At 49.0% G+C, this 55950-nt stretch overlaps 1 protein-coding gene across 5 annotated transcripts; it reads left to right on the plus strand.

Annotated features, from left to right (window-relative positions):
- The first annotated feature begins 4784 nt into the window (after positions 1-4784).
- On the plus strand, positions 4785-50615 carry Ten-m (teneurin transmembrane protein Ten-m). 5 transcript variants are annotated; one of them, XM_075688729.1, is made up of 26 exons: positions 4785-4897; positions 16139-16315; positions 20295-20385; positions 21470-21687; positions 22227-23321; positions 25458-25738; positions 26661-26775; positions 27330-27434; positions 28225-28419; positions 28932-29141; positions 29704-29889; positions 31658-31804; positions 32414-32621; positions 33001-33027; positions 33680-33799; positions 34130-34406; positions 35211-35478; positions 35965-36105; positions 36200-36449; positions 36595-36830; positions 36935-37092; positions 37511-38552; positions 40806-41071; positions 41669-41977; positions 44331-45933; positions 47207-50615. In XM_075688729.1, the coding sequence occupies exons 2-26, from the start codon at positions 16171-16173 to the stop codon at positions 48106-48108; spliced, it is 8595 nt and encodes a 2864-aa protein (XP_075544844.1). In that variant the 5' UTR covers positions 4785-4897; positions 16139-16170; the 3' UTR covers positions 48109-50615. The 5 variants fall into 5 exon arrangements, with proteins under 5 accessions (XP_075544844.1, XP_075544845.1, XP_075544848.1 ...); XM_075688730.1 differs by having other exon boundaries at positions 26664-26775; XM_075688733.1 differs by having other exon boundaries at positions 22227-22319.
- The last annotated feature ends 5335 nt before the right edge of the window (positions 50616-55950 follow it).

The raw sequence follows: 55950 nt of genomic DNA on the forward strand, positions 1-55950 counted from the left end.
GCCATACACTTGGCGCCCGCGATTCGCCGGTGATTGCTCGAGTTTCCACAGCTCGCCCGCACTGCAACAAAAGAACCGGTCGATTGATTCGTTTTGCCGAGCGTTTGGAAATTGTATTTCCTCGCACTTGCTTCCGTTCCGTGTTTCTTTTTTTTTTTTCATCTTTTAGCAAAGAAAGAAAAGCATCGATCTTTCTTTTTTCTTATTGCTTCGCTCATTCTCTAAGTCTACGTGGTCTAAAACGACTTGATTTTGCCGCTCGCGGAGGCCTGCAGGAAGGCGCGTCATTATTTCATTGCAGGTTTTCGCGAAGCTGGCGGCGGCAAACCATGAGAGAAAGTGACTACGAGATCCAAAGAGCACGATGAAAAGAAAAGAAAGAAGCCAAAAAAGAAACAAAACACATGAAAGGCAAGGACAGAGGAGAAAGCAGAAGCGACGAGAGAGTAGCGCCGTGTGTGGCCTTTGTTCCGCGGATTTAGCGAAAGGCCATTTGGATAACGAAGGAAGCGAGAGGGTGGCGGAGGTCTCCGCTGTGTAAGCGCGAAGCCTGCCGCGCTGCACAAATGAAAAGAGGCTGGCCGCGAGCAGAGGCGGAATTTGGAACAAAGAAATCAACTTTCCAATTGCGAGATGAATAAACTCCCACGCATGTAATTTGATTGAACCCTCGGAACGCCCAGCGGCCGCTGTGACTTTGCTTCTTTCTTCTTCCTCGCTTTCGCCATTGTTGTCGCGTTCACTATGAGCGGCGGAATGAGAGAGAGGGAGAAATAACCGTACATAATCGCGAGGACCGGTTCGATTGCGAGCGTTTGGCGCGACCGCTGGCGCACGCGTGCCTCACGCCTGTTCGGGGTGCGAAAATACTTTCCTTCTTTCTTTCTTTAATTGAAGGAAGGGAAGTAGAAGAGGCGCGGAGTAGCTTATATGGAGCGAAATCGGGAAGAAAGGTGGCGCCAGGCGGCGACGGGAGCCAGCAGCAAACGTTCAACGCAAATTGTGATTGTTTCCCTGCCGCCTCGGCAAGGCCGCCAGCTTTATTTGAAAGCGCATTCGTCATGCGGCACTTCCTTCTTCTACTTCATTTTTTTATTTTTTTTTTGGGGGGGGGGGGTTGCTACTTCCTCTTCTTCCTCTGCGGGAGTTGAGACGAGGATTATGCGGACCGCCTGAAAAGTGCGTCTCGTGGCCCCAGAAGTGGGAGACGAGCCATTTTTCGCCGCCTCTAATGAGACCCCGAGAGAGTGTCCCTAATTGCGCTCCCGTTGTTCGGTGACGACGGCAACGGCCTGTGGAAGCTATGTACTTCGATGAGCAATATATATATACGTATCCTTTTTTCTCGGGGCAGAGGTCGATAAGTTAACCAAGTACGAAACCAGGAATTCGCGTTCTAGCAACGAGTTCCTATTAGTCATGCGTTGCAGTTAGTTATAGTTTGCGGAATATTTTGATAAACTTGGGATGCTTGTTCCTTCCTTACGTGGAACAAAGCTGATATGCGCAAAACCAGCCCCAGCGGCTATAGCATTGTGCTACCGATCACGAGGTCGTGGTTTCGATACCCAGTCGCAGCAATCGCACTACGATGGGGGCCGAAAAGCAAACACGCCTGTGTACCGTGCCTTGGGCGGAAGCCCACTTGGTCGAAATTTAATCCCGAGCCGCGACTGAAAGCACTGCTTGCCGCAGAAAGGAGTCGAACCCACAACTGCAGCGTTACGCACCACCTGGCGCTTTACGAATTAAGCTATAGCTTAATTCGCGGCTGCCATGCTGCCGTCCACTTTCTTGCGCATTTGCGTATTTGTATCGAATTAGCCGCGTGAATGTCAACCAGAATTCCTCACGACCATAGCGTTGGGTTCTTTCTTGGTTCTTTAATTTTTTTTTTCAACCGCGGGCATCATGTAGCACGAGAGCTTGATAGCTCGTCATCTAAGGCAGCATGCAAGGCCTGCGGCCATGCAAACATCTGCAGCATTCATTAAAAAATTGACATTCACTAAGTATCCTTGAGTGATTTGGGTGAGAAAACATTAGGACTTATCACCTGAAATTAAATCTCCACCTTAATCCACTTTATTCCACCTTGCACTAATTTGTACCCACCTTATTCGACCTTGCTCTAATTAGTACCAATCTTAATCCACTGTGATCTACTTTAATCCACTTTAATACACTTTAATCCAACTTAATATAATTTTGGGAGTGGGCCATGGCGTCCGCCGTGGCTGTTCACCGTGGGATTTCGCAGTGCGAGCCGCATAGGTGCAGGCAACGTTGGGTCCAGGGGCGGGAATATGACGTCATCACTTGGTCACGAGGGTTTTCTTGCCATTCGATGTTAACGCCGGAAGCTCGCCGGATTTTGCGCTTCATGGGGCGCAGTACAATGCTTTCGCCTTAAAATCTATCTTTTCTCCTTCGTATTCTTGCCGTTGCGGTCACTGCAATGTTGGAGTGAGCGATTTAGAGTTCGGCGTTAGAGACGGCACGGCGCGAGCTACCGCTTAATCTGCCCCCGTCTTCTGTCTTTCCCACGCAGCAGCGCCAGCGACAACCCAGACGAGAGCAGCATCGCTCGCCCCAGAGTCGGGGCCGTGCGGCGCCACCATCGACTCCCCGCCGGACCCGCCGCGGGGCTTCCGGCCCTGGATCTTGGCGCCCCCGGCTCTGAGACAGCAGTACTCGTCGCTGCCGCCGCCACCGCCCTCTGCCGGCGGACACCAGGCTAGGCAGCAGCAGCGCCCCCACGCCGCGCGCCAGGTAACGCCGGTCTTCGCCCTGAGAACGTCTCCGGGCCTTTGCCCGCTCATCTACATCCGTACTCCGCCACGAACCTTTTTTAATTATTCACTTAGCTGCTCGCGTACTTCCCCGAGGTGATGGCGACATGTGTTACCGAAACTCTCCCGCCGTTACGAATGGATTAACGCGTGCGCTACCGTCGTGCCATAGACTCCCTCAACCTGTTTGTAGCATAGGGCTCATTCTGTCGCTAATGTCGGAAAGAGAGAGAATAAACTTTATTCAGGAACCCCAGAAATACGCTGACGACCGTAGCGTGTGTCCTCTTTGCGCTTGAAGTGGTCTGCTCGAAACTGCAACGAACCGCTCCCGGAGACAGCGACGGGTCTTCTCGAGTCGTCAATTATGCTTGCAAAGAAGTCGATGATCGCAGCTTCAATATCGTTTGAAGAAGTACGACCTTTAAAGCACACTCGCACTGCGAGCTTGAGTCGTCAACTTACTGCTCGACGGTGTGCGCAGCTCCTCCTCTTTCGCCCACGTCATCTGGATCAGAATGACAGGCGGGCTGTGATATACGATAAGGTTGCTTTCTCTCTTAGAAATAATTTACTCTCTGGCTGAAAGAGGGAGATATACCAAGTGTTTATTTTTATGCGGAACAGTTTAAGAACTGCTATTTCCTGGCCCCTGCCGTATATGTTATTGTTTCTTTTTTTTATTCAGAAGTGCCTTAGAGGCTCCGAAAGACATTGCGTAAGGGGGAATGCACAGTCAGATAGATATACAGAAACAAAAATACTAACATCAATAATACAATCAATATCAGCCAAAAAAGGAAAATAAACGCAAATCGTGGGCTAGTGACAAGTACGCGCAACGAATTATGGTACGTAACTTTGTGAAGTTTTCAAAAAGAAGTAACCAGGGCGTACAAGTGCCATGAAATAGAACAATAACTTGGAAATATAGTGCAACCGATTTCAATATGATCACAGTGACAAGGCAGCAAGGGCACATGGTAGTACAACATCACCAATGTAAATATGAAATAAAAATAAACGTTATATAGTCTCAAATAAAATTCTTCCCCAAAATATGCTAAGAAAAATGGCTAGGCGTTCCAGTTAAGACGGTCCCGAACTGTTAGAGACGCTTTTGGGACGCTGCTAAAATAGAGCGCCAATGTATTTCGTTGCTCATTTTGAGGTCGCATATTGCGAAAGTGACGCTAGTCTTAAGGTTTCTGCTAAGCAGACAGGACTTCATTACTCATCATTAGATAAGTTATCATTGAAACATTTCTTGGTGCTAATGTCCTCCTTGTGATGTAGCCAATCTTCGAAAACGGCAGAGGTCTAGTTATGATGCAGCTTCGTTTAAAAGAAAGTGTTGCGCATAAAAGGAAACACGCGCTATAAGTGACACGAGACAGCAGAGCCACTGAACCGGAAGAGAGCGCCCGGCTCGCTACCCGACACTGAGGGGTAAGGGCGAACAGAAAGATGCAAAGAAGAGCAGAGAAAGCTCACTCACACAGGACGGCTAGCTTAGTGCCAGCGTATACTTCGCCCGAAATCGGTCGTTGAGTTCGTGTAAACCTTAGCGTGTCAGGCCAGTATAGTGTTGGGTCGGGTTTGAGCCGGTTCGACTACGGTGGAGTGGACTCACCCACTCGTGTCGGTCTGGGTCGGTCCGACCTCTGAGTCAGCCTCACCGCGGGTTGAAATCAAAAACAAATCTTCGGTTGCAAGTCGGCATTTGTGGCTGTGCCCCGTTATTCGGCCTTCGTCGGTCTCTGCGCAGTAGTCGCTTCAATATGAGCTCATGCAAACGAGGCTTGTTGCATGGATGAAATGGGTTTACTTTCTCCTCTCGCGACCGAGCGTATTCTCTCTTTGAGCCTCACCCTTATTGCGCGTATCTCTTGGACCACAGTGTACGACGGAGCGTAGGGCAGCCGGGCGGCCGGTTGCACCGCCGCCGGCTGCTGGCCTGTCCTCGTCCGGATCCGAGTCCCCGGACGAAGAGGAAGAGGTCGACGACGACGAAGAAGACGAAGAGGAGAACCGCTCCGACGCCACATTCACTGGATCCGAGCTCGCGCTCGCACGAGACACCACGCTGGTGCTCCAAAGCAGACGTGCGTATATATATACAAGTTGTCTGTCTGTCTTCAGTTAAGGCGCTTGGACTAGTTGGTTAGGTTCCATACTGAAAACAGCGCAAAAACAAAAACAAAAAACGGATGAGTGAGCGGTGCTTTCGTCGTCTGCTCACTGGTCCATCCATGTATTTTGTACTGTTTTCAACGTGGCGCTATCTCTCTGTGGGCCGATGACTGTTTGGTTCATTTACGGAGAGATACGGCAGAATTCAAGACTGAGTGTATTCGCGAGAACCCACGCCGGTCTATGCGGCGGCACCATCGTGAGAGCGTCTTGTATTAGCGTATGTTCGTGTGTGCAGAGATTTCTTTAGGCTTTCACAAATCTTATCAAAGGATGTTAATCAGCAATTAGTACAATGTTTACGAGACGAAGAAGCCATTGTTAGAATAAAAGAAGAAGAAAACCTAACGCGCTCCAGTATATCTCAAAATTTGCTTTACATTTGACCGTCACGAAATTGCATAACGCAGTGACACACGATGTCTCAAGCTCCCTTTCATATTCTCTTTGGCATCGTAAACACAGCAACCACGAGTTTACGTCCTACTTGAAGAAGTTCTTATTACTGCGCTTCCTCCAAACTCAGATAGCTTTCATTCTTATTGCGATAGAAATTAAATGGACACTCCAAGCGCATTTCTGCCGTCGGCGTCGGCGTGAGCGAGAGAGGTAGCAAAGAGAGGAAAGGCAGGGAGGTCAACCAGACGGCGTGACGTTCCCTATAAAGTCCAATGGCGAAAAAATCGTCGCCGCGCGCCGTTTGTTGCATGTGCAAGCCCAATCTCGCAAGACTCCAGTCAGTGTGTGTGTGTGTGTGTGTGGAGGGGGTGGGGCTGTATCTTGAACGCCATCTGCCACAGGGACAAGGTCCGCCGTGGGTAGGGATGGGAGGAGGGGGGGTTGTTTTACTCTGTGCGATGCGGTCGGCCGCGACGTTCTCTATGTCTGAAAGGCGTTGTGTCTTCAGAGGCATCTGCGACTTGTACAAAGTCCGCCGCGCACGGTGTTTCCCCTTGAGTCGCGTTGATGCGAGCGGCAGCACGAAGGTCAGTTCACTCACTGCTGCTGCCGCGCTTACTCCAGCGTTTTGACAGCGAGTTTCCGCGGTGATCGAGTGAGATGTGTTGATGTTTGCTTGTGCGCGCATGGCACCACGCTTGTTAATTTAATTAGTATGCCTATGTTTCCAACCTTATACGGCCGATAAATCTACTATCATTACTTGGTATAGCTGTCCATTATTTTACTATCGTAATCGACGCTTCGCCTTTCGGGCGAAATTGGGACTGTTTTTAATCGCTCTCACTTTTTTTTTTCTGTTCCTATTGCAAACACATGATCTTCAGGGAGCCATTATTTCTACTTTATATTGGGCTGCCTTTCGGAAACCGCCACCCGGTCTCTCCCTCTAAAACTGAGCCTCCTTTAGTAAGGAAAATAAGAACTTGAATTTATGACATCCAGAAAGCTGGGAGCAAAGACTTCTCAAGCTTGTCTTTCTCGCAGTAGCGCGGCTTTTTGCACCCCTTTTATTCTATTTCACTTCTGTGTTTCGTATTCTGCTTATTTGCCCGTGACGTTGGCCCCGTGTACGACGCCGGGCTCATCTCCGTAATCAGAGTTTTCCACCGGAAACGACAGCGTGTCCCCGTCCTCTCAGCGTTGAAACGTAAGGACTTGCAACATGAGAAGTGCGCCGCAGACTTTTACGCTTTTCAAGCGAACGGCGCGTCCCCGAGAAAACGGAAGCAAATATATACGCTCTGCTTGCAGCAGTAACGTCGTTCTCTCTGGAGAGGACACTTTCCTCTTCAAGGGGCTCGCGTCGGAAGTTTTCTCCTTCGTGCCGCGAGCGTACAGTGTTGCGTTTCGTAACGAGACCTCAACGCGCCCCAGCGGGCCTTGGCTTATTATACTTGCCGACGGCCAGGAGCAGTCTTATCACTGAGAGGGAGAGAGGAAAAGCGAGCGCACGACAGGCCAGCGGGTGCGCGATAGTTCAGCAAAGTAAGTAAATAGAACGAGCACGATGAGGTCGGCGGCTGGGGTCGCTCGAGTTGTCGGCGCTCGGGTCGCATAAGAGACTTGCGGGACGGACAATTACGACGTCTTCGTACTATCGCATAACCGGCGCCGAGCTGTAGCCCTCCGGAGGGCTGCGGTATACGCGACCCCTTAGGCCCGTAATCCACCTAATTGCGCACCGTATGCTTGGCGAGAACATGGGGAAGAAGGTGAGAGGGGGAGGGGGCAGGCACCCATGCCATCATTAGCCTCCGGTGCCGGGGGTGTAATTATCCGAACACACCCACATGCAAAGAGCACGGCGGGTGTGGCGTCAGCTTTCGCTCGAGTAGGGTTAAGAAGCAACACGCATATAAACCCGCCCCACCATCTCTCTCGGAGCGCCGGCATTCTCCGGTGGTGGTCGCGATCGGTATACGGTTAGTGCGGTGACTTCCTCCTCTACGTTTTCTTTTTTTTCTTTCTTTGCGGTTGTCAAGATGCAGCTGCGTGTAAGCGACCATAATGTGGCAGGTGGCTTCGAGTTTCTTGGTTTCCTCTTTCTTCGCGGTTCGAGAATAGTGAAATCCGATCTCGCGTCTCCCCGTAATGCTTCACTGCCACGAGTTTCCGGTCGCTTATGAAATAATATATATTCGAGTAAGGGTCTTTCCGAGCGCTGTATCCTTTGTTCAAGAACTGCCGTGGTCGCTGTTACGAAACACCTGAGCGCCGCACCTCCTGAAAAGTGTCGTCCACATCGTAACCTTCTCGCTTTTCTTTTTGTAGATTTTAGATGTGTTTAAGCTGACGATGATGACCATAAAGACGGCACGGGCCACTCAGATTCTCTGGCATCGTAATTATGCATAATAGAGCGCTTGAAAAGCTTAAAACAATAAGTAAGAGAGAAGGAAGCACCGAAATTTTGTAGCCCGATAACTTCTGGTGCGTGTTGCAAAAATTGAACATACGCAGACAAATTATAGCAGAAATCGCTGGGGAGCTCAGGCATGCCTTCGTCGCTGTTGTGGCTAGTGTCGTCGAACGTTATTAATATAATCGAAATAAAATCCTGATTCTCTGGTTAAAGAGACACTACAGAACGTTCGCTTAGTGACTGTGGAATTGACTGATATTTCACATTACTGAAGTAAAAACAGACCGCGCAATAGTGTACACTGTTCGTTGCGCTTTGCTGCGCCTGAGAGAGATTGACCAATAGGAGCTCGGCTTTGAACCACGGTTAACTCCGCTAATAATTAATCGCTTTCGCCGAACATACGCTTCATGGCACTCATAGAGATAATCTGCCGGTTTAGCAGAATAGCGCTTAAACGCAGATCGTTAGTTACGTTGAAAAACGAAAGGGAAAAAAATCGGAGAAGCACTCGGTGCGCTAATTTGCACCGGTCGTGCTGTTATCGCTTTAGTTATCTTACTATAGATAAAGTGATTTGAAACATTGGCAGTGACGAACAAATAACACTATAACTTCGTTTGTTTGTTTGTTTGTTTGTTTGTTTGTTTGTTTGTTTGTTTGTTTGTTTGTTTGTTTGTTTGTTTGTTGAAGGATGGACCTACAGCAGGGTGAAAGGAAATACACACATAGCAACAAAGCGTAAAGCGACTTCATCGCCACACGTATTATCAGGAAAAGGAACTTGTACGAAAAAAAAGAATTTTTTTTTTAATTAGCAGTCGTTTCTCAGTACTGCCTAACGGTAGTGAAATGAGTTCCCGTGAGTGGTCGCTTATGGCAATGAATGCATTACCTGAAAATATATTTAAGCTCACGATAACGACTCATCATTGAAAATCTGTCAACGTGTAACAGCAGAAACAGCAGAACTAACAGCAGAAAATAACATACTAGCAGAGTTTAGGTCGGTATAAAAAAAAAATCGTTGTGAGTTACGGAAATTTGAATGATTTGGGGGGGGGGGGGGTATAGCAGCGTAAGTTAAACGAAGTGATGTTTTTAAGTTACGGAAAGCTGAAAAGGGCGAAAATTCGTAGGCCCGAAGCGTTGCACCAGGCTAATATGGCCCGTCAAGAAGGCGAAGCACTGCTGCAAACAAGAGATAGGAGTAGAGAAGAGCAGAATACAGAGGCGACACAGTGCTTAATTTACTCCTCAGCGTTGCTCTCTCTTTCTGCAGTGTTATTTCGTTTCCATCCGATCGTATTCTCGTCGGCAACAAACAATGGGGCTATTTTAAATGCTTTGAGTATGAGAAATTTGGCTAATGAAGAGATTGCGATCGCGAAATCCTAGCTAAACACACGAAGGAACACCAGACGGGAGAACAAAATGAACAGTAAAAATAGAAATAACCAAAAGTTTTTACTATCGCTTCAAGTGAAAGAACCATCACATACACTTTACAAACGTATAAATAACTTAATTGACCTGAAGTTGCGAATTTCTGCAAGTCATGCGTATATAATGCAGAGTCGGCGCATGACTTGTGACAAGCATGATGGGGTAATCTCTGTTCATGCTGAAATAGTTCAGTTGAAAGTAAACCGCCTAAAAGGTTACTAACGCGGAAAGGTTACGATAATAAATTGAAATGAACAAACCAAAGCGCAAAAAAATGTCAGTAACACGACAATGTCGTCAGTGACTTGGTCACTATTGACGAGGAGCGCATGAGGTTACTGTCCACAGGAAAATCACGCTAGGCTTTCACAGCTTCCATTTGTGCACCGGGACAGTACCAGCATCCGAGCAAATTCTTCAGACAAGGGACGCCCATCTAAGACATATTGAAGTGTCCCCGGGTGCTGATCAAATTGGGGACATTCGCCGAGGACGTGTTCCACAGAAGCGTCCAGGGTGCCACAATGTACGCAGTCCGAAGAGAGTCGTTATCGCTTAGGATATGGCTATTTGGGGGTCGCGGATTACCGTTCTACAGCGAAGATGCTTCGCTATTTTCGCAATTTCACTGTTACGAAGAGGGACTACGAAGGTGTAGGCGCCGACGCCACCTTCCCAGGAGGCACAAGCGAGAGAGGTCGCGACCTCCTCGCGACGGCGGCGGCGGCTACACATGGCGGCAACCAACTCGCCGGGCGAACCTGGACGTGACACATGGCCCGGACACTCATCCCGAAACCGAGAGAGCAGGCCGCCTGCAACGCCGCTCTCGAGCTGCAGCGGCTGTCCTCGCTCGCGTGCCGAGCCGAGCAAGAAAAAAAAAAAAGCAGTTCTCCCGCGGCGATGGCGCGCAGGCAGCAGTGCACCAAAGCCGCAGCTGCCACTTTCGTTCGCGGAGCGCCCTCACGCACCGGGCCCTCGTTTTCTGCTCGCGTCTTTTGTTTCTTGCCCGTCAAGCGCAAGTACGCGCGCACGGCCGCTCCTGATGGAAAAGCGTGCTGGTCGTCGTCGGAAGGGTGTGCGGGCGGGCAGGCAGCTGCCGCGCCGACGGCGCTGTTGCCAGGGCCGGTCGGTCTATCCCTGTTTTGGACGTGGCGTGCCGTGAAGCTCGCGGGCCGGGCGTCTTTTCTTAATTACGCTGTTAGGTAAATGCGCCGTGGAGATTACGGGCTTGTCCGGCTCAGCCGGTGCGCGCGCGCGTGCGGAGAGCGGCGTGTCAGCGCCACGCTGCCTCGTTCGCGTAGTGGTGACGAAACTGCTCGGCGGGCTGCCTGCCCACCGGCTCGACCGTCGCCACTCTAGGAATGGGGGCCGCGCGGTGGGTCGGAGGCGCGTGTCTGAGCCGATTACAACGACGTCTGTCGGTGCTCCAGCACGGCAAAGCGAAGCCGTGCCAGCAGGTGCCGGCTGGCTACCGCGCGGCAAGTGCTGTGAGACGTCGCTGACGCGGTGCCTCGGCAGCAGGTGGCTAAGGAACACCGGAAAGCTTCTGAGGGCACAGTGTTGCGTACATGTGTGAAGCAATACGGCGCTCGCGAAGGCTCGAAGTGGCGAGAACGGCAATGCTGAACAAGGCGAGCGTCAGTGCTCCCAAGGAAAACTTCGTTAGGAATAGTGGGAAAACGTACTTCACCAGGGACGGGGGAGAGGATGAAGGAGAGGGGGAACGGGCACAGTGTAACCTTCCCCCCCCTCCCCCTCCCCCTCAAAAAAAGACCCCCTAACTACGCTCCTGCCTGGAGGACCATGAAGAGAGTGTGACGGCAAACATTCAAGCCGTTATAATAATTCTTAACAAGTTGTCAAGAGTATCGCGTAATAGTTCCGGTGCCACAAAGCAGTAAGAATATTTTTTTAGAAAGATACTATTTATGCATAACAGGGGTGTTTGAAGTGGCAGCTGTCATCTGGCTTGCCCAGTGGTCACGTTTGCGAAACTACTGCGTTCTTTGGTGTGTTGGTGTAGTGTTACTTCTTTTATCTCCTTCTCTTTCTCTTGCGTGGGCTCTTATTCTTCTTTGTTTCAGTCTCCCCTTATATACACCTTCCCCAGTGAAAGATATCAACCTGGATATTTATCTTCCGGTTAATATCCCCCCGCCTTTCGCATCTCATTTATATGTCTGTCTTTTAGACTTCGTGGGGGCTCAAATGCCACCCACAACTGAAGTCAATTCAGCTAGGTCGACGTGATCGCGACAAGGTATAGATAGATGCGTGTGGTACATATTGTAGCATGGAATGTGGTCGCTACTTCTTCCGCGCCAGAGGGATGGTGGGAGCACACAGGATATCCGTAGGCATCTTCCTGATTCTGTTTATTTCACGTTCAATTAGACGAATTATACATTTAATTGCTTGCACATTACTGAATTAACTATTTAAGAGCCGCACTCGCGGTGACGTGGTTTCTCGGTGCCTCCGGCGCGAACTCTCCCAGGCGCCTCGAGAAGCGTCCCAACACCCCGCCAGAAATCAGTGAGACCAATCACAACTCCTGGTCGACCAGAACCAATCAGACCACATAGATTTAAAGACGCACACCCAATCGCGTGCAGGCATCGACGAGCTTGAACTCGACGACAGCCGTCTACTCAATGAGTCACGGCTGAAAACAAAGTAGAAACATACAGAAGACTACCGGGACAGCCGTTGAGCCTTTGTAGAACTGCTACACAACACAGGCGGCGCAGAAGCGTAAAGACGGACGGCTAAGCGACAAATTTTTCGCTGTTTCAATAATTTCATTCGACAGTCGCACTGCCGCAATAAGCCAATTCGTCCTGGCCGTCGCGGCGCGCTTTATCGCAAGGTGCCCGTCGCAAGTTGTATTTTCACAAACTGCATGCACTGAAAAGAAAACAACATCGTAAGTGTAAATGACAGGCGAGAATTTCCGGTTACCGTCCTGCGCATTGCATAGAGCCTTTGGACATGCCTCTTTCGTCACTCGAAGAGAGTAACGATCGAGCAAGCCTATATCTGAAGACGTCCGAGCTCTGAACCGTCCGTGTTCACGTTGTAATTTCCGCCGCCCGTACGCTTTCTTGCACTCGGCGCGGAAACACGCACCCTTCGTTCTTTTCCGTGCGGCTTACGCCGTCGCCTCCCCCGCCGCCGCCACGCCTCAGTTTGTTCTCAGCCACGATTTTCCATTTGTTCTCCAGAGGCCGCAAGTACCGAACAGGAGGCAGAGAACTAAGCAAAACGAATAAACAAGAAGACGTTTAGACGGATTGCTCTTCCCGAAAGTAGTAAATCATTGCGTACAACAGCGCTGCAGCCTCGCCCGCCGATTTTCCCTAAAACTCCCGAGGCTCTTCTTCGTCGTGGTTGTCCCTCCTTCTCTGCTCTTTGTGATTTCGACGGCAGCAATGCTGTTCCTTTTTTTCCTCGCAGTACATTGGCACAGCGCTACGCGAAGCCGAGGGAGAGTGCAGCCAGCTCTAAGGCGTGCTCCATAGAGCAAAGTTCGAGAACCGGAATTTCGCGCAGCGTGTGAGCCTCGCTACGTACTGTGCACACGATGAAGTGCCCGGAAGGCCCGGCCGCGGCGGCAGGCTCACGGAAGAAAGCCTCCGCGCCGGCCGGTGTGGAAGAAGGAGAGAAAAGAGTCCGCAGCGCGCGCTGTCGCAGAAAATCTCTTTCGAGAGCTCGCGATGAGGGCCGGGCGAAATTAATCGAGAAGACGAAGCGCAGCGATGATAGAAACTTCGGCCCCAGCTCTGAGGGATCTGGCGAGAGAGAGAGAGAGAGGGGGGGGGGGGGTCAGGAGTGGATCTCACGCGGAGCGGAGAGGCTCTGGATCGCTCGGAAAGCCCAAAGATGAAGAAGCAACGGCTTTTGCGCGGAAAAAATGAAAGAAAACCGTAAAGAAAGAAACGCAGTGAAGCAGAGGTCCTCCGCTGTCGGAGCTGCGGCGTCGGAGTACGAACGGCGTTTTTTTGGGCGCTCGATTCGCGCTCTTGGAACGCGGGCGCGCGACCCCTCGAAGTGCTGGGCTGTTTTAAGCTTGATTGCTGCTGCTTCTGCTGCCGCTGCCGCTGCTGCCGCCGCCTCCTTCCTGCGAATGTAAGAGTGCTGGTGTGGCGGCACGCGGAGATGGTAATCCGGCGTTGTTCGCGATTGAGTTGGGGGGCTTTCGGAGGCTGCGCTCAAAGATTAAATGAGAAAAGTGTTTGCGTGTGTGTGTGTGTATGTTTGAAAGAGAGAGACAGAGGGAGCCAGAAAGCGATTTGCCGAGAGAACGACCATCGCCCGCTTAGTGCGTTACTTTTTTTCGTATTTTTATTATCAGTTGTCGCTTCCATCTATTTGACCAGGCTCTAGCTGTCGATCTCATGGTAGAAAAAGAAACGAACGACGACTTCAGTGAGCGATTAAAGGTTTCCTTTTGCCTTCACCTGTCTGACAAATGATGTGTGTCACGCTCCTTGTCATTTGGCAGCAGTGTGCTTTGCGTGCTACTAAAGCCCTTACGCGCCACACCTGTGCACGCAACCCTGTTACAATCGGCCCACACTCCTGATGGAAGGCTCCTGATGGTCAAGCCGTTTTAGGAGTCATTACGGAGCTTTAGCTCGTCCGTAAACGTATTGCTCTTTACGGAATAAGGGGTTGCTGCAGACGTAAACGCGAGCGGCCGGGTTCGTGGCGCCACCTGGCGACGGCGAGTTTAGCTATAGAAAACACTGAGCTATTACTCGTAATGAGGTATTCTACTCATGTGCCGGTGTAAAGTGTTGGCGGCGACGTAAGGGTTAACAATGTACGTTCTTTAATATTTTACTCGGACGAGACCAAGTTAATTGATGAATGTTGCTAGTGTGGGTCAGCGGAAATAAATAATATATATATATTCCAATAGGTCTTATTCAGGCCTAATTTTGACTTCTGTAACATATAGCCTTAAGTTACAAATTGTACATGAATGATATACAACCTGACACACGACTGTCGTGTCGCCATATGTCGTTTCCATCCTTGACGCATGTTTTTGTTTTAATTTGCGCTGTACGCCACAGTAATCGTGAATTAAGACGAAACCGTTGTTCAGCTGCATTTCCGGCCCCTGAGCGTGAACTATTCCTGCTCACCTTCTTTAGAATATTCGTACATTTTGGAATCTAGGTGAAGCGGTTAATGAAATGCTATGGAACTGTTGACCTTCTGCGACGGCGTTTTGCAGCATAGTGATTGGGGTCCCGTACTGGAAATCAACAAGGTGCGAGAATCCCCACCTGATGTGATCCACGCGACCGCGGATGACGCTGTCTCTGGTATCGACCCACTTTTCCTCCTTGTCATCGCGCCATCCCTAGGATCAGCCCAATATATATATATATATATATATATATATATATATATATATATATATATATATATATATATATATATATATATATATATATCGGTTTCCGTTGTAGCAATTGCTATGATTGGGTGGATGTCTCATTTTCCCTTTATTAATTAAGTCTCTCCACGTTACGGGTTTCTGCAGAACTATTACGTCAAACTATTGCCTTTGCTTCGAGTTGTTGATGAGTTCGACTTCGCCCTGCCATCTGCTAGCCGCCTCGTTAGCTCAGGTGGTAGAGCGGCTGCCCCGGAAAGGCGGTGGTTCCGGGTTCGAGTGCCGGACCAGGATAAATTTTTCTTCAACTGCGAGGCTTGCCTTTTGAGGAACCCGTATGGGTTTTCTTTATAGCAGTTGCTACGATTGGGTCGATGTCTCGGTTTCTCTTTAATAATATATGTACCGGTTGTCCTAGCTATCATGCCCCAAGATATGTGTGTGTGTGTGTGTGTGTGTGTGTGTGTGTGTGTGTGTGTGTGTGTGTGTGTGTGTTTGTGTGTGTTTGTGTGTGTGTGTTTGTGTGTGTGTGTGTGTGTGTGTGTGTTAAACGAATTGAAACAAAAGGTATTTTTCGCGCTGGACCCAAAAGCACTGATCCAAAAAAAGAAAGCGACAAACGCTATGAAGTGCTTTACTGACGTTTCAGCGCCGAGGCACCGGCCTTCGGAGTACACAAGGCCGGTACCAATGCGAGGAAGGGCTGTCCCTCGGGTGAAACGTCAGTAAAGCACTTCATAGCGTTCTTAGCTTCCCTTTTTGAGCGTACAGACAGACAGACAGATAGATAGAGAGATAGATATTGGCTTTAATAAAGTAATTATGCGCTTTGAGGCGTATAAAATTCATTCCACTGAGGATATTTAGGTACCGCTTGTATTTCACTGCATGATTGCGTTGAGAACAGAGCCGGCAACCAGCACATCTGTAGGGCTGGGACAGATAAGCCATTCATTGTAGAACTGTCCCGTGTATGATAAGCTATAAGGCAAGGCAGCAGCGGCCATGGTCAGCAAAGTCGGGGAGGAGGAGGAGGAGGAGGAGGAGGAGAAACGTTTATTTTAAAAAAAGGACAAGCAGGTGTCTTTCTGCTTGTGCAGGAGGCGCCCTTAGTCCAGGGTTCCTGCGGCTCTTGCTGTCTGCCGGGCCCGCCGCACCAGTTGCTGCTGGTTACGAGGGTCCTAACTAGTCAGCACGGCCTCCCGCTGCTCGGGTGTGGAGTTGGGTAGTTGCGGGGCCACCTTCACGTTGAGGCACGCCCATGTGGTGTGATATAGGGAGGCGTAATCATTACAAAAACCGGTTAGCCTAGAAAGCTTCGTTTTAAAGAACCGTCGTGTGTTGTGTTGCGTCCTTCACGTCTTATTCGTAAATGTATGCCGTACGCTGCAGTCGAAACCGTTGTCGGCTAATCTATAGACTATTGTGACCGTTACGATGATGGTGATCGTGATGTCGATGGCGATGCAGGCATTCCGGCCATCCCGCCCCGCAACCTGTCCATGGGCCGGACAGGCGGCGGTGGCGGCCGGCCCCCCGCGGCTACTGCGCCGCAGTCCATGCTCGCACAGGACCAGGACCCTGCAGAGTACGAGCCCACCTCCTGCCTGGCGCGGACACCGTCGGGATCGCTCTTCATTCCGAGCGGTTAGTTAATCTCTCTCTCCCTCCCTTCCCATCCAGTGGCGGACGGCGCGAAGAGAAAAGAAAAAGGAGACACTGTGTCCACCCTTTGAATGAAGAAGGTGCTACGCTTTTCAACAACCGACGCGGACTGTCAATGAAGGGCAGTGACCCCTTCTGTCGAGGGGCGGCGCTGCCGTCAACTTTCTTGAGTCGAGGTGGGGCGTTGAGTGGAGGAGAATACGCGGGTTAGTGACATCACAAAGGTGACTGCTATTCCTCTTCACACAGCGATAAAGATAACTAAATGTTCTTGATTTGGCGTGAAGTTCCGACTGAAAGGATTCGTGACAGCAAGCTCGGGTCTTATTTGCAGATGCGCTTCTGATGTACAGTCTCTGTCTAAAGTATTCGGGCTACGTTGTCTGCGACCTCCAAGCTGACTATACAGTTACCTTAAGGGTGTTCATCTCGTATGGCAAACGTTCCGACGCCCTGTGGAGTAAAAATAACCCCCTTTGGTCGTCATCCAGAGGTCTGGGGTGTCAGAAGTGCCACGAAAACCGCGCCACACTGTCGAACAACATTTATGGCGTAGGCGTGGAGTTACCTGTGTACTTTTTATAAATGCTTTACGCGCCCTTTATTTATACACCGCTTTAGGCGCACGTTGACGAACTTCCGCAAGCAAGACGGAAGCAAGGCGGACGCGCCTTGGTGAAGACTCTGTGTTTGCTGAGGTGTGTCATTGTAGCGCCATCTAGCGTGCACGCGTCTAATGACGGCTGTGGCCTCAAAGATTTTGGTGCACACCTTTGCGTCTTTTTCCACTTAATTTTTGGGATGATTAGACGTATGACACACAAGAGTGCGAACAAAGTTGCATAAACCAGTGAAAAAGAAACTTTCTGTCTGAAATGAGAGTTTGTTTGAGAGCACATCTCGGACGCACATATGACATGCAGGAGGCTTCAGACAAGAAGCTTTATGAATTAGTGTTCACATTAAGTATAATTCGATATAGAAAATGGAAGAAATAATATCGGAAGAGAGGTGACAAGTTCAAAAAATCATACATGAAGAGAGCTAAGAAGAGCATACATACACGAATATGCTGTTGTTGCAAGGAACGCCGTGATACTTGTGTTCCGGCACGACAGACCGCAAGCGTCTTACCGAGACCGTAAGCGTCATACCGAGGCCATACATCTAACGTAATGAATGCAGCTTATAAAACAAATTGGCTTTTTCTTGCATACGGTGCGAACAATGGCGTACAACGCACGCGTTTGATTTATTTCTTTTTTTTTTTCGGTCGGGGCTTTTCATTGTACGTACACGGGTGGAGGCTGTAATACATCCAATGGCTCCACTCATCCGATCCTCGAGCGTCCAAAACGCTAGCACTAAACAATGGCGGCAGCCGCTGCCCCGGCGGGCCATTCTACAGTGGCATGCACATTCGCCCACAGTCGCTTCGCTTCCGGGCGACCCCGAAGGAATACGAACACCGTTAAAGGAAAATTTAAAAAAGCTCTCGCATGCGAAGGGGTAGGGACGGAGCAAATTTACAGCGGTCGTGCTGCTGCTGCTGCTGCCCGGGACGCACGCACAGTTTAGCTCCGCGGGGCTGAAAACCCGCCGAGCAGACAGCATCAACCACGCGGATAATGGCTCCGCGCCTCGACTTTTGCTCCGGACCTGCTGAACTCGAGAGTGAGTGAGTGGGCGAGCGAGAGAGCGTTCGCTGAACACGCGCCGTTATGCGAGGAGCAGCAGCAGGGTGCCCACGACGAGAGAAGACAAAAGGCGAGAGAACAAGAAGGCCACAGGCTCGCCCGGCGGAATAACGCAGGCCCGCGCACTAATGGTGTCCCCACGCTGTCCTTCAACGTTGTTTTAAACGTTTTGTATGCCGCTTCCGTGTGTGCCTCTCTCTCTCTCTCTCTCTCTCTCTCTCTCTCTCTCTCTCTCTCTCTCTCTCTCTCGTTCCGTCCCGTTGTTTAGCTCTGTAGGCGTGGAGTACTATACAGTTCTTTTTGTGCTCCTCGTCCCCCTTCGACATTTCTTCCTTTCTTGCTTGTAGTGACCATGACGGTGTTGTTTTTGAGAGCGCAATTTTTCAGCATAGGCTTCTTCGCTCTCTATTACGGCTTCTCTTCCGTAGCTCACCGACGTGTAGCCACTTTCGGAATGCGATCATGAACCTGACGACAGCGAGATGGCTTCCAGATAAAGTACGGGTTTTAAAAAGTAAAGGGGAAGTGCGGAGAGAGCAAGAAAAGAAGTAATCAGAAAAAAAAAAAGCGGTGCCCGGTACGGTGTCTCTCATTGTCTGCGGCCAGCCCGCAAAGTGTCATTTAACATCCGAGCTCTCCTCCGAACAGCCGCCTAACGCTGAAGCAGCGATCCTCCCTATTGCACCGTATAGGCTTACCTTTTTTCGTCCGGACGTACTTTACACTCCCACCGTCGCTGCTGCTGCTGTCGCATAACGCTCCCTCTCTCCCCCTCTCACCTCCCCCCCCCCCTCCACGACCACCATTTTTTTTTTTTCGGCTTTGTCAGTCGTTGCTCAGTTTGGTATCCGCAGCGTTGGGTTTACGCCGTCCTCTCTCGGTCCCGTCCCGCCGAGGCGTACGCTGTGTCCCCAACATTAAACATTCAAAACTACCGTAAGGACCAACGACAACACGTTTAAGGGAGACGTTCTGAAATACGTGCCTTGGCGGTGACGCTCCCCCGCACATATAAGCTGCCTCTCTTTCTTTTCTGTCCCTCAGCTTTAGCGTGACGCCATCTCCTCCGCATTGATTTTCTTTTATCATTTTCGTTTACTTCGCGTCGAAAGGAGGGTTTATGTAAAGAATCCTGGGCGGAAGATGCGCTCTCCCCAGCTGGCAGGGCTTCTACCCGTCAAAATTTCCAGCGCGGATAAGGGTCGAATGGAACGGTTAAAAGACGAAACGAAAGAGAGCAAAAAAAAAAAAAAAGGGAGCGAGACGCGCGTGGTACGGTGCCACGCTTCTGAATTTGGATAAGGCAGCACCGCCGGGCTCTCCATGAATCTTTGAAGAGGAGCCGCCCAAGCCTTTCGCTTCCCTTTCTGTTGGTTGGCGACGACGTCGGCTGTCTTAGCTGCACAACGGCCGAGCTTAGCAGAGAAGAGCCCCAGGTCGCTCCAGTGTCATTGCACCGTTGCGCATTTCCCTTCTCTCCTACTCGCTCCCCTCCCCTTTCCGGAAAACGCACATACGCAGCAGACACGCATGCGCGAGAAGGCAGCGGCGCGCAAATACAGCCGTCCGTAGAATAAACCGTATTCAGCTGTAGGCTTAATTCACTGCGCAGTCGTGTAGCCATGGTAAATTGAACAATGACGTCTTCAGACATGTCGTACAACAATTTAGAGCGTTTAAACTGCAACCCTGATTGAACAGGCGTACCATGTGCAACTGTCCTAACGAACTACGACTCGCGGGTCCCTGTTGTATAGAGAGAGAGAGACAGGCAGGGAAAGAGAGAGAGAAAATGATGCATAGAAAGGCAGGGAGGTTAACGAGAGGTAGTTCCGGTTGGCTACCCTGCACGGGGGGAAGGGTTAAGGGGGATAAAAAGATGACGTCAATGGTGAACAAGTTAGTGTTTTTACAGTTGCCCCAAGGAGATACATATTGTTACGTGTAGAATTGGGATATTGGGATAGAAAAGCTGGGAGGCCTGCCTGAATGAAAGTTCTGACCTGCTACTCAGCATTGGAGAAGGAAGACGGAAGTAAAAAGAGAGCGAGAGCCCTGCAAGTCTATATATGTGGGAATGAGGGTAGTAAAATTCCCTACTATCATTGCTGTCATGACGATGATTCCGGTATGCGTGTTCTCGTAACTGGTTCAGGCGCAGCATCACACCCTTGAATGCGAAAGTTGTTGCGGTTAGGAGTGTTTTTTTTTTTTTGCGAGTTAGCCTTAGCCGTGTCTTACTCTCGTTGCCTTCATTCTTGCAGACTTGACCAAGGGCCCCGGCTCCCCGCAAGGCAAGACAGACTTTCGGACGTCAAACATCATCCAAGACGAGACAAAGACGAATCCGGACAGGTGCGTTTACGAGCATTCTCTTGGTTGCCTGCCTTTTTTTTTTCTTTTATCCGTTTAATATCTCTGGTTATCTGCATCCCAAGTACTATCTGTAAATCAATACGTCAATACACGCTCTGCTAGTTTGATAAAGAACAAAGAAATCTCAGAAAGTTGAGCGAGCGCTTGGGCCTCCCTACGCAAATAAATCCCTTTTCCGCGTGCCTTTGAATTCAATATGCGGCACGGGCGGCCGAGCTCCGAAGTAAAAACAACTGTTTTTTTCCCCCTCAATGCATACTTCTTGTTTTTCAAGAAGTGTGGGTTGTTTGTTCAAGAAGTTCAGTGCTGCAGCGTAAACAAGACGTTTAGCTATGCTTGCCGATAGTCCAGCTGCGCCTGGCAGCGTCGGTGCAAGAATTTTGAGCGCACATAAAGCTGACTGACATTCCCATGAATATAATCATAAGCATAACGTCCGCTGGACCTTTAAACTATCACTCTTCTTATATACGCATTACGTTAGCTAGACATGTGCGTGCTCACAGACGCGATTTAACTGTTTTTTCATCGGCGAGCATTGGTTCGTACTTTAAAATACCCGTTGGGCGCGGGCCTTTCGTATTGGAGTAAATATTTGCTTGATTTCTGATTAAACTTGCAGAATCAACCATGACTGACTTTCCGCTCGGAAGGAAAATTGCTTTACTCTGGTTAAAAACTTCATGTAGATTTCGAAATGCTTTGCGTCATCGCATCGCTGTGCTAGGGTGAAACGTTACGAGGGCTTTAATAGAATCAAAAGCATGAAATCTGGCGCACCGAGAAAGTACCAACCTCGTTCTGATTGTAGCCGAAATCGCTTCAGAAGATGGCGTTTACGTTTTTTTTCCCATAGAAACGCAACTTTTGACGGAAATGAACACCGTCGGCATCATTTTTGGTGAATCAAGCTCTGTCTGTTTCGTTGTTTCGTTTAATTAGTTATATCGAGACTTAACCGTACCAGAAACTTAAAGCACGCGTGACTAGACTTGTGCATGTCGATTGCAGTTGGCGGTGTCTGTTGCCGCCTGCGAATGTGGTGTGTGTCGCCACTACGCAGGCTAGGCTACGGTGGCGCGGCTACCGGAGGTGCGGCAGTGGGTGGCGGCATACCGCTCCGCAACCACGTGCGCCACCCGCTGGGCCCGGGTCACCACTTCCCGCATTCTCGGATGCACCTGCGCAAGACGCTCTCGTCGCGATGTTCCTGGAAGTGTGCCGCCATCACGGCATTCGTCCTCTCTCTGGCTCTGGTCATCGCTCTCGTCTACTTCATAGGTAGGTCGATAGATAGATAGATAGATAGATAGATAGATAGATAGATAGATAGATAGATAGATAGATAGATAGATAGATAGATAGATAGATAGATATAGATAGATATAGATAGATAGATAGATAGATAGATATAGATAGATATAGACAGATAGATAGATAGATATAGATAGATATAGATAGATAGATATAGATAGATAGATATAGATAGATAGATATAGATAGATAGATATAGATAGATAGATAGATAGATAGATAGATAGATAGATAGATAGATAGATAGATAGATAGATAGATAGATAGCGTTATGCTTGAATGTGTCTATGATGGCAAGTTGTTTTTTCATCCACTTTATTTCCATTAATTTATTGTTTCTTTATTTCATTTACTAAGCACAAGTAATTACCCCTATGTTGTCCTTGGTGTCAGTGTTTGTTGGCTTCTTATGATATGATAACGTTACACTCTCAAGCGCTCAGTGCTGCAGCTTACATTTCCCTGTCGTCGCTTAAGAACACATTCCTCTGTCCTCTATTTTCCAGCAGTCCCTTTTCTCAGCTGGCAGGACGGTCAGCACCGGTGCCCCGTCGTCATCGACGACGCGGAAGCGTCCGCTGGCGGAGAAAGCTACAAAAGTACGTACCACCGCGGTCCGAACGCCGACTTCAATCCCAACAGGGCCAGACAGCGCCGCCGAAGGGCGGCTTTAGAGCATCCTGCCTCCCCTCCTCCTGCGCCGACTGACATGCCCACTAACATTGTCGAAGGAAGCGGCGAAGAGCCGCAGCATTTTTGGTCCCCTCACGAATCCGAGTCTAGCGCGCAGCAGCGAAACCGTGGCAGTCGCAGTCCCGCGTCCGAGTTCCACGCCGACACGGTGATCGTGATCCCCGACGATCCTCCGGAAACTCGCGTGAGCCGAATGCACTGCGTCTGTAAGCGCTCGTTCGGCGAGCGCTCGGAGCCGCCTCATTCCACCCCGCTTTCGTGGCAGGACAATTCGCAGGCGTCCAGATCTCCCCCGGTCAAGCGGTCGGGGGCCGTAGAGGCTAGCACTGAGCTTCCGCCTCCTCTGCCGCGACCCATGGCCTTGTTTGGGTCTCCCGATCACAACGCGACCAGCAATGAGATCCCCATGTCGTTGCCCGATAACGATGTGGACGACGGTGGTCCCGAACCCGACGTCTCTAGCATGGACGAACTCACGGGTCTCGAAAAGAACGTGGTCGAACACGAGCGCGACGGGTTTCAGGCGCCTGAGCAGGACGCGGACAGCGGTGGCCGCGACGGTGTCTCTCTGCCTCCTCTTCCTCCTCCCCCACCTCCTCCCCCTCCTTTGTCGGTATCGTCGGAGAGTGGCGAAGAGGCTTCGAACGAACAGGGACTCTCTGGTGCGGACGCTTCCGAGTTTTTCACCGTTGGTAAAAGTGGACCGGACGGCTCACCTCCGATGCCGTTGGCTCGCACTGACGGTTACGTGGACACTACTACTAACCTGAACTCGATTGAGCATGATGCCAGCACCGAGACGGACGTAGACCCTCGGCTCTTTGCCGACAAGGAAGCCGGAGGCTCCGGGCATTCGAAAGCTGTCCCTACCTCTGCCGCCTGGTCCACCGAGTGGCCTCCCGATCTGGGTAAGTGGAGGCTTTCGCATGCCGGAGCGAGCGAGTGCCCACAGCAGGGCTTCTTCGGCTGCTCGGGCCTATGCATTCTGTGAAAGGGCGAACACGTTCTGCGGTCGGACGACGCCCAATGTTTGGAGTCATGGCCGAACGCGAGCGAATCGGAGAGAACAAGAAACGCTTCGCCTTTTCTGCCTGGCTCTGCTCAACGAGTTCTTCGCGATTTCCGCTTCCGTCACTGTCGGCATCCTGCGCCTCTGCCGCCTCCAGCAGCAATGGTCTAACCCCGTCGTGCTTCTTGTCTGCTTCTCGGGTATGCGTTTGTCTCGCCGTCTTGTCTTCGTCCGCTTTCCCGGAGCAGCGCTTGCTTTTGTACAGCGCTTGCGCGTCGTTATGGTGTGTACCGTACGTACTAACCGCTTCTCCTTCTCTCACAACTGTATTCTGGTAGCTTTCGCTTCGATAAGCTAGCGTGCAATGTGCTTTTACTTATACGTCTTGCTTACACGCAGCGTTTGTTTCCTGCGATCTGTTTTTATTCCTGTTTCTTGTGATTTTGCTTCTTGCAGTCGGCTTTCTCATTATTGCTACTATATATTTAACACTTACGCCTCAATCATTCAACCAAAGTCAGCGTGCTGTAATATGTAAGAGCCTTAACTTCACCGACGTCTCCAATGTTGTGATCAGTATATAGCCTGCACTATTCGCAAATGTCTTTCGGTAAATTATTTCTGTGCTATCTGTGAAAGCTTTAGAAAGTAATTTCAAACGATTTACTAAAACTTACAAGCAGTAGCACGAGCTGCCATTGGTCATGTCAGAGTTGGGAGTGTAAGCGGAAATTTCACTGAGAGAACGAAAAATGTAGGTTAACTTGAGACGTATCGCAAACACGAGTTCCAAGTCTCTGGCATCCCATCCGTCGTTACAGTGACTGTAGGAAGCGAAATCTTTCACGAGACACGGAAACGCTAGAAATTGGGATGAATCTTCTAAACGAAACACAAATAATTGTTCGATCTTTTTTGGTGGTGGAACACCATGAGCAGTACAGAAATGTCTATTTCACGACCGACTCATTGACATTTTAGCAAGCAGCACTTGCAAACAAAACACTACAGTTCCTAAGCAAAAGCAGCAGCTCCGCGTTGTTCAGAATCTCTCTAGCAACAACATGAGCATTTAAATGCTTTACTGAATGAGCCTTATGTCTTATTTGAGTTGTGTGAAACATTGAGAGATATGAAGATTCATGGCATTTTAATCAATTGCGTTATGGTTTTTGCTTCCAAGGTGACAGCGTGTTTCTTGCTGTTAATATTATAATAGCCGCCTATATCGACACCGAATTTGGATTCCGTGATCACTCCCGTGGTTTACTGACGATGATAATGAGAACAGGACGTAATGCGTTAGTGTTGGACGTGACGATATCTGAACTTGTGGGCAAATGAACTATCGCGTTGCATTGTTAAGCTATGTGTCACTTACCACAATACGTATAAGCCCGTTCGCCGGTAACCATAAGCGGTATAACTAAGCATGCTCGTTCTGCGCGCTCAATTGATAAAGCTTTATTTCTTCCGTTAGCCACATTAGTATCAACTTGTCTTGGTGCAACAAAACTTTTGCTACAAGGTGCGGCAGCAACCAACAAGAGCTGGCATTTGGCTCATGAGATGCAGCGCGCTATGACCAGCGATATGAAATGGTAGGAATAGAAAAAAAAAATAGAAGGGACGGACTGTGGACGTAGCCTAAGCAGGTATAAGCATACGTACTACACCACGAATAGTTGCAGTCTTTGTCAAAAGTTTCGAAACGACAAGGTATGTCACCGGACACGATAGCAGGGCTCCTGTATGTAACCCACCTTGTGCTTGGAAGCTCAAAAGAGTGAGAATCAATTGTTCTCTGGCTCGCCAAGTGTCGCGCTGCGGAATTCGGGACCCCCGTGCGCGCTCGTACAAATCGGCCCGGACACGTGTACGGTGGCTTCGAAGCTTTTGACAAAGAATGCACGTACGGCGTGCAGGAAAAGCGAACGATGGTTATATCGTGCCCCGAGAAGGAAAAGGTGCACGAATGTGTGTTTGAAGCGACGCATACGGCGCCTGCTGACTTTCTTTCGCGCTCGCCCGACAGGCCCGTCTGTCCTGCCTCCCAAGACGTTGCCGCCGAGCAGCGGCGAGTCGTTCGCCGACATGTCCGTGGGCAGACGCCACAGCAAAGTGGTCGCCTCGTACGGCCACTGGAACGTGCAGTTCCATCAACAGGAACCGGGACTAGTCAAGTTCAATTACACGCTGCCCACGGGTGCCAGCGTGGGCATCTACGGCCGCCGCAACAGCGTGCCCACGCACACCCGCTACGACTTCGCGGAGATACTCTCGGCGCGGGACAGGCGACACCGCAAGGCGGCCAAGGTGCGTACCCTTCCAACCTGGACGTCTGCATTGAGATCGGAATTTATTCGAAGCGGCATCAATGCCAGCAGCGCTGCGGATGACCAGGGAAAATGTTGTCAAGGACAGATATGACGGAACCTAGCTGCTATAACCTAATGTAACTTAACCTAACGGGTCTGTCTCATAGCGAACCTTGTCACGAAACTCGCCATGTTGACCGAATGCAGGCCGTGTGGCGGGTTTGTGGGAGGTGTGACTAGAGTAGTACTGTTTTGGCGCACCAATAAATGCCACGGGACACGAAAAAATGTTGACACACACTAACCGTTCGGTGTCCTCTCTGTGTCTCGATGTATCTACCAGTGCGCCGAAAGCAAGAATAAATTTCGAGCTAGCCCGATCCTGTATGTTGTTCAATGTGGTTCAATTTCTTGTACGTGGTACGGGTGTAACCAGATGGGCCATTTTCGACCATGTGCCATTTTAAATTGATCTTTTCTCCTGAAAAGTGGTCTTGTTCCCCATGGTATGGCTCACGGAATGACATAGGCGCAGCATATTCTGAAAATGGCTTCAGATATTCGGTATGATTGAAGGATCGCTTACGCTTTATTTCTTGTTTGCAGGCAACTTTCCAAAACACGCGTGTCAGATGCACTCCAGCAGTTTTTGAATTATCTTGTGGCAAAGAGAACTCTAATGGCGTTATACTGCCAAGTTAACAAAGAGATAATTATATATTTAAATGACGACTCTAGGGCAAGAGGAAGTAAAGAAACGTGCACATTTATGCTCAATAGTGTGCGAGGAATCGGTCATGTAACCGCGAAAAGTGTGCTCCTACTCAACTAATATCTGCTGCCGTGGTTTGTACGAACGCTCCATATCCACTAGTTTTGACGCATTCTTTCTATTTTGTTTCCTTCCCCCGTCTCAACAGCAGGAGAGCTTCAGCATGGAATTCATACACTTCCTGGATCATGGTCGCTGGTACATTTCGGTATACAATGATGGAGACCAGCAGCAAGAAATTTCTTTCGTCAGCGTGTCCACTGGTAAGACGCCCGCGAGCTTCGGGCTATATAACCTTGCTACGGATTCGCTCATGCACTTTACCGTTTTGCTGTTTCAATGGTCCCAACAGTAAATCATGGGTAAATCATGTGTAACGAAAAGTGGCGGATCGAATGATCTTATTCGAAGAAACGAGAGAAGACGTTACCTGTCAAAGTATATTTTAATAAATGATCGTTCAAACTGTCTCATTTCTTCCGTTTAATAGGAGTCATCATTAAGCCTTTTAAAAAGCGGGTACCACGGCCGGTACACCTGAGGTTATCGGCCCGCTTGCTTTTTACTGTTAAGCATTGAAACGTGAAACCTGAAGTGCCTTGTTCTATGCTAATTTACCTGAAAGGATCATGTGAAATCAGAAACCGATGTTATAAAACAGGAGGCCGTTACAAAAGGTCGGAACTGAGGAACTGTCACTTCTGAAGCTTCGTGGGAAGTACTAATCAGCAAATTCGTCCCCGCTTTATAGTCTGCCTCAGCGCGCATCTATGGCTGAAGTCTACATCGACTGTCGTTTGTTTGCCCTGACTTTCAGATGTATCGAGCCTTCCTTGCCCTTACGACTGTCATGGACACGGAACCTGCAACATGGGGAAATGCGACTGCGACCAGGACTATGCAGGCGAATCCTGCGCCTACCGTAAGTGCTTGCTGTTTGGAAGCGCGTCTTTTGAGCAACACATGTACAACATTGCCGACCCTGCATGTAGACCAACACGTTCTTTGGTAGGGGCTTATCTAGAATTTCGATTTGGGTGAAAGCTTTGCAAAAGACGGAAAACTGAATTTTAAGTTTCTCTTTCTTATTCATAAAGTGTATTCTAGCAGTATTTGCTGTTATTCACCAGCTGTTATAGGTGAAACATGCGTATATCGTAAAGTTCAATAGCAAAGAATGTGATTAGATGAAAGTGGTGAGGTTAGAAAACTTGCAGACGTGGGTTGGGCTGCGTTGGCGGAGGAGATGGGCAATTGAAAGTACATGTTAAATAAGTGGCGCCTTTATCTAGCAGTGAACTTAAAGTACCATCTTAACGAAAAAGTGCGCGACAAAGACTTGGACGAAAAAGAGAAACGACAAACAGAGGTGGAACCACACCAACTCGCCCAGCTCTCAGTTTTGATGAACTTAAAGTACACTGACAATGACCGTGACGATGCCGTTATGTTGAGTATGATAGGAGCGAAGTGTCTCTAGAAATTCTTTGGCCTTGTAAAGAGAGCGTTATAATGCCAAAAAATCTTCCGGCCGGCACATAAAATCAGTTTCCGTTTGCCAAGAACCATTAGACGCTGGAAGAATGGTCGATTTCATGAGTCGTCCATCAAAGCGATATCAAACTTTAGATTTCCTAATATCGTTTGCTACGCGTAATGAAGACCTGCGCTATCCACCACGTTTTAAGCGAAACGTTTATTGTCTCCTGCAGGCGTGTGTCCGGTGCTCTGCAGCGGGAGAGGTCAATACACAAACGGCGAATGTGTCTGCCAGCCGGGATGGAAAGGCCGGGAGTGCCAGCTGCGCGAAGACGAGTGTGAGGTGGCCGACTGCTCGGGTCACGGGGACTGCCTGGACGGCGTGTGTCGATGCTTTCCCGGCTACAAGGGCGCCCACTGCGAGGAAGGTAGGTGCACTTGTTTTTTTACTGCTTTTCCCGCCAGCCCCCGCATGCGCGATGCAACAGGAGTATCCAGCATAACAGTCAGGTGACGACAAACGACTGGAGCGCGTACTAAACCTGTTTCCTAGACTAGCGGTTCTCACACGGTAGTTCGCGAACACTCAATGGTCCTCCCCGAGAAACACCTGGAGGTGTCCGCGGGCAGCACTTCGGAGACGCGTCGTCGACAAACTTCGTCTGTCAATACAACGAAGCAGTCTGTAGAAGCGCTTGTGGCGAGTTTGTCTGCGTTTAACAGTGTTATCCACTTCGGCAGAGCTCAAACTTCGGACCTTTAGTGCGCTCAACAGAAGTTGTTGCGTGCGTCAGCAGCTCCTTTGTCATATATCGTAACTTTGGAAGGCTGAAGTGTACAACCCTTCAATGGCCCCCTGCCGTGGCGTAGCCAGAAAATTTGCCTCTTTGTCTCTTGCGAGGCGATGCACGTCGCTTAGCATGCCATGTGGCCCTCGCAGTGGACTGCCTGGACCCCGAGTGCTCTGGCCACGGCGTATGCGTGAGTGGCATGTGCCTGTGCCGCAAGGGCTGGAAGAGCAATGACTGCAGCGAGCCAGACAGCGACGCCCTGCGCTGCTTGCCCGACTGCTCAGGGCACGGCCAGTTCGACTTGGACCTTCAGCGTTGCGCCTGCGACGACCAATGGACTGGGCCAGATTGCTCCCAAGGTCAGTTGAATGTCGTTTTCAGAGTCCTGCCGTTGCCTTGGGGTATCTGCGACGGCGGGGTAGAGCTAGAGGCTGCGTCCTGAAGCCGTAACGAAGCCGTAAGGTCAAGGTCGCGATAGTCCACGGTGTGCACAGGAAGGAAGAAAAGAGAAAAGCAGAAGGCAGGGAGATTAACCAGAATAACGTCCGATTGGCTACCCTACACCGGGGGAATGGGAAGGGGAAAGCAAAGATGACAGGGACAGAGAGGAGGGAAGGGAAGGAAAAGAAAGGAAATTAGCGGTGAGTCCGCTGACGTGTGTGGTCTAACGTATGCACAGGATTCAAAACTAGCTTCCGGGGAATCGAATCGCGAGAGGCGGCTTGTATTACAGTGTGGACCGTACCTCTAAGTCGCTCAGTCATCGTAGACAAGGGGCGGCAATGTGACACGGCATGTATTCAGAGTTGGTTTAAAGGAATGTGCCGGGAAAGTGTGTGCGTGGCGTGGGGCGTCACCTCGTGACACCGGGTGCGCCAGCTAAAGACCTCTAATGGGAGCTGGCTATGCGCCATCTTTCAGAGAAATGTGACCTCGACTGCGGCCCCCATGGGAGATGCCAGGGGGGCGAGTGCATCTGCATCGACGGCTGGACCGGACTGAAGTGCAACGAGAAGCTCTGCGACATCCGCTGCGTGGAGCACGGCCAGTGCAAGAACGGCACCTGCCTCTGCATACAAGGCTGGAACGGTCGGCACTGCACGCTCGGTGAGCGCACTATTTTCTTCGTTATTGAATTCTTCGTTATTCAGTTACCTGAGGGAGCCGACGACGTGCGAACCGCGAACAGCTCCAGAAGTATAACTACCACAAGGCTGGAACGTGAGAATCTGTGGGCAATTAATGCCTTCATACAAGTTATTTGAACAGCCAATAGACCGGCTATAGACATCTAAACTTTTTCACCTCGTTAGAGGCGTGTCCTTTTGACACAATGAGTTTGGTAGACTGTCCAGAAACAAAAATTGTTAGCAGGCCTGATTCTTTTGGTTCATAGGTGCTTCATCGTCGTCCAGTAGGGCTTCTACAAAACATCTGTACGTGTTAGTAGATAAAAAGTGCAAGTCCAAAAGTTCATAAGCTTCTGAAAACGACTTATAGCTCTGAAAAAAAAGTAAGAAAGAGTGTATAGATTTGCTTGAAACTGCATAATCTGTTTTGATAATATCAGGTGAAATTAACTGGCAGTTCTTGTTGCCATTCGGGTAGTTCGGTATAACGCATCACGGTATTGCATAAACGCCCTACTCTGTTCTGTTTCATCAGTTGCTCTCTCTCTCTCTGAACATCGGACATTAGGCGCTGCATTTTTGGCTCAGCTGAAACTGCCTTCTCGGCCATCCTTTAGACACTATAAGCTCGGCTTATCTAGTATCAAACCGTAGCAAACGACTAAGTGCTTTAACACAGGCTTCGCTCTTTCGTTTATATCCCAGCGTGTATACGTGTCCATAGTGGCAACGCAAGGGCTGTATAAAGCTAATCTCTAAACGCCGAGTTCAACTTCCGGCCACGGCTACCACGTTCCGATGTGGGTCAAACACAAGAACGTTCATGTGGACAATTTTAAGCGCACGGTACAAAAAACTCCAGATATTCGAATTCAGTCTGGGTACCTCATTATGACGTCCCTCATAACCCAGATGTCACTTCTTTTGAAGCTCCGTTTTAAAAGTGAATGCGAGCCTCGCCGGGTTTCGTGACCGTGGGAGCTGCGGACTGGCTGTTCATTTGCCGAATAGGCCAACCAATTACAGTGGAGCATGCGCGCTGCGCGCCGCTGGGTTGCTTGCACCACCACCAGATGGCGCTTGCCTCCGGGCATCCGCGTCAGCGGTGGCGCCGGCCGTGCTGGGGAATGCAAAAAAGAACCAGAACGCTAGCTTTCGCGTATCCGTGGTTCGACGGTAATTAAGAAGTAAACTCTCTCTTGTAGATAGAACGAATTCGAATTGCGCTATGTACTTATGTGCATGCGGCCTCTAAAACCATGATACGTTCAAGGCGTTCGTCGTACTCGCTTGTAGTCAGTAACTCCGTTTAATTAACAGAAGGCTCGGTATAATTTGTGCGTGTGTGTGTATATATGTGTGCGTGTGTATGTGTATGTTAGTGCGTGCGTGTGTGTATCCGTGTTTCGACTCTTTATGCACTCACACAAAGCTTCGCTGTAGATTCCAACTCGTTGGATCTGCTGCACTCTTTTTATTCTTGCAATCTGAAATGCTACAATGTTCTTTATCGATGCGTCTGTTCCCTAGCCTTCATGCCTGTGGTTCATGTTCTGTTTGTATTTTTTACGTGTAAAAATGTAAATATACGGAAATGTAAAATGTAATGGCATTTGTTGTGAACGTGTCTGTCACTACAGACTGTTTCGGTTAATATTTGTTCTGACGATATTTTACGCTCAATTCAGTGACGCTCGCCTATTGCTCGTTTTTTCTTTAATTTATTATTATTCTGCTGCTTACAGAGGGCTGTCCTCATAGCTGCAACAGTCATGGAGACTGCATCATGTCTGACGGAGACTGGCGATGCAAGTGCCACAGTGGTTGGGATGGTCCCGACTGCAATGTTCCCATGGAGAAAACATGTGACGACCGCATTGACAATGACAATGGTCAGTAGTTCTGTCCTATTTGCCTTACCTATAGCGGAACATCGTAGACGCGGCTTGTTTAACTTATTTATCTTTATTTATTTATGTTGTTATTAATTTTCTGCGTTTATTTCCTCGGCAATTATGTTCGTCAAGGTGCCGTCCTCACAGAAAACCAGAATGAGTGATGGATAGTAGTAGTAGTAGGAGGAGGAGGAGGAGGAGGAGGAAAAAATTTTATTCTTGTCCTGTACAAGGTGTTGCCACCTGCCTGGCTAGTCCCATGTTGGGACCGAAAGGTCAAGCCTCCTAGCCCTATCACGGGCGTACCGGACAGCCAGGACTTGAGGGATATGATCTGGAGATCTGATCATTCCAATCAGACGGACGGACAAATCTGGCACGCTACCTGTGTGGGGTGACACGCCCTCGCGTGTTTCCTTTCATGTTTCTGATATTTTGCAAGTAGAAACTAATTGAGTTATTGACACGTTCTTACGACCGTGATTAAGGTGCCAGTGTAAAGTTCACGATTAGTTTCAAGGAGTAACTTTCTTTTTCTTTCCTTATTTCGTGTCAAGCTGCCGAACAAACCGCCTGCAAGCTGTTCCGATTCTGCTTTGTCCACAGACGGGCTCACCGACTGCGCCGACAGCGAGTGCTGCTCCCACAAGGCGTGCACGAAGAACCCCCTTTGCTTTGCGTCGTCCGACCCGCTGGATATATTACTGCGGAAACAGCCGCCGGCAGTGACGGCTTCTTTCTTTCAAAGGATGCAGTTCCTCATTGAAGAAGACTCGGTGCAGAGTTACGCCAAGAAGGACGCTTTCAATGACAGGTATACTAACCACGTTCGCCTCAACGCGCCGGCCTCGTGTTCCATGTTTTCACAATGATAGTCTTTTGTAAGCAAGATTTGTGCGTGTGCGTCTCCAGCTCGCATGCTTTCGTTTAGCTGTAACAGCCTTACCCAGCTAACAGCTCGCTGCCAGCTTTTTGTAAGAACTGTGAGGAAATGCTATCTATAACCTGCGCGATGTTGCCACGCTTCAGTGCTGTGCAAATGCAATGCCTATGTGCCGTTGGTTTCATTTCAGGCGCAGTGCATGCAAACATTCGCAAGCTTGCTCTCGCTAATTCGTGCGCCAGCGTGCATGTTTGCCTTTTTCCTCTGCATCAATTAACCAAAGACTTCCTTTCTTTACCTGCTGCTTCAGTCTGATACGGAATCATTTCAATGCAAGGTAGGTTCGTGTTCTCACTCTTTCGCTCTATGCATGCTAGATGTGCCTTTGTGACTAATCGTTGTCAGTCGTGTCCACTTTAACACAAACTTTAATAGATAATTTTTGTGTGCTATTTATGAACGCAACATGTTTGCCTGTTTATCTATTTGCAAAGTCACGTCTTCAAATTGCTTTTGTTGCACGTGTACTACCAGCCAGAAAAGTATTTACACGAGTACTGCGGGGGGAAATGCGCTCCTATTCTCGAGTAATGCACTCAAATTGAAGTGCAGTTTAGATAGTATTACAGCTGTTCCGATGTACAAGTTAATTTTCAACTGAACCAAAAAGCCTCCAGAGAAGATTAAACTTTTTGAAGGCACCTCTGGTGTCTGAGCTTTCACGGCCGATAGTACATCATTTATAAATATGCATGAGTGCTTATGTGTCCAATTTCTTGCATGCACGTGCTGTTATCGTTCTGTCGTAAACCTACCTTGCAAGTCTGTTCTGTAAATATTAATTTCTGAATTTGTGTGCTTGTTGCTTCATGCCAGTATACATTTTGTGTCGTATTGCATTCGGGGACACTGTAATACTCGCAATAATTTATTATAGTGCTTTGAGTTGTTAGTGTTTGTCATTATATTGGTTGCATTTTTAATTTCAGCCGGGCCTCAGTTGTCAGAGGTCAAGTTGTGAGTTCCTCAGGAAGTCCACTAAAAGGAATCAGAGTTGGGACTGCTGGAGACGGCTTAATTGGCTTCACTGTTACAAGAGACTCCGGGTGGTATGTGTTTCTTTGCTGCAATTTGGCATTCGCCGGTGTTATCAAGAACGCGTGGCATTTTTGTCTGCAGGGCAGTACAGTGCCTTAGACTAATCATCTGCCTGTTTTATTTGAATTCCTCGTAAATAGCGGTATTTATTGCGTACTCCTGCACACTGATGTCTATAATAACTTGAATAACTCTAGACGTGACGTGGTACAGACCTTTAAGTTATGATCAGTCTACCTGCGCTCTTTACCAGTGACGCAACCACGAGATTTCATTCCTTCCAGAATAAGGCCTCTGCCGACTGCTCGTGCTTAATGGTATTGCTTCTTTCCTCATTTCAGGTTTGATTTGATGGTCAATGGTGGTGGAGCAGTGACGTTGCAGTTTCGACGGGACCCGTTCGATCTTCACGAGCGGACTGTAATGGTGCCTTGGAATGAAATCGTTGTCATGAACAAGGTGATCATGAGCCTCAGCCAGAACAAGGCGCTGGAGAACAGAGGCCTCGCCTGTACCGACCATGACTACGACACCATGAGGCCCGTCGTACTTGCCACCTGGAAGCATGGTTTCCAGGGTGGATGTCCGGAGAGAAGCGCCGTCCTAGCCGAATCGCAGGTACGCTCTAAATTCTCCCTTGGCGCAAGAATTCGTACCCGTTCATTGGGCAGCCGCCTAACGAAACTGGTGGGTTGTTGCTGTGACGTAATGTATGCTCCGTTCCATACATAGTAGTCAACGCTGTGGAAGCTACGCAAGAAGTTCGGGCAGGAAAAGTTATCACTCCGCGCGTTCCGTCTGTGCTTTCTGGACGTTCCGTTCATGCTTCGTTGCACGCCAACAGCGTTCGCTCGCGCGAGCACGCACGTGAGCCTCCTCATGACGGGTTGCAAATAAAAAAAAAACTCAAAAGAACAATAAAAATGATCTAAAACAACGCATTATATAGCAGCCGTATACTATAGCGTGTCTGTTTCTAAAGGTTAAAACTTGTTCCATTCAATATGCTGATCCTATATAAAAAACAGTTGCGCGCACAATTGTGGTCGAAAAACATCGAACTAAATCCAAGTGCGAACGAAGCCACTGCAAAAAGGCTTTCTAGCCTCCACGGCGTTGACTGCTATGTATGGAGCGGAGCATAGACAATGAGATCGTTGAGGTACACAGGCACGAATACTGGAGGGGCAGCAGGGCACATTCCCTATTATGTCATTTCGTAACGTACCAGTTAGACCTCAGCTCTTCGTAGAAAAAAAAAAGCCATTCGCATTTCTTTTTTTTTTTTTGTGAGGATGGGAAGTATGTACGAATTGCCGATATAATTTGATTCACCATTTTTCTGTAGCATCTTTCTCAAAGTGGTTGATCGCCCTGTGACAATATGTCGTTGCGCGTTTTTTCCCACTCTGCTTCTCCCAGGTTGTGCAAGAAAGCATTGCCATACCTGGGACTGCCCTGCACCTCGTCTACCACAGCAGCAGGGCTGGAGGCTATCTGTCCACCATACAACTCCAGCTGACTCCCGAAACCATTCCGCTGACTCTGAGGCTGATCCACCTCAAGATATCGATAGAGGGCATCCTTTTTGAGAAGAAGTTTGAAGCTGACCCAGGAATCAAATTTACTTACGCCTGGAACCGCAGGAACGTCTATAGGCAGAAAGTTTACGGAGTTGCTGTCGCAACAGGTAAGCATGCACGTGTTTGCTCTCATGTACAGTGCAAATACTGTAGATAACTAAGTACTGCATTCACGTCGCGTTTGTGAGGCTTTTTTTCTTCGACAAGGTATCTTAACTCATGTGAGCGTTACCAGACAGTAGGTCAATATCATTTTTGCTGAGCTAAGACATGCAGTGCTGCACCTACATGAGCACTTGCTTCTGCACCAAGTCAAAATTCCTGACTTTTTTGTTTTCAGGGGTTCTATATCCCTGTTCCCATGTCCTCTCTTGTAAATGTTTCGAGCGCAAGCAAAAAAAAAGGAAAGAAATAACTTGAAGTTATTTCCTGTCTTAAGATCTCAATCTCAGCGTGCTGTCAACACTATTTCGATTTTAGCATTTGCGTAGAAAGTAGAAAGTTAGAATGGGGCTAACCACTTCCTTAGTTCATACCCTATGCGATTTTTTAAATTAATGATTAATTCATTGTCTGTTCCCTGTATATTTCAGTATACGTCGGTTATGAATACAGCAACTGTCCCTCGGTAATATGGGAAGTGCAAGCCACACAAGTGAGTGGACATGACATGAGCATATCGGAGATAGGAGGGTGGAATCTGGACATACATCATAGATACAATTTTCACGAAGGTGAGTCAGTTGCAGAGAGGAACGGCACTAAGTATACTTTGATGTTTTCGCTTTCCCGTAACACTTTGGCGCTATTCTTGTTCGTTCTTATTAGGCATTCTTCAGAAAGGAGATGGAACAAACATTTACTTAAAGAACAAACCCAAAGTGATGCTTACTGCAGTGGGCGATGGCCAGCAAAGGCCGCTTCACTGCCAGCAGTGCAGCGGGATTGCCAAAGAACAAAGATTGCTAGCACCTGTTGCGTTGGCTTCTTCGCCAGACGGCTCCATTTACGTTGGGGACTTCAACCTCATTCGACAAATTACCACTGATGGCAAAATTCGCACCATTGTAGAGCTCAGGTGAGAAGTGGTTCATATTGAAATAGCTGCTAAAGTGCTTGCTACTTGACAAAAGATGAATACTCGCGGGTGTTTCATTGAGGTCACGCGTTCAAGGAAATCTTATGTTAATTTTGAGTCTACCCCTATTCTGTTGTCTTTTTAGTGCCGCGCAAGTAGCCTACAGATATCACCTGGCTGTCGGCCCGGCTGATGGCAGGTTGTACCTCTCGGACCCCGAGCGGTACCAGATTCTCCAAATTGTCAGCTACAAGGACATTCCGGATGTCAAAAACAACGTGATGGTTGTTGTTGGAAACGGTGCAAAGTGCTTGCCCGGGGACAAGATGCTGTGCGGCGATGGTAGACCAGCGAGGGATGCAAAGCTCGCTTATCCAAAAGGTTAAAATCCATCGCTGTCCTCTTTTTTTATTGAAGTGCTTACTTCTCACGCTGTTTTGATGATAGCCAACATTATTTTCTCACGATTATTGCTTATCTTACAGGCATTGCCATCTCAATGCACAATGAAATTTTCATCGCCGATGGCACGAACATTCGCATGGTGGATAAGAATGGAATTATTCATACCCTCATCGGAGACCACTATCACAAGAACCATTGGAAACCAATCCCATGCACAGGAACATTCTCCCTCACACAAGTAAGTTTTGGACGTGCCGGGCAAGGGATATCCTAATTGATCACATGGTCTAAAGAAGGCGCTTATTGCCGAGAGTCATCTTTATGCATTGCCCGATGGGCTCCACTTACATAGAGCCAACCATTGTGTTTTTATTTCATCTCTGCATATTGTTGGAAAGGGAAAGTTTATCTGTGTCTAATAAGTGTTCTGCCTTATCCATGTGGCATAAAAATTTTTTAAATAGCATCGCCGTTACGTTCCAAAGGCTATAAGTATTTTCTGTACGAAGAACTTTTTCGTCTGATAGGTTTGCATATACTATGTGTAACTTCCGACTCTTTTATCTTTTCATTGCCGTAGTCTTCTAAGCTCCTTTTTTTTTATTTTCATCCACCTGCTCTTGGGTAGGACTTAGTCCTTTTCCTACTCTTCGCAGGTCAACCTTCGCTGGCCGACTGAGCTCAGCATCAACCCACTTGACAACTCCCTTCACATTCTTGACGACCACATGGTCTTGAGAGTTACGCCGGACAAGCGGATCAAAATCGTCGCCGGTCGGCCACTGCACTGTCCATCGACAGCAGGGCGAGAAAGGAGCGACTTCGCGACGGACGTGTTCCTCGAGGCCCCTCAAAGCCTCGCCTTTGGACCCAACGGGGACCTCTACATCGCCGAGTCCGACTCGCAGCTCGTCAATCGTGTGCGCGTGCTCGGAAGCGATGGCCGCATCAGCCGCTTCGCTGGCGCCGAACTCAAGTGCTCGTGCCTCGAGCTCAACTGCAAGTGCTTCGACGAAGACCACTTCCTTGCATCCACGTCCAAGCTGAGCACTATTTCGTCGATAACCGTGACCCCGGACGGAATCCTTCACATATGCGACCAGGGCAACCTCCGCGTGCGGTCGGTCACCGCGTCGCTGCCCAAGCCGAACGACCAGCACCTCTACGAAATCTACTCACCGGAGACCCAGCAGGTGTACACGTTCAACCGGCACGGCCAGCACACCTCGACGCGCAACATCCTCACGGGCAAGGTCATCTACACGTTCACGTACAACGTGAACACCTCCTTCGGAAAGCTGAACACCGTGACGGACGCCGAAGGGAACAAGATCTACATCCTTCGCGACTACAGCAACCACGTGAAGACCATCGAGAACACGCAGGGGGCCAAATGCCAGGTGGAGATGTCGCGCATGAAGTTGCTCCAGAGCTTCGTGACGCCGGACAACTTCAAGACCGTGTTCGACTACCACGGAAGCACGGGCCTGGTTCGCAGCAAAATCGACAGCTCGGGACGCTCCGTGGTGTACGCCTACGACGAGTACGGCCGTCTCACGGAGGCCATCACACCCAGCGGCCAGACCATCCGGCTGTCGTACAACCTTAGCACCAAGGGCGCCTCGGTCACCGTCACACGCGACAGCAAGGACCCGGTGTCGCTGCTTATCAAGGGCTCTGACGTCACCACTCGCATTGGTAAGGCCGCAAATCTATTCATCGCCGGGTGACTTAAAGTGACACTGAATAAACATGTGGATTGAAGCCAGATGATTCGTATAGTTATAGAATTAGGAGAAAGGTAACATTTACCGAGATCGGAGCTCCGTGTGCCATAAAAGTGCGTAAAGGAGAAAGACCTATTGGTGACGCGCACTTCTCTGCAAACGCGCAAAATTCGGAAGCACTTCTCTGTAATGTCCGTCTGTAGCAACAAGTTGCCAATCGGAATCAGTTGTTCATGGAAAAAGACAATTATGCTTAAGAGTACACGACAATCGCACAATGAAAGGCAAGGTTGACACCGTCCACATTCATACAAAAAACATGATGATGGTTTCAGGTTCGGCAGGTGTATACGGTCTCTTCCATAGAACAATTCATTTTAGCAACCTTTCTAGGCTCTTCTTTCTGATACAATACCTTGATCCAAGTAAATAACCCAAAATCTCAGACGGCAGGCAAATTCGCAGCTGCAATTTGGCCTAGTTCAGTTTTGAGTTGTGATCTCGTCAGTAAGTCACCTTTTTGATATAGAAACACTCAGGTATTTCAAATAGGCTAATCTACCACCTTAATATTACATATTGTTAACTTGTCTAATTTCTTACTGTGGTATTTCATGAGTTAAAGTAGGATTTTGTCGATTATTTGTTTGATTAGCATTAGTTTACCCCTTGCAAGTAACGGGAATTCGCGCTGTCAAGCCAGGAGCTTCTGAACGCGTTGAACGGTAGAGGATATTCATGTGAACGCTCATCACTGTTATGCGAAGTCAAAATGTATTTCACGGTGTGTGCCTTTGCAAATTTCTACAACAGGTCGCAGCTTCGCCCGAAACGCGAAGCATTGATAGCGATGTAAATGTATCAGGAGACTACGTGAAGTAAGGTTCGTACCGTTATCCCCGGTGTAAATTACAGAAAACATTTGCTCCCTAATTAACAAGTACGGCGTCACGTGAGACAGGCAAACAAGAGCTCCGGTCTCGAGGTGCGAACGCTTCGTGCTGACTCTCGCTTCACCTCGTCTCAGAAACTTGCGATTACTGGACGTCCAACACTAGGTGCACGCGTACAATGTCGCCAACCGTATCGCCTCGGCCTGAACTTTTGAACCCGCAACAGATTGCCTTCGAGATGTGCGGGTGGATCGCGTATGCGCTGAGCCGCGATGCGCAGCCACGGCTGGGCTGGATGAGGCGGCGTGCGCTCACCTGCCCACACTAACGCGCACTTGATCACGTTACCGCGCGTTGACCTCCCCCACACCTTTAGCGCGCACGCTTGGTCACGTGGCCTCAAACATTAGCCGCGCGGGAAGATAAGGCGCGTCAAGCCACCATCCTTCTCGGCTCACCCTCGGACGCTTTCCCTCGCGCCCAAAACATATGGCACGCAGGGTGCGATAAGATGTTATCGCACTTGGTTTTTGTATGAAACATCGCAGTGACGGTGACGACAAGTGCTGAAGGCGCTTTTCGCCTGGAGTACGTATATGATTGCTACCGCAATCATAAATATTTCTAAACAAAAAGTTATTCTAATCTGATAATTGTTACTAAATGAGTAATAACAACACTCCTTTATTTTTCTATGTTGCTTCACCACGTGAGGTGTTTATTTGCGATAAATATATATTTACAGGAGAAAACGCGCGTTTTTGTTGCCGTAACGTTACTTACGTTCCTAAATGTTCATCGAATGGTGAAAGGAGTTAAGTTACCGCACATAAACGTGCTCAATCACACCAGAGTATTTCTTATTCATGCCATTCTTTCTGTCATGTTCTTTGACCAAGTATCTAACCTGGCCGACGAGATTAAATAAAACATTTACAGTGTACACGTATACATATAGAAAGACGCGTACAAATTGACACAAGATAAATTCGTTAGCGGTGTTCAGCGCAAAGCACAATACGAAGAAAACTGGGATCGTAGAGTGGAAGAGATAGGAAAAGCCCCTGCATTATATCTATCTTGTCGGCCCTTTCTTAAAATGCTGATCATCCCGGCCACGGCGGGCGGCTGCATTTCGATGGGGGCGAAATGCGAAAACACCTGTGTACTTAGATTTAGGTGCACGTTAAAGAACCCCAGGTGGTCCAAATTTCCGGAGCCCCCCCCCCACCACCCCCCCCACTACCGCGCACCTCATATTAAGAAAGTGGTGCTGACACGTAAAACCCCATAATTAACTTTTTTTTTTAATGCTGATCTAATCTTTCCAGGCCTGTCAGAAGAACGGATAACTCAGACCTCGGATGGCAGCCTCCTGCTGTTATCCGAGGACGCCAGCTCACGGGACATCGAAACTGTTGCCAACCCCGTCATCACCGACCTGAGCCCTGTGTTGGGAGAGACGTTCCCGGTTCCAGCCAAGCTGCGCATCAGTCTGAGCGACGATGTGATCCAACGCTTCGAGTGGCGCTACTACCTGCGCCGCGAGGGCAAGGCGCGTCAGAAGCAGATCATGCAAGTCGGCCGCAAGTTGAAGGTTCGTGTTCGCTCAGTTGCTTCTGGGCCGGCTCTCCATTCGCGTCGTTCACCCGCTATGCCGATGCTTTTGGAAGGCACCAAAATTCATGCTACGAATGATAAAAACTCATTAGTTTTGCTACTAAACTGGTCGTCTTTACTGCCACGGACTCCGCAATTAAGAAAGCTTGCTTACTAACCAAACGCGACTACACTTCCTGACTTTAGGCTATGACTATGAGCGAGGCTCGACTTTCACCACACCAGCGCCATTTCCGTGAAAGTGCAGCCTATTTTCGCAGTAACTGCTAAGAATATCTAGTATTGTTCTCTTTTCACTCTTCTTAACTGAGGGCTTCTCAGAGCTATTTAAAATCAATAAATTTGTCTTTTTGTCACGGCGTCACGCGCTAAATTCAAGACTTTCTTTCCTTAAAGTGTTAAGCAGGAGGGTGGGTGGTATTGTAGAAAGATGAGGAATACCTAAATCCTCGTTAATACCGTGCGCTCTGCGAGTAGCGACAATTTCCACACCCGGCTGTCGAAATTTTCTCACGGCACGCGCGAGAGGTCCGAGTTTGTGACTCAGAGCCCGGTGGCTTCTTTTCCTGCGCAGGTGAACGGCGACAACTTGTTGGCGATCGAGTTCGACAGGCACCAGTACAGCGAGACGCTGTACGACCGCAATCAGCTGGCTCTGCTCACGGTTCGCTACGACTCCCTGGGACACCCGCTGAGCTGGCAGCCGACGCAGAACGTGACCTCGGTGACCCTGGAGTACGACCGATTCGGCCGCTTGATCCGCTGGGAGCGCGGGCAGCTCAGCGAGAAGTACTCGTTCGACATTCGCGGTCGCCTGGCCGACGTCCGATACGCGGACGGAAGCGGCATCATGTACAAGTACGACGATGGACCCATCAGCGTGGTGAGTGGCGCCGCCTGATTGCCAGCCGAAACGCTTTGCACAGACATATCAGTATACACCAGCAGCAAGCGTCTTCAAAGCGTTGACGCAATCGCCTAAACACCGAAGCCGCTGTCGCAGTGTTGGCTAGCTACCAAGAATCGCACAGTCAGAAACAGAAAGAGCGCACTATTGCAAACAGCGCGAGAACGGGACCAATATTAAAGGGCCCCTGAAACGGTTCGGACAAATTTTGTAGACGCGTAGGGTACAGCTTAAGTAGAACATTCGCACCACAATTTAAGTGAAGCGTTACGTATTAATGGAGCTACAAGCGATTAGAAGCTGCCCTCCTCCCTAGCCATGCTTTTCCTCCTCAACTCGTTCGCCGAGCGAGTGGGGCTAAGCTCCGCCTTCACTGGTTCAGCGTAACGATGCGACGTCACATTGTCCACTTCCGGTTGTTTTGGAGCCCGCCCCCGCCCGCGCGAGACCGCTCCGCTAGCCGCTTGGCCGTCGACCCCAAGCGAGAGCTATCGAAGCAGCGTGCGTTGGGAGCATTCTGTCGTAGCGCCGAACGTGTCTTGTATTCCGGTAACCACAGGAAAGCTGGTCATTTCGGCAAATGACTGTAGGCATAAACTCAAGCTGATGAAGGAACTTTAGCGTAGACGTACGTGAGCGGCCTGATCGGTCTGCACGGTCCATACACTTGTTGGTGCAGCGCTTAACCAGCCAAACAAAGCGCTAATATTGCTCTAACCAAGTGTAAAACATTTTAAACATTTATAAAAACAACGTGTTCATGATTACACTCCTGCGAAAAATACACACCAGCAGCAAAGAAGAATACACTTCGTTGCTGCTACTGTGTATGGTTGAGCTCTGTACCACCAGGTGGCTGCACCGTGCAGACCATTCGCATTTGCCCTTCTGCTCATCTCATGGCTCATACCGTTACGGCAAAGTCAAGCGGCCAGACTCTGTCCCCTTGCGCTTGCGTTTTCCCTAATACCGGACTCGGAAAACGCTATTGCGTTAGTAATCTTCCGGTGTAAAGTGACGGCCACAAACGCGCAAATCCTGGCGCCGATCGGATAGCGGCAGTCCGATGCGCAGCAGCCAGTTCGCTCGTACGCTGCCTTGCAGAGGGACACGATGTCGCAGCTTGACATATTGCCAGTCGCTACGTTTGCAGTCCACAAGGCAACAAAATCGAATCATAGTGCTCGCGAAAAGACTGAGACCGACTCTGACCGCGGAGCTCTCTTCAAAATGGAGTACATTGCAACACAAGCAGACGACACATGCTGTGTGCCGGAAGTGCTTAAGTGTACTGAAAAAGTATTCTTGTGTATTCTCTTTATGTTACTTTTTCATAAAAACAAATTAACTAACATTCCAACTATTACGAAGATTATTTGTTTAGCATAAAGTTGGAAAAAATATCGATCACGCGCCCTTGGCAGCCAATCGGATAGCTCGCCCCACTGACGTCGTATGGGCGATTTCGGTCATATGGGTAGGGGCGGCTTAAAATTCCGCCGAGCAGTGCGCTGCGATCGGCAGCGATGTGCATATTTAAAACCTTATAATAAATTACACGCTTTACGCGGAGCACTTAGATGTGTCAATTAATGATCAGAAGGACCTACTCTAACGACTCAATACGTTTGTAGAAAATCGTCAAAAGCGTTTCAGGGTCCCTTTAAGTAACACACACAACACGGGCGCTGTTTCGTGTATTTCTTCAATCTTAGTCCTGTTCTCGCGCGGTTTGCAGTAGTAGTATGTCTTCATAGCAACAAGCCAGGCTAACCACCCTATTGAATAAAGGGTCGGCGACCGTGGGTGTTACTGTCCATATGGCAAGATAATACCACCGCATGTATAGCATCATTCAAGAGCGAAAGTTCGCTCTTTGGAACAGCCAGATGACTTCGCTAACGTTGGGGGTGACTGAGCTTGAGTAAAGACAAGTGGCAGCACGCTCATTTGTTATATATGCCGGCGGAAGTAGCTATTAAAATGCTGCTCAGAGCAACAGTTATTTTCGGTATCAGAGCGAGGAGTACTTGTTCAGCTTGTTTAGAATAGCAGCCGAATTCACTGAGAAAATCACTGTGCACGAAGCCCCACGTAAAATAAAAACTGTTTAAGCTGATAGCATTCGAAACCATCTGCTGTGCTGAAACGAAAACGTGTTTAATAAATGTAACTTAGGCTAGGAAATACTGCTCGAATGTGAAAATCAATAATACCACAGCTACTGTGACCACTGTACTGTTCAAAACAGTATATATATACTATACTTGCTACTATACTATAATGCAATGCTTACACCGCTTCTGTTTCTTTCCATATTTGCTTTCAGCCGACGGAAATCATCCTTCCCAGTGGCAGTCGGTACATACTCCAGTACGATGTATCTGGAAGTCTCCAAGCTGTGATTACTCCAAACGGACACAAACACGAGATAGCCACGCAGACATCGATAGGATTTTACAAGCTCTTGTACCTGGCGCCGGGCGTGGGGCATCCGTACGTTCTTCACTACAATGACCGCGGGCAGGTGATGGCCAAGTTCTTTCCAAAGAACAAAGGCCGCGTCGTCTACACTTACACAGAGGAGGGAAGGCTGGAAAGCATCCTGTGCGGCCCTGAGAGAACGGACTTCTACTACCACAACAGCACGGCTCTCATCAAGAGCATCACGAAGAACGTCCCAGGGCTGGACTTCAGGGTTGACTACCGCCACCACGGGTCACTTCTCAAGGAGGAACGCCACCGCTACAACAGCCGTAGCGGATTGGACGGAGCCAAGTTCCGGTACCAGTACGACCCTCGCCTCTCATCAGTCGAGGTAGAGATCAATGGAAAGAGCACCATCACGACAAAGTACCGGTACAACAGCGAGTCCGGAACCCTCGAACAAGTTCAGCAGTTTCTCGTGCACAGGCCCAAACTGAACAGCATATTCATTCAAGACGAGGCAAGGCAGTATTCGAAGACTATCGGCACGGACACGTACGGACGGTTGGTGGTGCTCGCCATAACGCTCTGGAACAAGGAGATCTTTTCACTCAGCCTGCAATATGACAACAGGAGTAGGATCAAACACGCCCACACCAAAATAGGTAAAGACCATGCCAGCCACACCACCAATTACACCTACACTGTCGATGGCTTCTTAGAGGAAGTGTCCGGGGCGCAGTCTTGGAGATTTATCTACGACATCAATGGGAACATGAAAAGCCTCTGGGAAGGACCGCGACAGATTTCTCTGCGACACGATGACGGGGACAGACTCATCGGATACGGAGACGTCGAGCTCTACCTTGTGGACGTTCGCGGGTTCATCGTTCAGCGAGGAGAGGAGAAATTCAAGTTCAACGCGATGGGTCAACTCATACACGCTTTTGAGTTGCACCAGTACGAGGTTCAGTACGTGTACGACGCGCAGAACAGACTCACAGCGCGAAAGGACCACAGGGGAAACATCACCCAGTTCATCTACGCCGACCTTCAGCGTCCGAACGCAATCACGCACATGCATTACCCGAAAGACTCGCTCACGTTTGTGCTCATTTACGACACACTGGGTCACCTCATTTACATGCAGCAAGGCAACAACAAATTCTACGTAGCCTGCGACCACCTCGGGTCTCCCGTCGCCGTCTTCAGTTCTGAAGGAACCATCATCAAGGAGATCCAGCGAAATCCGTTTGGCAAAGTGACATACGACTCCAATCCGGAGTTCTTCCTGCCCGTCGATTTCCAGGGTGGTTTGCGAGACCCTGTGACTCAGCTCATTCACTTCGGCGGAAGGGTTTACGACGCCCTTGGTGTGCAGTGGTTGACACCAAACTGGGAAAGCATGCCGACCCTTCTTCAAAAGCCATATGACATCCACCTGTACAGATTCCACGGCAACGATCCCATCAATACTGCGCAGGCTGACGGTGGACATCTGAATGGTAAGTTTTTGAGCCATGCCTGTACAGTGTCGTCATGAACTTGTTTGTCGCGTAGCGTGACGTCGGCTTTGTACATTGTGCTCAAGTGTTGGTTTTCATGGCTTGTAACTTCCTTGAAGTGCGGTGAAAATAATCTATCACATAAATTGAAAGAAATTAGGTCGCACTTAAAGGAAATAGCTTTAGAAATGCGGTAGCAAGTTCCAAACATGGCCATATACATACCGCATTTACTCGTGTAAGGCAGGCCCTCGTGTAACGCCCGCACCCCCTTATTGTAGCGCAAAAATTTGAGAAGAAAGGCTTCGCTAAGCGTCACGCGCATACTCGCGTACGAACTAATTCCCGCAAGCCGCTACAAAATGGCACCATAGTGCGTCTCCGCGAAGTCACTGTAAATGTGTTCACAGTCGACCACCAGTGGTTGCATTTATTTGCATAGCAGTCTGAGCGCAGTTCGATGTTTCAGTGAGTAGCCATAAGTCTATTTTGCGTAAAGACCGCACGTGGTAAAAATTATAAAGAAAAATTACAGGCCTTACATGACTAAATATTCTATTCCATCAATTACCCAACGTTATTCTTACCTTCAACGATACATACAATGTCAGCATGCAGTGATCCACGAGCTAGTCTAAAAAACGTTATTGTCATTCTACCGTCGTTTCGGTACCTGCAGTTATTTCTTTCCATGAAACCAAAAAGCTTTTCTTGTGTCTGTTCGTTGCACAGTGGTATATAATAAACTGAAACGGTTACTCTTGAAGCAAAGACGATTGAGGAACGCTGTTTCTAGTTGGGCAAGATACTCTGGGAAAATTACCATGCCGGAATACAGTTACACTACATACATACTCATCTCATCTGAAGCCTAACAAACTGTTGCGTGAGGTTGAATTAACGGGCTACTAAAGTCACTAGAATTGCACTGTGTGCAAACGCGCATCGTAAAGGGAGCTTCATGCAGGAAGCACATGGGTCAGAACGCTAATTCACACTTGTAGCGTTTCACGTGTTTGCATTAATTCTGCTTAGCACTGCCAGGTGTGGTTCGCAGTTAGCACAGTTGGTAGAACATCACCGCTGTCTGATGGCGACCCCCGCTTGATCCGCAGGACAAAGATGAATCCCTCCTGAGCTGCAAAGTTTTGTTTGCGAGGCATTGCATCGTTTCTTTACTTTTTGTTTCCCTTGTAGCACTGCGCTTTTATCGAAACTAATTTGGCTCATCCGTTGTGCCTGGTGAATAACCTCGTTTTCATTACCTTGCCAGACTTGCCAGCCTGGATGGCGGCCCTGGGCTACGACATGCGACGAGTGCTGGTAGCGCCGCAGACCCGGTGCCCGCCAGACACGCGTGTCGGAGCGCCCGTTCCCGAGGCCGTGCCGGTCATCTCCGGCCTCAGCTGCATGGCCGACATCGTGCAGGCCGAGTTCTACCGCTTCTCTACCGTTCCCAAGACGGCAGTGAAGCTGGACAGCAGCAGCTTCCAGCGGCACATCAACTCGCGCGTCTCCAACCTGCCGTCCGTGCTGGGCGACGGCATCCTGCTTTCGCGAGGCGACGCGCACCGCGCCGCCGTGCACGTCGTGAGCGAATCGAGCCCCATCCTACGCGACGTCATGGTCGCCATCTTCAACGACACCCTGGTGGTGGACATCCACTTCTCGCTGCACGGCCAAGACTCATTCTTCTTCGTCCAGCCTCAGTTGTCCAAGGCCGATGAGGACTGGGTCCAGCTGGGCCGCCTGGGAACCATGTTCAACATCACGAAGCACGTCGTCGAGAGCGAGGGCGTCGGAGGCCCCCGAGGCCAAGTCGACATCCGCATGCACAGCACCAGCGTCGTGCTCAACATCCGCTACGGCACGTCCCTGCAGGAGGAGCGCCACCGGCTGATGCGGCACGCCCGCCGACGCGCCGTGGACGACGCCTGGACCCAGGAGTTGGAGCTCGTCAGGAACGGCCACAAGGGCTCCAACGACTGGACCAAAGGCGAGCGCGAAGAGCTCATGGCCACGGGAATGGTGGCGCGGTACTTCGGCACGGACGTGCACGACATCGAGAAGTACCCGGAGCTGGCCGACGACCCGAGCAACGTGGCCTTCCGCAAGGAGAACTCGAGGAAACGCAGGGGCAAGACGCGCCGAGCCCGGCTTAAGGCGGACGCCTAGGGTCGCCGCCAACCGTATTCCTATTCTTTAGCGAAGGCATAGGTCTCTATTTTCAATTCTCTTCTCGGCCGGTGCGCAGCGAGCGAAGCCGTCGAAATCAGCGCCAGCTTGTGCACGCCACGAGAGAGACACGGAAGATGGGAAAAGGAAACGTTGTTCAAGAGCTTTGCCGCTCTTCTGCGTGAACCACTCGCGAGAGTGTGACTGAAGGAAATACTCTTTTGTTATTGTTTCTTGTGTTCTGAAAAAAAAAAAAAAAACAGGTGCGCAGGCAGCATCTGGCGTTGTCACTACTAGTCCACCGATTTTTCTCGGCGTGTATTCTTTTTTTTTTTTTTTAACCCTTTGTTGGCTTTTGTGCATTCACTTTGGCCGAAGCGCTCATGAAATGTTCGTACTCAGCTGTCATGATGCATTCTTATTATAACTAATGTAAAGAGCCTGCATGTGATCCCACATGACAAGCTCTCACTTGTTTCCAATGACGTGCAATTTTTCTTTGTAATATATTATACATGTATGTATACATACGTTATTACTTTCATCCCACAGCAGGCTCATAGCATTCAACTGCCATCCTTCTTCGACCTGTTTCCATGCTCAATTGCAGTTTTATTTTGCCGAGCTTCACAAAGAAACAAAAAGGTGGCGACGTCTTAACGCGATGGGCATTTTTTTGTAAAAATGAGCCACATCAGACTTTTTGTACATACGAGAGAAAAAAAAAAAGGCCATATGTCCTCGACCCAGTCCATAAAAGAACAAGGTGTCGTTTCGTTTTCTGTGTCAGAACGCTGCGATTCGCTGTTGCGAATCGCAAAACAAACTCTCGGTCCATTTTCAGGGTATTCCGTGCCCTAGACCTGGTGTGTCCGCTGGACAACACGAGACAAGGACACGCTGTACATTTCCTTCCTACGTGGTTTTGTCGATGTCAAACTACGTGAGCTCTCCACCTTTCTCGAGTGGTTAAGTGTTTCGGACGGGCGTGAATGACACTTCTGACGGTGCTTTTCGGGATCTCGGTGGGTTCACTCGTTTTCTGTGTGCATGTGTTGGTTGGGTTTCCTTCCGGCGGCTCCTCTGCTGGCCCCGCAAAGCCGGCAAGCGGCGGTGTGACCGTGCAGTGAGCGATGTGCGTACCTAAATGTGCTGCTTTTTTGTTGGTTTGTGACATGAAGTGCCTTATATGAGAGCGTCCCTTGATTTGTCCTCTGTACACTGTACCTATTCTCCCCAAATTTGTGCCCCACCACCCCTTACCTGGAGGTCTCCGTATCCTAAGCTGTCTTTTCGGCTCCTAGTTCTGGTTCGTGTTTACCGACATATGCGTGCCCTCTGTTACCGTCTCGATGTAGTATCGCTCCGCATCCGCCTCTAAGTGTTGACAGAGCTTTATGTACGTCGACGTGGTTCGAGCTCCAAGCCTTGTATGAACGGTCCACACGGTGATCCACTCTTTCCAGTCAGTCAGTGTCGCCACAAGCGATGGAAAGCGCTTTACTCCCCTAGTTTTCTCTCTGTAGCTCACTGCAGGCTCTAAATGTCCAACGATTGGTGCCAGTCTGACACAAAAAAAAGCAATCAACAGAAGTACTCTCCTCTCGATCGAGAAAAGAAAATAAATTTTCGCGAGGCTGTTGGAACATGCAAATCACTGAGGACAGTTCATCACTGCTGAGAAGGAGAAATGACTTTCGGTGCAGGAGCATTCAGCGGCGTAGCCTCCTCGGCCCAGGTCACTGTCTTAAGAGAGCAAAGTGATCACCGTTTGACAGACCATATATATATATGTGTGTGTGTACGTATCGGCACTGCAGTGCGGCTGACAGTCGTGAGAACAATCTCTGAGCGCCTTTACTCCGGAAGCTCGAGCGTGATTATTCGTATAGGGGAAGACAAACGCTCCTTGGGGAGAAGGCACATAGCTGCGGCAGAAATCAGCATCCCGGTTGTGGAACATGTTGTCGCTTAGAGGTGCCAAAAGCCGCGGTCTCTCGATCGACGAGAAGGGCGCGCCATTGGATCCAGTTCTTGTTGACGTGTGCGTGCGTGTGTGTGTGCGCGTGACAGTGGGTGCGTGCGCGGTTGCTTGTTTGTGTGTGTGTGTGTTCACGAGGCGTCTCTACTTCTGGCGCAAACTACTGTGCCCCTGGAAAGCGGGAAACAGAGCCACAAAAGAAAGAAAGAACAGAGAATACGTACCATGCCACCACGCTTGTCGGTCGATGTCTCCTCGATGTGTGCTGCTGCTGTTGCTGCGCGCTGTCTCGTATTTCGACGTCCTGAAAACAAGGGACCCCACGCCGACATATCGCGCATGCGCGGCGGTGCGGCGGGCGCCCGAACGTGTACATAAAACTGACATATGAGACCGTGTGTGGCATCTATATTCCGTGTGATAACACGCTGTGGGAGATGGCATGACTGTGAAAAAGAGTCGCGATGAGATTATTGAGATTTGTACTTAATCTATACTCGTAAAAGAATAAAAATGTTTACATACTCAGAAACTGTTTGTATTTACTTAGTTCCTGCAAATGCAAAAGAGGCATTTCCCATGCACTGTGGAAATCATTGTTATACAGACTCTTTTCACCGCGCTCCCGTGGGCGCCGCCATTTTGATCACGTGGTGAGGCGTTCACTGCTTGCCTCAGCCAGCTTCCATTGCCTCGGCGCAGAAAGCCGTTGTTTCAGAGGCTGTCGTCAACAGTGAGTGGGTGAACGACACGAACCTTTGGCTAATGCTTTAGAGGACATGTAGATCTCGCATATATATCCTTCCGAGCTCCTTATATCTTGTCCCAGTGATGCGTGTACAAAAAAGCAGGGCTAGGAAATGTTTTCCATGACAGTAGTACACACATTCAGCCGCTTTAATGAAATGTAGTTACTGTCATTTGCTCATCGTTTATTTTCTTTATTGCCAATGACTTCCAAGCCAAAATTTGGCTTGTTAATTTTCTTCTTTTTTCATCTTTCTTTTTTTGTGCGAACGCATTACTACTTATTTTTTACCTAATCGCTTGTGAATGCGCCAGTTGCCGTTGATTTGTTTATATCGCACGCCGAGGTTCGCAGGTTCATCTTTTAAAGTTTCGTAGCAGGATACAAAAGGGATGTAACAGAGTTCTTTGCTCCTTTACGTTGTAGCTAGGGACGAAATGTTCAGGTTCGAACATTCTTACGCAACATGAAAACCAATCATTAGTCTGCATACTAGCTAATTATTTCACTAATTCCTAATGCGTAAATGTGAGTCTCGTAGTAAAGCGCTTCATGTTAGTTGATACCAGAAAAAGAACATTTACATGCGCGAACCGGTGTCTGCTGAAGTTTCGATGCTGTCTGACCATGTTTTCATGCAACTTTACTTTTCGTAAAAAATCGGACTTACCGTCATCCGCACCCAAGCAACTCCATTTAGTCCTTTTCTGTGAGAAATACAGCAACTATACACAATAGTCTATACTGATTGCTCAACTACTTCAAGCAGTTTCGGTGGCGCTGTAATTATGCTAACAAGGGGAATAATCCAACGGTTCAATACTATCGCTAAGTCTACAGCTGCATGCAGAGCTCGCGGCTTTCCGCGGTGCATTTTATGCGATTCATACAGATAGTGCTGGAAAATGGACAGTCATTTCGATTCAAAGCCGGCATTACAATGTACGCAGTCGTTCCTCTGATATGGAACTCATGATCAATTGACGTGAAAAATCGTGGAACGTATCCGTCACTTGAGATAAAAAGGCCATATTTCTTTTCAGTCGATACCGGCGGAGGGGGGGGGGGGGGGAGGGGGGGCGTATTTGCAAGTGTCCGCCTAGTGGACATGTCCATTTCGTTTGCTCCTCGTTGAAGGCCTTACTCGCGCTATTGAGGTTCTTGCGGTCTACGGGGCTTCACGACAGACTCTAAGAATGCCGCCCCCTACCGCTCTGTAGAGTACGCGCTTTGTTTGTGCTTGTCTCCCTTTCTTTCTATCTCCCCCTTCTACTCTGTTTCTCTTTTTATCCCTCTTAACCCTTCCCCCTGCGCAGGGTAGCCAACCGGAACTACCTCTGGTTAACCTCCCTGCCTTTCTCTGCATTATTTTCTCTCTCTCTCTCGTCTGCTCCTAGTGTTCTGATTAGCTGGGCTGGGTTACGCGTCATAAGGAGGCAGGCGCCCCCAGCCAATCAGCACTTCAGCAGCAGACGAAATAGATTTGTCCGCTAGGTGGACACTTACAGAACAGCCCCCAGGTCATTGCTGTGTCATTGGAAGTGGTGATACAGATAAGGCAGCTCGGACGTAAGACGAAGAATACCGCGGTGTCTCCACTCCTGTCTCAAAGACGCTGCGAGTCAGCTTGGCCTTCTGGCACGCGCAGTCTGGTGAGCCGAGTGGAATGCCGCACATACAAGGCTCACCAGACTGCACAGAGTAAGCCCTTCGCAGCAAGTGGGACTTTCAACCAGATTGCACCGACGCGAAGCGTCTCTTCTGTGCCGGTTGTGGTTGGCATTTGATTTTACGAAAGCTTATTCAGCACTAATTGGAATGGCTCACAGTCCTGCATGTGATGTCTGCTGCTGTGAGGACATTGAGTCCTCACAGCAGTATGTGCTCAATGCACAGTATATACTAAGCCAGAAAATAATTATTTATTTATTTTTGCAACAGCAATAACAACCGTGCATGTACTTATATAAAAATACTCATCAAGTATTTATGGAAATAAAAATGTATTATGAGAAAGTGTTGCGCCCTTGAGCGGCATGCTGCAAGTGTCGTCTGCTATGACGCCTGCTCGCTGCTAACGCGAGGCTTTTTTCGCAAGCGACAGGCACCTATTTGTTAACTGCCTCGCTCTTTCGAAAGGCTGCGTCGGCTGTCACGATGGATGAACGTCTTCAAATACTTTTAAGTACATCTGCTGCACTGCTATCAGGGACGATTGAAGCCTCCTACGAGTATGCTTCATTTTATTTTATGTTGACGTACCGCTTCCGAAGCGTTACGGCGTGGCTTTGCACTTACCCATTTTGCGACACCAGGCTACAGCCAGGAAGCAGCAACCTTTCCTACCACAAGTAAGTTTGTGTTCTCAAAGTCCTAAAACACTCATTTCAATGAGCACGTAAACGAGCGATGCATAATGAAGCCTTCAATAAAATTTGATTGTCAAGCCACTATAAGTACAACTATTTATGTCTTGCATAAGTAGTGCCTTCTTTTTCCTATTCTGAAGTTTCATAAAGCACGTAACGCTACAGCGCGCCAACCTGACACACATAACAAACCAAGGTCCAAACGGTCAAAACATGCTCTTTCAACGTTTACGATGTCGTCGCTTTCTCGTCAGGGCTTCGACACCACACCGCAACACAAACATCGTCCCAGCCGCTGGCCCAGCGCGCTGTCGCCACTTCGAGCAACATAACAAAGGCAGAGAGCTTTGCCTAGCACTATCCCACTGCAGGTTATAGCAATTGCGCTTGGAGCAAAACCAAAACTGCCAAAAAAATACTTGTAGACTAGTTCGCCAGTCAACAGAATGCCAATCCGAAGCCTGTACTTCCCATTATTCCCATGATGGTTGAACGATCGCAGGGCCAGATTTCCCTGTAGGTATATGATATGTCTTACCAGTACTCACGTACGGGGCAGAAATCTGGAGGCTTACAAAAAGGACTCTGCTTAATTTGAGGACGACGCAACGAGCTATGGAAAGAAGAATGATGGGCGTAACGTTAAGGGATAAGAAAAGAGCAGATTGAGTGAGAGAACAAACGCGAGTTAATGACATCTTAGTTGAAATCAAGAAAAATAAATGGGCATGGGCAGGACATGTAATGAGGAGGGAAGATAACCGATGGTCATTAAGGGTTACGGAGTGGATTCCAAGGGAAAGGAAGCGTAGCAGGGGGCGGCAGAAAGTTAGGTGGGCGGATGAGATTAAGAAGTTTGCAGGGACGACATGGCCACAATTAGTACATGACCGGGGTAGTTGGAGAAGTATGGGAGAGGCCTTTGCCCTGCAGTGGGATTAACCATTATGATGATGATGACGATGAATGGAAAAACTTTATTGCTCTATATCTCGGAGAGATTGGCGGTGGGCCGGTGTCTTCATGTCTTGAGTCGTGGCCGCTCCACAAGGTCGGCGTCCCTATTCCAGGGCACCGCTGAGTCTTGCTGCCTCGCAGGCATGCTGCACAATTGAAACTCTATGGTTGTCTGGGATCGGCATAGAAAATGCGTCAGGCACGCGCCTGGAACGCTGTCGCCGACGCGTCCCATCCCCGGCAGCTAGCGCCGTTCGGCCCAGCCAAGCGGCCGAGAGTGCAACTACGGCTGTCACGTTCGCTCCCATTGCAGCCCGCAAGAGGAAGGAAAAAGATAGGACGGAGCACACCGCATTGCGATTGAAGTCAAACCTGGTGACCGGACACGCGATCGCACGTCAAAATGCGCGGTTGTTTTTAGTGTTCCCGCTCTGATAATGCTGAACTCTCGGAGATTGTGAACAGTGACGCACAACAACGCCTCAAGCCTGTGTGTTCTGTGTACTACGCCGAGGAAAAGCAATGGTGCACGCAAGGTAACGTTTAACAACTCACCACTCTCGTGTTGGACTAAACGCTGAAGAAATTACGCATTCGCCGTCTACAGCAGCGTTAGTTATCGCCACTCAAAGCAATCAGCGTACAAAGCTTCGCTCACATCGACTCCCACAGGGCGTGGGATCCGCAATTTTTTTTTTACCACTATATCGCCGCCTTTGCAGTCAGCAATTGTAGACAACAATGTTGCAGTTTCGCGATCGTTTTCGGCGAACGTCTCCTAAAGTCCTTCTCATCCAATTCCACGAATGCGAAAACGACAAACGCCACGATCGCGCTGCGCGTGTACTTGTGTTCATATCAGCATCGCTGAATAAAGGAGGCGATGATATGAGTATGTATGGTTAATTTTCCAGGCTTGAAGAGTGTTGCAGGGCCCCTTTAAGCTTTATGTTTCTGCAATAAACCTTAGTTGAAAGTGCAGCGATCTCTGTGTTCCTCCTTCATACTTGTGTGCAGTTTCGTCAACCTGCTTCCATCATGCAGCATAAACCAACTATAGCCAACTTCTACGTTCTATAAGCTTCCAAAACATGTTCGACTAAGGAATAAAAACGCGTTGTCGGAGGCTAAAACGCAATTTTGCTGAATGCGGACGTCGCGGTGGATAATAAAAATTGTTTTGGTGTTAATCTTCATTCGTACGACAAGCAGACAAAACGAAAAGAAAAATTCCTCGGATTCAACGTATCCATCTGCATAGGAACGAAACATCTGCATAGGTGAAGCGAAACTTTCGTTAAGCGATTAATGAAGTGAGACCCAATTCCCCCTTTTTGTCGTTCAGATAACGCTACCTTCAAAAAAAAGTTTGTGTCGCATAACACACACAGATTCACTGTCAAGAAAACTAACGGAATGAAGTAACTAACGGAGACGCCAACTGTGATGAAAGCTATAAGGAAATCCTAGACAAATTGACGTGCTCTATTCACCTATTCACAGAGTAGCGTTAGGTTTATGTTCCGAAAGCCAGCGGCGTGACCACAAAGGGAAGGGCACTTTGGTGTCGGGGCATCTCTTAAAAATGTTGTAGCACAGGTGAAAACACTCCCCTAAGAAAAAAAATATATACTGGCTATACGTATTACACGTACCTTACTAAAAGCATGCCAAACCATGCTATTCCCTAAAGCTATACACTATTAAAAATTTTGTTCATATATACTTAATTCACGCCACCAGCTTAAGATAAAGGGAACACGAAGAGTTGACGCAGACACAGCAAT

The sequence above is a fragment of the Dermacentor variabilis genome, chromosome 4 (assembly GCF_050947875.1).
Source record: "Dermacentor variabilis isolate Ectoservices chromosome 4, ASM5094787v1, whole genome shotgun sequence".
Lineage (NCBI taxonomy): Eukaryota > Metazoa > Arthropoda > Arachnida > Ixodida > Ixodidae > Dermacentor > Dermacentor variabilis.

Bases quoted from the DNA above. Each gene is read 5' to 3' on its own strand.
- Ten-m (XM_075688729.1), top strand. From the start codon at position 16,171: ATGGGCCGGACAGGCGGCGGTGGCGGCCGGCCCCCCGCGGCTACTGCG. The intron at 29,142-29,703 runs GTCAGTTGAATG...GCCATCTTTCAG, and splicing joins TGGGCCAGATTGCTCCCAAG to AGAAATGTGACCTCGACTGC. The intron at 33,800-34,129 runs GTATGTGTTTCT...TCCTCATTTCAG, and splicing joins GTTACAAGAGACTCCGGGTG to GTTTGATTTGATGGTCAATG.